This window comes from Watersipora subatra, chromosome 10 (assembly GCF_963576615.1).
Source record: "Watersipora subatra chromosome 10, tzWatSuba1.1, whole genome shotgun sequence".
In the NCBI taxonomy this organism is placed as follows: domain Eukaryota; kingdom Metazoa; phylum Bryozoa; class Gymnolaemata; order Cheilostomatida; family Watersiporidae; genus Watersipora; species Watersipora subatra.
In genome coordinates, this window is record NC_088717.1 from 41,440,096 (window position 1) to 41,512,184 (window position 72,089).

The following is a 72,089-nucleotide window of genomic DNA, read 5'->3' on the forward strand; positions in this document are numbered from 1 at the left end:
AGACTAACTACATCTTTCAGATTAATAAACATCTTACACCTCATGTTAAACAGGTATATAGACTAACTACATCTTTCAGATTAATAAACATCTTACACCTCATGTTGAACAAGTATATAGACTAGCTACATCTTTCAGATTAATAAATATCTTACACCTCTTGTTGAACAGGTATATAGACTAACTACATCTTTCAGATTAATAAACATCTTACACCTCATGTTAAACAGGTATATAGACTAACTACATCTTTCAGATCAATAAACATCTTACACCTCATGTTGAACAGGTATATAGACTAACTACATCTTTCAGATTAATAAACATCTTACAACTCATGTTGAACAAGTATATATACTAGCTACATCTTTCAGATTAATAAACATCTTACACCTCTTGTTGAACAGGTATATAGACTAGCCACATCTTTCAGATTAATAAACATCTTACACCTCATGTTGAACAAGTATATAGACTAGCTACATCTTTCAGATTAATAAACATCTTACACCTCTTGTTGAACAGGTATATAGACTAACTACATCTTTCAGATTAATAAACATCTTACACCTCATGTTAAACAGGTATATAGACTAACTACATCTTTCAGATCAATAAACATCTTACACCTCATGTTGAACAGGTATATAGACTAACTACATCTTTCAGATTAATAAACATCTTACAACTCATGTTGAACAAGTATATATACTAGCTACATCTTTCAGATTAATAAACATCTTACACCTCTTGTTGAACAGGTATATAGACTAGCTACATCTTTCAGATTAATAAACATCTTACACCTCATGTTGAACAGGTATATAGACTAACTACATCTTTCAGATTAATAAACATCTTACAACTCATGTTGAACAAGTATATATACTAGCTACATCTTTCAGATTAATAAACATCTTACACCTCTTGTTGAACAGGTATATAGACTAGCTACATCTTTCAGATTAATAAACATCTTACACCTCGTGTTGAACAGGTATATATACTAGCTACATCTTTCAGATCAATAACCATCTTACACCTCATGTTAAACAAGTATATAGACTAACTACATCTTTCAGATTAATAAACATCTTACACCTCATGTTAAACAGGTATATAGACTAACTACATCTTTCAGATCAATAAACATCTTACACCTCATGTTGAACAGGTATATAGACTAACTACATCTTTTAGATTAATAAACATCTTACAACTCACGTTAAACAGGTATATATACTAGCTACATCTTTCTAATCAATAAACATCTTACACCTCATGTTGAACAGGTATATATACTAGCTACATCTTTCAGATCAATAAACATCTTACAACTCATGTTAAACAGGTGTATAGACTAGCTACATCTTTCAGATTAATAAACATCTTACAACTCATGTTGAACAGGTATATATACTAGCTACATCTTTCAGATTAATAAACATCTTACACCTCATGTTGAACAGGTATATATACTAGCTACATCTTTCAGATCAATAACCATCTTACACCTCATGTTAAACAAGTATATAGACTAGCTACATCTTTCAGATCAATAAACATCTTACAACTCATGTTAAACAGGTATATAGACTAGCTACATCTTTCAGATTAATAACCATCTTACACCTCATGTTAAACAGGTATATAGACTAGCTACAACTTGCAGATTAATTTACATTCCTGGTATTATAGTATACTCTATAATAGACTTTGATCAAGGCTAGGTCAAGCGTCTTCTGGTTTGATGATAGCTTTCTATGATGTTTTTTTGTTAGCAGGTTATATAGAACTTGATAATATTTACAATTAGGCATGAGCCAACCATTGAGTTTTTGTCAGGATTGGTTCTTCTACATGTATATAGTTAAAGTAAGAAGATATACACTATTAGCACAGAATAATTATTTTAATTTACTGAATCATTTTTAGGAACCATAAAAATATTGATAGTTTTACGCTTGCTCAATTATATTCAAACATACAATAGTCTTTAGTCACATCACTTACTAAGTCCTCAGATCAATTTGGTTACTAAAGTCTATAATATTCTATAGTCACATCAATTACTAAGTCCTCAGATCAATTTGGTTATTTAAGTCTACAATAGTCTATTGTAACACTACTTACTGTCTTTATACAAATGTTGTTATCAAATCTTTTTAGACAGAATCAAAATTTTAGACAGAAAATCAATGTTATTTTCTGTCTAAATCTCCCACAATCGTTTTCCCGTGCAGGCCATTGCTGGGTGAATTACTAACAGGCCATTTTTGGAACCAACTTTTTAATACTATAAAAGACATAGAGGAGGTAGCAAGTTTCAAGAAAAAACCTAAATTACATCTTTTAACAAATGAATAAACCCTGATTACCCAAAAAGATTGACCGTGATTAAACGATGACGACAAGCCCAACGCCACAACTACCTATGCCAATATGTATTATGGGCTTCATCACTCTTCCAGCTTTTTTCTATTGTTTAATTAATATTGGTGATAAAAAATAAATCAAAAATCTAAATGAAAGTCTATAATAGTCTATAGTCACATCACTTACTAAGTCCTTATATCAATGTTATTATTAAAGTCTATAATAGTCAATAGTCACACCACTTACTAAGTCCTTACACCAATGTTATTATTAAAGTCTATAATAGTCAATAGTCACACCACTTACTAACTTTTTATACTAATGTTATTATTGAAACTTATAAATGACATTCATTGACTATGAGAGATTTTGGAAAGTTATACTGAGGAATTCCAAAGTCTGCGAAAATTTTTCATATGGTTAAAAAAGCTCATAATGCTCACATGCTCCAATAATTCTCTTAATTCTCAAATGCTCATTAATAATCTAGTATAGTAGCTCCTTTTGTACTGATATTAATGACTTGGTTAGCATGAATTCATCAGCCTTTTCTTATTTATACAACATGGACGACCTGGCAAGACATTGATTAGGTTAGACTGAAGAATGATATCACCTATAAAATATTTCAGGAATACAAATCCTTTAGTATTATGGTTTCTATTGTGTTAATGTTATTCATGGATTGATTTACGGAGAGTTTTCCAGCCTTTCGTTATTTTGCACAAAGGGCTATAGTCAACTTACTTATGCTACCTGAACACATTAGAAAATTTACATATAGAAGGTAGCTAAAGTTCAATAGCTAACATGCTCTCATTTCACCAGTCCTTCTACCTAAAATTACTATTGGTTTACTACCTACTACCTTTAAACGCATCAACAAATGTAATAAGTTAATGGTATGAATTCCTGTTAGTTTAACAACTTATTTCCCTTCATAATTTATGGTTGTCATGGGCTGTACCTAAAGGCCAGCTAGAAAATGCTACATTTACCTATTAGTAATATATCAATTATACACTTAATGGCATCTGGTGTAGACTACATTTTTTATTAATAAAAGGCTTTTGAATGATATGATTTAGCCATTTCCTTCTGCTCCCTAAACTAGTTATCCCAAATATTATCAATACAAGTATAATTAGGCTGTATTTATTGATATTGATCCAGTAAGTACTTTATCAGTTGCTGGGCTGTGTACATCAACTCTCTGAATATATTATTTAGACTGAGTGATAGCACTTTATCTATATAATATAATATAATTATATATTAATCTCAAAGTTTGTCCGTATATCTGCCGTTCGTCTCTCCAGTAATTGTGATAGAGTTTTAGCAACAAAAAGCCACCTTCATAATGGATTTGAACTTGAAACATCCAAATCACGAGTCCGCAAATAAGTGCGTAACCACAAAGCTAGGCTGATGTTATTCTCTTGCTCTTATCAGTTTCATTGCTCTCACTATATACTATATATACTTTTCGTGATTTCACACGCCAAATGTGCACTTTTTATTAAACAGTACACCCTCATATGACAATGACCCTGTTATACGATTATACGTTATAAAACTGTGCACATAACCCTTTTCTTTAGTAAGCATTAGAAGAAACAACAATTATTTGTACCAGTAAAAAGTGTTTGAAAACAGTCTGTATATAATATAAACAGCGAAAGGTGTGTCATGGTAACTAAATAATTTAAACCACAACTGGTGATCAATATTAAAAACCAAGTTTAAAGAAAACAAAGAACGGATTAAATGTATGATATTATTCCTTTGTTGAATACCCCTACTAGTTTTAACCTATCAGCAAGATGTTTTATGGATATTAAGTGGTATATTGCTGTTCTCCTCTAGTCACTCTGTCAATTCAGTTTAGCAGCTTATTAGTAAGACTAAGGTGGGCTTTAAAAATGTTGATATTAATTCAATAAATTAGTTTTTAAAACATAACCTGATAAAATCCAACGAAACCTCTAATCCAAATTTTTAGTTAGATAAACAGTGAACCTTGATATTGCTATTGAGTAAACACTTTGACTCCTCTAAACATTTAAAGGTTTGTTACAACTTGCCAATGATAGAATTTGTTGTAAGTGGTAATTGCAGAAAAGTAAGGAAGACTTCAGATATAAAGTTTCAGCATCACTCGTACTGCTACTACATAGTAGGAAACTAGGCAACCGTTATATGGACAACTTGTGAGGGTTACTGTAGTATACTCTGTAACAGATTTTTACCTAAGCTAGGTCAAGTGTCTTTTGGTTTTATGCTAGCATTCTATTATGTTTCTTGGTTAGCAGGTTATATAGAACTTAATAATACTTAAAATCATGCATTAGCCATCCAATGAGTTGTTGGTAAAACTGGTTCTTCTATAAATTATAGATGGAATAAAAAGATATACCAGCACAGAATAAATATTTTAATTAACCAAATCTTTTTTAAAAGCCATAAAAAACTGATAGTTTTATGCTTGCGCAATCATATTCAAACCAACAATAGTCTATAGACACATCACTACTTAAATCCTTATATCAATGCTATTGTTAAAGTATATGACAGTCTATAGTCACATCACCTACTAAGTCCTTATATCAATATTATTATTAAAGTCTATAATAATCTATAGTAACATCACTTACTAAATACTTACATCAATGTTATTACACAAAGTCTGTAATAGTATATTGTAAAATCACTTACTAAGTCCTTATACCAAGGTTATTAGTAAAGTCTATGATAGTTTATAATCACATCACTTACTAAGTCTTTATATCAATGTTATTAATAAAGTCTATAATAGTCTATAATCACATCACTTACTAAGTCTTTATATCAATGTTATTATTAAAATATATAATAGTCATTAGTCCCACCACCTACTAAGTCCTTATACCAATGTTATTATTAAAGTTTATAGTCACGTCACTTACTAAGTCCTTATACCAAGGTTATTATTAAAGTTTCTAATAATCTATAAATACATCACTTACTAAGTCCTTATACAAATGTTATTATTTAAGTCTATAATAGTCTATAGTCACATCAATTACTAACAGTTTAGACAAATAAAAAATATCAGAAGTAGTAATACTTGCTAAAGTTGTACTTCAGCATATATTTAAACCGTAGATAGGATTATGATAAAATCCAGATAAGATTAGATAAGTGCCATCTATCTATTGTCAACACCTGGATGGTCACGTGAATGTCTTAGTTCTAATAAACATAGTGTTATGCTTTGGGGTAAAAATAAGAACAAATAACACAACAGGCAAATCAAAACTGTGAAAAAAAATTATTCAGGCTTCATTAAATTGAAAGAACTGGTTTGTCATTAATCTTTTTGTCATAATATCGACAGAGGAGTAAATAAACACTGCGATGATAGTTAAAGCTTTAATGTTGCCACTTTGTGAAAATTTTGTGGCCAAACTAAATCTTTAATTTCATTATAAAAGCCCCAATTATCACAAATGTCTAATCATACTTTTGTTATAACCAAAGTTAATTTTGTTGTTATGGCAACCTTAGGGGTAGCTATTAGTCACGTAAACTCAAAAATAATTTTGTTTTATTCTCTTCCCTTTTTTTCCGATAGAATAACTTCCAAGCTGAACCTCTCCTAACTATTTATATAGTATATTATACTATTACTTCTAACTCATTCATAGTAATATTTGATATCATATTTAAACATTCTGAAGTGGGAAAGTAGGCAGCTGTCCCAACTAGTACGGTATCTATTATGCTTTGTAATGTTATAACGTTTTATAAATCTGCAAATTCCAAGGTAGCTAAACAAAATACCTCTGGCTGCCGGCAGTATAGGTAATAAATAATTATTCCAGTTATAGTATTTAATGGCATCTTGTCAATAGTAATATCTATAGAGAATTTGTACCAGTGACCTGTGTTGTATTTGCTATTAGACAAAAAAAGTATTAAAATTGCTCATTTACCTCAACACAAATCTTTGTTTGTCTCTACTTGTTTACCCTACATATACAATGTAAGTGCATAGCAACAGGACTAGTATAGTGAGCATTGTAATTTCTAAGTGGGCGGGGCTGTATAAAAGATAAGACTCTATGTCCAGGCTTTTCCAGCACACACTATATACAGTCCTGCTAGTCACATGTAGCAAACAGTATATAGTACATCAATCTTAAAACTGAGACAATCTTGTAATAAATAGTAAGTATGCAGTAATATTATCACTAAAGGGTTATCGATTAATATCTACAGTATCAGTCTTTGTATTGTTTGCGTCTCCACTTGTTTAGGCTAAGTACATAGCAACAAGAATAGCATAGTCAGCATTGTATGCTAAATGGGAGAAGTAAAACATAATGTAAGACTCTATATCAAGATAATCCCAGTACATATCATATACAGCCGTGCAAGTCAAATGTAGCAAACAATGTAGTACCTCAAACTTGAAATAAGACAGTTACATCATATACAGTAAGTATGCAGTAATATTATCACTAAAGGGTTATCACTTTGATACTTCAGCTTTAATAATTATTATAAAGTCAATCTCTCTTCCTTTGCACATGGCAGTTTTATTAAGTTGTTGCTTTCCTGGGTCTTTATAGCTGGAGGTCTATAAGTGAGTCTGCTACAACTTGGATAAATAGAAAGTAGGACAACTAGGAGTGTTTATTGATCTGAAAGATGTAGCTAGTATATATATATATATATCTGTTCAATATGAATTGGGAGATGTTTGTTGATCTGAAAGATGTAGCTAAGATACATAGCTGTTCAACAAAGGTGTAAGATGGTTACTGATCTGACAGATGTAGCTAGGATATATAACTGTCAAACATGAGTTGTAATATGGTTATTAATCTGAAAGATGTAGCTAGTCTATATACCTGTTTAACATGAGGTGTAAGATGTTTATTGATCTGAGAGTTGTAGCTAGTATATATACCTGTTCAATAAGAGGTGTAAGACGTTTATTGATCTGAAAGATGTAGCTAGGATATTTAACTGTTCAACATGAGGTGTAAGATGGTTATTAATCTGAAGGATGTAGCTAGTCTACATACCTGTTCAATATGAGCTGTAAAATGTTTATTGATCTGAAAGATATAGCTAGTCTATATACCTGTTTAACATGAGCTGTAAGATGTTTATTGATCTGAAAGATGTAGCTAGTCTATATACCTGTTTAACATGAGCTGTAAGATGTTTATTAATCTGAAATATGTAGCTAGTCTATACACCTGTTCAACATGAGCTGTAAGATGTTTATTGGTCTGAAAGATGTAGCTAGTCTATATACCTGTTTAACATGAGCTGTAAGATGTTTATTAATCTGAAATATGTAGCTAGTCTACATACCTGTTCAATATGAGTTGTAAAATGGTTATTAATTTGAAGGATGTAGCTAGTCTATATACCTGTTCAATGTTTAGAAGTTTGTCATCATGAAACAGTCCATCCAGGCCTTAACTTATTTCCTTTATTCTTTTGTTATACTATCATCCTAGCGAACTTAATGAGAATTTGATATTATAGTATATGAGCATATTGGAGACATAGCGCAATCAATGTCACTGTTTTCATTTGTAAGCTGATATGATGAGACCTGTCAGTCATTATATCTGAGACGAAACTTTGTCTCACCATCAACCGGTTTAGTTAAACCATCATGACATGGGCATAGTGGGGGCAGCTGTGGTTTAGTGGTTAGTGTGATGGTATATAATCAGTAGGTATGTTATTAAAGTCTAAACCATCATAGACATGTGCATAGTGGGGGCAGCTGTGGTTTAGTGATTAGTGTGCTGATATATGATCAGTAGGTCTGTTATTAAAGTCTAAACCATCATAGGCATGTACATAGTGGGGGCAGCTGTGGTTCAGTGGTTAGTGTGATGGTATATATTTGGTAGGTCTGTTATTAAAGTCTAAACCATCATAGACATGTGCATGGTGGGAGCAGCTGTGGTTCAGTGGTTAGTGTGATGGTATATAATCGGTAGGTCAGTTATTAAAGTCTAAACCATCATAGACATGTACATGGTGGGAGTAGTTGTGGTTCAGTGGTTAGTGTGATGGTATATAATCGGTAGGTCTGTTATTAAAGTCTAAACCATCATAGACATGTGCATAGTGGGAGCAGCTGTGGTTCAGTGGTTAGTGTGCTGGTATATAATCGGTAGATCAGTTATTAAAGTGTAAACCATCATAGACATGTACATGGTTGGAGTAGCTGTGGCTCAGTGGTTAGTGTGCTGGTATATAATCAGTAGGCCAGTTATTAAAGTCTAAACCATCATAGACATGTGCATAGTGGGAGCAGCTGTGGTTCAGTGGTTAGTGTGCTGGTATATAATCGGTAGGTCAGTTATTAAAGTCTAAACCATCATAGACATGTACATGGTAAGAGCAGCTGTGGTCCAGTGGTTAGTTTGATGGTATATAATCGGTAGGTCAGTTATTAAAGTCTAAACCATCATAGACATGTACATGGTGGGAGCAGCTGTGGCTCAGTGGTTAGTGTGCTGGTATATAATCGGTAGGTCAGTTATTAAAGTATAAACCATCAAAGGCATGTACATGGTGGGAGCAGCTGTGGTTCAGTGGTTAGTGTGCTGGTATATAATCAGTAGGTCAGTTATTAAAGTCTAAACCATCATAGACATTGCAGCCTACCAACATTGCAGAATATTTGTGTGAATAGTTATTATCTGTGCTAATAAAGCACAGAGTATCTGATGATCTCTCACAGTTCACTAGACTGCCAGAGTAATAGGTTTATATTATCACTACTCTGCTTTTATTCTAATTGCTTTTGTGAAAGGTCTTTATGATAACTTAATATTAGTCATGCTAACAATTCCTACCACTTTTATTATTGTGGTTATTGTTGTTAGTAGTTCTTTCTATCAAAATTGATTTCTTCAAGATCTAAAGAACTTAAGTTAATCATTTTCTGCTGTCAATCATTGCAGGTACTTCCATTATCCTACAAACCTTTAATAGTGTCTACCAAACTTTTCAAAATATCTCATAGACAACAATTGTATGTCTTATTTATGAAGGTGCTAAAAATACTAACATGGTATAATTTTTTTTAATGTTTTTCGTATAATCTTACAAATAGTACTTCGCAGACAGCAGTCAAAATCAAAAGTCAGTATGATCAGACAAAGAAAGCAAATCTAAATTTGGGTTTTATATTAATCAAGTCATAAAACCAAAGCAAGTACAATGGCAGTCTACTGAGCTGTTAGAGATCATCAGGTGTGCTGATGAATATCAGAGAATAAGTGACTGCGCAATAATTTAAAAAACAGGAAAAAGCATGATTAGCGAAGGTAGTAGTGTCGGATGGCTAATATTAATATCATGAGTTCTAATCCTGCACATAACAATCTTTCATCCTAAACAACTAAACATGGCTCAGATGTCAGATGAATTGAAGGGCATGGCTCTTGTTATAGTAAATAGGGTGATAATGTCTGGTGTAACATTTTTTGCACTGATTGCTTTATGAAAACATTAATATACATGTAAATGAACTTTTTAAACCTAGAGGAGGCAACTCTAAATTTCATTTGTTTAATTGAGAAGACAACTTTGATAAAAAAAACTTTATTTTGCATATGAGTTTTATCCAAGCATGGATTTTTACTGTTTAGTAGTACTTCTGTAGATACCATAAATGCTGAAAAAATTTAATTACCGTACAAACATCAGTAGCTTAAACATAATCTTGTTCCTTTTGTATGTAACGCTTGTGGTGGTTTTCATAATAAATAAGGCACTGTGAAAAGTATCATCCAGTATTGGGTATGAAGGCTACCATATTCTTTAACACTATGAAACACAGTCTTATATATACAAATAGGATCTTTGATCCTTGACTGTACGTATCAACAACTTTACGTTGATTGTAAAAGCGCTTGGGATTTCACAATTCAATTCTAACTGGATGTCATTATGAAGCTTCAAGTTTGTGTGGTTGTGATTTTCAGGAATTTTATATGTCTGCACAATTTTAGCTTGTCAAATTTACACCTTACTATGTTATACATATGTAAAGTCTCCCTTTTTAAGAAATATATATATATATAAATCAAAAACCAGTATACGCAGCTTCCTTTACGTAACATAATTTTTTATTCTACATGTGTGCTGAAGTTACTGTTAACATTAATTTCAGCATAGAATGGAAAATTTTACGAACTGCACCCTTTTCTAATAACATATCCGGGAGCTGTGAGCTTATTTTTGGAAAAACTTTTTTTTAGCTGTCCCAAACTAAATAGTAATAAAATGTTGCCGACTTTTTAGTTTGACGGTCTAATAAATGATATATATATATTTACTTTTAATTTTAATTTAGTCATTTTAATCATTAAAGAGATCATTTTAATTTTACCTGATGAATGGTAACAACCATGAAACTTTAAGTAGTAAAATGTTTTAAAATTTTTCAGTTCCTGATACATTATATATATATATAATTATATATGTACAATATATATATAATATATCTACAATATATATATATGTACAATATATATATCATATGTGTACAATATATATATATATTTATATATATATATATTTATATATATATATAAATATATACAGTAGATGCAGTATGAACAGTCTCTTGCATGAAAGTGCTCAATATTAAAATAGAGCGATGTAAAATTGGGTAAAAATGAAAGTTAAAGTTAAGTTTAAAACAACTTTATTACTAATAGTTTCATATTGCCATGCAATAATCATCAGATAAAATTGTTAGCACTGAAAACGACTTATATATAGATGGAAATAAAAGCGTAGGTCTTAAAATACCTAAATACACCACTGATACGTAGGATTAAAATTAGCAAGCAACACGATTTAAAGCCTCAACAATGCAGAAGTTTAAAAGTTAAGTCTTAAAATTGCTTAAAAGGAATTTGCCAGCATGTCTACATGTTGAAACTAGTTCACAGCGTTTGTTTAAGGTAGCAATGTTAGGATTGTATATAATATAAAATTTCTCATACAGACATAGGTTGCATCTGCCTGTGGTCTTGTTGTATGATGTAGCTCTTTTGACTATGCTCCACTTGATGTTATATTCTATGCCTTGGTCTTTTAAGGTCCATATGTGCTTACTGAGCTCGGTGCTTGATCTTTTCTCTACATTTCTAAAGGTTGTCATATGATTGTAATAGCATTGTTTGAATGTGGTGTCAGTCAATCCTATGTAATGTTCGTCCGCAGATTGATCATTGGTGGTGACTACCACTAATGATACCACTACATACATACATACTATGTATGTATGTATGTATGTATGTATGTATGTATGTATGTATGTATGTATGTATGTATGTATGTATGTATGTATGTATGTATGTATGTATGTATGTATGTATGTATGTATGTATGTATGTATGTATGTATGTATGTATGTATGTATGTATGTATGTATGTATGTATGTATGTATGTATGTATGTATGTATGTATGTATGTATGTATGTATGTATGTATGTATGTATGTATGTATGTATGTATGTATGTATGTATGTATGTATGTATGTATGTATGTATGTATGTATGTATGTATGTATGTATGTATGTATGTATGTATGTATGTATGTATGTATGTATGTATGTATGTATGTATGTATGTATGTATGTATGTATGTATGTATGTATGTATGTATGTATGTATGTATGTATGTATGTATGTATGTATGTATGTATGTATGTATGTATGTATGTATGTATGTATGTATGTATGTATGTATGTATGTATGTATGTATGTATGTATGTATGTATGTATGTATGTATGTATGTATGTATGTATGTATGTATGTATGTATGTATGTATGTATGTATGTATGTATGTATGTATGTATGTATGTATGTATGTATGTATGTATGTATGTATGTATGTATGTATGTATGTATGTATGTATGTATGTATGTATGTATGTATGTATGTATGTATGTATGTATGTATGTATGTATGTATGTATGTATGTATGTATGTATGTATGTATGTATGTATGTATGTATGTATGTATGTATGTATGTATGTATGTATGTATGTATGTATGTATGTATGTATGTATGTATGTATGTATGTATGTATGTATGTATGTATGTATGTATGTATGTATGTATGTATGTATGTATGTATGTATGTATGTATGTATGTATGTATGTATGTATGTATGTATGTATGTATGTATGTATGTATGTATGTATGTATGTATGTATGTATGTATGTATGTATGTATGTATGTATGTATGTATGTATGTATGTATGTATGTATGTATGTATGTATGTATGTATGTATGTATGTATGTATGTATGTATGTATGTATGTATGTATGTATGTATGTATGTATGTATGTATGTATGTATGTATGTATGTATGTATGTATGTATGTATGTATGTATGTATGTATGTATGTATATATATATACATGTAAGTATGTATGTATGTATATATACATGTAAGTATGTATGTATGTATATATATATACATGTAAGTATATTTATATATATAATTATATATATATATTTATATATATATATACATATATTTATATATACATATATATATATATTTATATATACATCAAAGATCATGTGGAAAAGGTTATATAAACAGCAATGGCACGTTTAATTTGTTTACAATAATGGTTTACTTCACTACTTTGAAGGAGCATCCTCATCCAAAACAATTTAGCGAAACTCGAGTAGAGGAGTTGTGTTCATAGCAAATCTATTCGGTAGTAGAAACGTCGTCCCAGATGGTTCTTTTTTTGTAGAGAATTTGCTAAACGTAACTTGCTTTTCCCTTTGCTAACGAATGTTTCCATGCTGTTCCCGAAGCTGTTTTGAACATTTAATTTCAAGGAGCATGCTCCGGTTTGGTCGATAACCAAACTTATGTTCGAGACCCGAGACGAAATCTCCAATTTTTCGGTCGAAAACTGAGTTAGTCGAGAGCCGAAGCATTTGAAAACTGAGGTTCTACTGTACATACAAAATGACGTTTGATCCTAGACTTTATCAACAACTTTACATTGACTCTAAAAGAGTGTAGAATTTCACCATTCTTTTTGAACTAGATTTCATTATGAAGCTTCAAGCTTGTGTGGTTGTGATTTTTAGGAATTTTATTTGTCTGCACAAATTTGGCTTGTAAATTTTACACATTACTATTCAATGCATAATTCTTAATCTCCCTCTTTAAAAACATATAAATCAAATACCAGTACAGTAGTAGTTTATTTAGCGCGGGATTCTTTATTCCTAAACGTGTTGCATTATGAATACATGTATATAACAGACCTGCTTTTGACAAACAGTGTTATATTAATGGCTTGCTAATGTATAGCTTGACCGCATAAATTCACCACAATATTATTTTGATAGAATATGTCGTTGTCGCATTGGTCTGCACAAGGTCTTTTAGGATGCACAGCTTTTTCTACTGGTGTGCTTACAACAACTAATCCTAAGTGGTGATTGTAAATTTCAAAGCAAGTGTTGTTATTGAAGACTCATTTGATTTTTCTTTAAACCTTCACACAAAACGAAAAAAGGTCTTGTTTGTGCCAGCTATAAAAACCACTGCATTATTCAACTCTGTCTCGACAAGAACAACCAAAGACATTCGCGACAAACCAAGTAGAGTTGTAGATAAGGTATTTGCAGGTGTATTTTATTTATTTATTTGTTGTACTGTTTTACTTTTAATCTAAACTGCAAAATATTACTAATGCAAATACTAATTAATACTAGAATACCATAGTGGACGGAAAATATATACATGTATTAATAGTTATGCAGTATGCGTTAAAACAAAATTTCAGAAGAAAAACATAATTTAAAAAAAGCAATAATAACATTACCATTATCACCGTGATAGATAAAGTACATGCATATATCAGATGTACTAGTATTAGTAATATAATCACTAACAAAAGCAAAATTAAAACATTGTGCAAAATCTTTTTGGAAGGAGTTCCCACGCTATTGCTTCATTTTCGAAGACTTTAGTTGGAAAATTTTTGATCTGAAGTGTTACTGAGTCATTGACCAAAATACGTAGTACACACAGACTGCAGTATTTATATAATCGAACTTGGTAAAATCAGCTAACTTGTAATAGATCTCCACATAGTAATGTTTGCAAGTGCAGTAATTCACTATAGCCTACTAATGAGAAGTACACTTAAAATTTACTACAGTTATATGGCAGAAACTCTTTTTTTTACAATAGAAATATCGAGTGTCAGCAAAAATTGTCAGTATGACTTGATTCCATCCAAGCCAGTGATGAAATCCGAAGTGAAAAAGTTTATGTTTGCTAGACAAACAGTCAGGAACTAAGATAACGCAGGTAGCTAATTTACTAATTGTGATTTACTGTTATTATGATATATTGCTAATTTTAGGTAAAAATAAGTACATAATTAATTTTGCCAATTTGAAGATCATTGGAGTAAAGATAGCACAAGAATAAAAAATTGAGTTGTGATGTTTTGCGATGAATACTGTAGTGAATTGAATTGATTCTTGCACCTCGTATGATGCAAAAGAATCGAGAATAGAATTGTTAATTTGTTGATGAAAATTGAATTCACATCTTTTTTAAAGCCTTATAAACATCTTTGCATACCCCGGTGCTATACTTAAATTTCTCTGGACCTTCATGTAAATTAGTATAATTTATGGTGTAACCTCAAAGCTTATTGTTATATTTCTGCAATTTTGTATTATTTTTGTACTAAACAAATTTTTCCTTATCTTTCATCTTTAGTTAACAAAAATACTATATGAATAATTACCTTTCTATGATATAACTGGCAATGTTATGATAAGTGAAAGCCATCCTAGCTTGACGGCCTCACATAAAGTTTTTCATAAAATTTAACTGTCTCTCCTAGGAAAAAGATTTAGGAATATAGCCCAGTTGGTAAACATTAACTTATTGTTCTCACAATGATATAATGTGTATTTTCAGTACTGCGGAGTGACTAGAGATGGGAGATGTTTTAATTTCAAATGCGAATTATGCCAGTGAACGTCATCGGCTCAAGACATTTGCCAATTCTGGTCGTGATTCTGAAATACCAGCCATACGATATAGCTGTGCAGGATTTGCTCTAGCAGCCATTGAGGGATCATGTATATACCATTGCCATTTTTGCCATCTGGAAGTGAAGAATCTGCACTCTACCCATGATCCTTTAGTTTGGCACCGAGTCTATTCAAAAAACTGTCCATTTTTAAAAAATCACTCGCAGACAAACCGACAAGATGTTGGAATTCCATTTCCTGATAATTCAATTTCTACTGTTGAATTTAGTCCAGTGATTCTTCGAGCTCCTCAAAATGATAACCAAATGGATGAAGATGAAGCGCAGTTATTCTCAAATGAACCTCATAGTGATCAGCACATCACTCTTTTAATGGGTGCTGAGGAGGGTACAGATGCTGAGGAGGTTCCAACCAGTTCAGAAGAATTGAATAAATTGTATCGCACACAATGTCAGCTCAGGTACTTTTTAATTTCTAACTTTGTGTAATTTCATGCTATTTATAGAATCTGCCTGTTAGTCTCTAAGGCCTTTCATGGGTATTTTTGCTGTTAATCAAATTTCACTAATCATAATGTAGACAGCACAAGTGTAATTTATGAAGATCAAGTAAGTGTGCAGAAGCTCATTATAAAAATACTGATCATATTTCTGCTAGAAGCAATAAAAATTATTTCCTATGTTGTATTCACTGAAGACACATTTTGCCACGTGACTTTGTAATTCATTTGTGTGGTTATAAAGTTTGCAATTAGCATTACTTTTAGTCACTACTCAAGGATGCTTGCTACACTCAGTTGTTCACATTGAAACACGGAAAAACGCAAATAGTGAATAAAAACTATGAATAACATGTCTGCTAACCTTTGGTGTTGGCAGTCTAGATGTGTCTAAAAAAACCGGAAGTTGGAAGATGGGGTCAGAAGGCGGGATGTTGTGATGCTGTTTTGTTTTTGTTTTGCTCAGAATAAATTTTCTCAAAAATGCAAATGGAAAGATATATTTACATCGGCAAGGTAAAAAACTGTCACCATACGGGAAAGACAGAACTTTTATTGCTAGAATTGAAGGTTATCTTATCCTGCATATAATAGATGACAACTCTAAATTAAAAAAATGCTTGCTGTTTTCCGACTTTTGTTAGCAAAGGAAACTGAGTAAGGTGTGTCCTAATTCAGCCCATCGGGAAGAAAGCGGGCCAAAGTACGAAAGCCCTTTAACTTCGCATCTAGAAATATCTAGAAGCGTCTACCCAAAGATATTTCGTAACTTGAAAATTTTGTATGTCTTTGTCTTTCATAAATAGAGGCTCCGTTGTATATACATGAGTGAGTTTAGCATCAAGTTAATCATTATTTACCAGGTCAATCCTACCCAAGCAGTCCATAGAAATCATCAGGAAGCCTTCTCCTAATATTGAGCAAATTCTCTCTACATTCACTTATGAAACACACAGAAGAAAGACATTTAGTGCTTGGCCCAAATCAACAATTGTATCACCAAGAGAACTGGCAGCCTCAGGGTTTATATACATTCATGGCAAGTCCTTACATTCACCAAGTCAAAGACTAATGACTGACTCACCAGATGTGCTTAATGTGTCACATCTACTCATACTTAGTAATTGTTATGTGTAGTTATGAGTGTTAAGCGCTCGAGAGTGCAAAGGATAGGTAGTTACTAGTCAAGTAATGTCAATTAAGCTGATATTAATCAAATGACATTAATATTCACACTTACCAGTGTGGCTGATAGTACCTTTTTCATCTTCAGTTGTGGTAAAAAGTCCCTTCAGTTTAGCCAAGATGTGACTAGACTTGCAGATGAATCAGTTAGGATTCTAACCACATTACTACATATGCTTTCTTCATAATGCACTTGATACAAGTGAACATACCAGACCAGATAATAATGTCACTAATCAATCATTGCGATTAGGTATTTCCAAGTCGTATTAAATGTTTCCAAGTCGCATTGGATATTTCCAAGTTGCATTAGAAAATACAGGCTAATTGCTAGCTGCGTCGTGTCATCTAATAATAACTTATTAGAGAACCAGATTTAGTAGACTCCCTAACCACTGTGAATAATTCTGCAGCCAGCATTTCAATTAATTTATATGATGATTCATCAGCGTCTGATAAACTGATCACACTGAGTATGTATGTGATATTGTGTAATCTTTGTTGAGGGTTCATGAATTGTCTCATCTTGTCTAAAAACGGCTCCAGCTACTGCAATTTATACAGAGAGAGAGATCAGTTTATATATATTATCTCGGTAAATGCAATAGGTCTTGATTGAACAAAGTGTAACTTATAATATATATTAAAAACTGTTTGTGAAGAATTACCATACACAATGTTATTCACAACTTGCTGATATATGGCGCTGTTTACACTTGGAAAGTAATTTTTTGATAAAGATATCACACTCCAACATTTTTATTGTTTATCTAAATGATTTTCCCCAGTTCAAACAACTAATGTGATTATGGTGCATATCGCAGTGAGTATGAGGTGCTTCGGAGTACACACTCTAACTATGGTGTCTCTATTGCTTTCTTAGAAACAATAGAGATCTGTAGAAAGCGCTGTGGATGGCAGCGCTTTTCATCAAATGAAAATGCTTGATTTTGAAGTTCGAAATACAGTAAGGCCTCTAATTTCAATCACCTCCATCTTCGAATTGTTTGACATGCAACTCTAGTTCTTGTTTCTCTATACTACGTAAATTCCATCATGACATTTGAAATTTCTCGAAACGTCACAAACTTGTGAGTGAAAAAAAATAAATTAGCAAAATAAAAAAGCAGTCTAGCAGTCAAGTTAATGTGCATAATATGAAGCGTAAGTTGGAGTAAGTTATATCATGTATTAATATCACTCACTCTACCATCTCTGGTTATATGATTACGAGTCTTTTTTACATGCCTGCCACCCATGTTATGTTCTGAGATAATTTTGATCCCTTAGTTGAGCCATCTTCTTTGAAGCAAGTAGGAAGCGTAACTCTATTCCCATTTATTAACAATCGTATTTATGTAATAATTGATTCAAATTCAAAATTTAGTGCCTGTAAGAACACATTAGAGAGTCGTCTCATCTTGTAGGCACTGATGATACAGTGGAGTGTTTCTACTGCAAACTGAAAATCAGTGAATGGACTAACACCATGGTGCCTGATGTGGTTCATCGTAAGAAATCAATGCACTGTCAGTTTATGCAAGGTGGGTTGTCAAAGCTTCATAGTTTTTCTTATGCTGTTTTCATTAGTTTCATGATATGTCTTTCACTATATTTAACCAATACATTGCCATCTGTTCCTCAGATATTCAAATGCATTCGTACAGAGTTTTCTTGTTATCTATTCCTTGGACTGATTTATACTTGAAAAATGGTGAATTTCTGTTTTCACAATAACTTCATTTTTGGAATTACTAATTTTTATTTCAAATCAGATCATAGATTTGTGTTGTATTGATGACGCTTGTACCCACATAACAGCCGAGCGCCTTTGTTCTAGCACTCTGTTCTATTGAGTTCGAGCATGATGTAAATTAAAGGAAGGGTTACCTATATATATTTCAGTGTTAAAATTGTTGGAATTCGTTGTAAGTAAACAAATTTTATATAATTTCACCAGCAAAAATGCTGTTTTATGCTGTGATAGTTTATATTAATCAAAGAGGCGAGAAAGTTGATCTAACCAAACATTCCCATATTTATTGTAGATCTAGTGCACTAGTGTTCACACCAACCTTATGTCAATTTGCTTTTAAATGACATTCAGTGTGCACCAACATTAAGGGACTGTGAATACTTGATATGTTACATCGCATTACAGTTTCTGGAAGAGTGGCAAAACATTTTAGATATCGTTACATTTGCACAGAATATTGTCTCATGCAGGCGTGAAAACTGTGAGAAATATACCTGATGTACTTGCTGATATTTTCAATGATGATGCACTTCCTTTACCATCAACTGAGACAGAATTGGGAATTATCACCGAGTCTACGAAACACCCTGAGTTTGCTGTTGATTCGAGACGTAAAGATACGTTTCTCACGTGGCCTTCTGGTAATAGCAAGCTGGCTTCTGAGATGATTGAGCACCAACTTTTCTACCCAGGTATTTGGTCAAAGGATCCTCAAGGATTTATCATTCACCATACTCACTCTTTCATATGACGTGCTTTTCACTAGGTTGTATGTGTAAATTGTTTAGAATTGCTAGTCTGTTCTTGCAGCAATTTAATTTAGAGAATTAAAACTAAAAATAGAACATAAACAAATGATGGAATATAAAGGATAAAAATAGATCAGCTAAATTAGTTGAAAGTATGTGCCCTTTAGACTAGTCTGAGTTTGAGTAGGTGACACTACGTCTCTATAACTATCTAGACATTGTTCTATCTTTTGCATCATCAAGGCTACACTTGAGTTCACTTGTTTTTTGACAGTAGAAAACTTCTCTAATTATTCTTCCTGTAATGAATATTTTCACGCCCCTTATACACTTGTGTTATTTATTGTTACTTGTATCCCTCTGCAGTATTTATTAATAAGTCAATGTGTACTGCTTTGGGCTGTGGAACTATTCAGATTTAAAGGAATTCTAACTTATTCATAGGATAATTGTATGTACATGTAGACGTTTCACGGTATTTTTTATAATCTATATCATCAAATACTTACACATGCTGATCCTAGGATGGAGAAGTGTTCTACATACACTCAGTTTATGTACATCAACTTGGTGCCACCTCTCATCTACATGTCAGTCTTTTACATGTGGTTAGTACTAACTAATTAGTAACACTAACTTCATGATATGGTTAGATTTGTGGATATCATGGTTTAAGGTGAATGACTCCTGTTTAAAAGTTTGGCTAAGTTGAGGAAGCATTATATAATACACCAACATTTGTCGTCATCTTCAAAGAGTCTAAACATTTCTATATTGATCAGTACCAGGGGTCAAGGTGAATAGTTTTCTACTTTGCTCTGATTAATAACATTGTCAATACTCATTATCAATACTCATTGATAGATTACACCCATTTATTAACTCTTTATAATCGGAATTAAATTTCATAAAAACTTTCAAATGTAGACATGGACTTATACAACATGTTATAACTTGAGAAGTGGTTGGTATTTCTGTAAACTGAAAATTGCAAATATTATCAGCACAAAGTCTCCTTTTAATGATATATACAATAGCTAGCTTTCCTAAATTTTTCCATTCTGTAATAATGGGAAAAAATACTTTTGAGAAATAATCTTTGAATTGTCTCTAAAATGCGGGAGAATAATTTTTATATTAACAAAAAAATAAGGTTACACATGTTTTGTGACTTGCCATGTTAGCTATGTACATGATAGTAAGCAATGAAACTTTGTCATCATAGTAGCTTTATTACTTTGCACTACAGAGAACATGTTCTTATCAAGCACCGCGAGGAGTTTTGAGTAGGATTGTAGAACTTGTGGGATGCTCTTTTGTCTTTTTTAAGCTTGGAGTGGGGAAGTGCTTTGTGAGTTTGTTCAAAAAGAAGGTGTTGACCTTGACTGTTTGTGAGCATTTTCAAATAATTTGTTTCTAGACCTAATACGTAATGAGAAACCTCCGAAACCAAAAGCACCTGTAAAAATTGATAGTAGGAAAGGGTAACTTACAAGTTAGGTCGGTTGATCAAAAACTTTGCAAAATCGCTTTTGATCGATTGCAGCAGATATAGAAACTTAGAGATTTTACATGATAAAATAGGGTTTATATAGTAAAGAATTTTGTGGAGAACACAACGGAAAAAGTTATTTAGCTACTGTGAGTGGTTGCTAAGCAACAAACAAATGAACTGCGTATTGTGAAAAAGCTGATGGGAATGGCTTGCCAACTTTAAATAGTTAAGTAGCCCCTGCCTATGGAACTTGTATGATAGCGTTAATTGTGGAGTTGTCACCTTTGTTTCCAGGCACTTGTAGACTCTAGTTGCTGAACGAAATTTGCTAGTAAATGATTTCAAGTGTGACATACCTCGGAGTTTAATGGTATCCTTACATGGTACGAATAAAACCAAGAGACTCTATTAATGCTATCCTATTCGTTCATCGCTACTTGTCACCATTTTTAATTTATTCAGGTCAAGGGGATGTGGTTTGCTGCTTCTCTTGTGGTGTTGAAATGTGGTGTTAAAAGTTTGGGGTGTGTGTGTGCGTGCGTGCGTACGTGCGTGCGTGCGTGCGTGCGTGCGTGTGTGTGTGTGTGTGTGCGTGTGTGTATTTTCATCAACAGAAACAATACAGAAAAATAAACTGCATATTAGTAAATAAATCAGGTTCAATACAAATTAGTGAAAAAATGAAAAAGCATAGCAAAATTCACTCAACCTGAGCACGAGATAATGATGATGGAGCCATAGGTGCACTGTAGCCCAGCTAATGTCACGCAAGCCCCAAAAATAGCCAACAGCAGCAGTACAAAGGCAGGCCTCAGCCCACCCCAGTCAGAGAGACAGGAGATAGCATTTTACTTGTTTTTAATGTCAAATTTGTTTACAATTCTCTTCAATCTGTCAGGTAGGTTATTCCAATAAAAGGTTGTTTGATATTGAATAGTTTTTGCCCAGCACTAGATGTAAATAAGGGAATATGAAGATTTAGAAGAGAGTGACGAGTGCTATAAAAGAGCGGTGGTCCCCCATTCCCAGATGAATGAAATACAGTATGACCCATTAGCAGCAGCTTTAACGTATACAACTTATCTATTGGTAAAATATTAGTTTGGGTAAACAATTCTTTTGATGGGTAGTCAAAGGTTTTATGACATATAATTCGCACTAGCTTTTTCTGAAAGACTTTAATTTTATTTTAAAATGTGTCAGGTGAGTTGCCCCAAGATTCGAGGCAGTAAATAAGTTTAGAATTCACTTTGGTAACCTGCAGAAAAGTCCAACCCCTGGATGAAGGTCCTTTAGTATGTTAGACACATGAGTAGACCAATTCAGATTATTATCAAGCCAAACATCTAGGAATTTAACATGATCAGTCTGGTACAATATGTTATTTCCTATATGCAGAGAGTGCATTTTTAAATTAAATTTGTTCTGTGGATTTTTCATAAGCATATAATTAGTTTTATCAATATTAATTGTGAGTTGGTTACTGATGCACCAGCATTGGAAGATTTTCAAATCTGCATTTATCTGAGGTAACATGCTGTTAAGGTTACTTGATTCTAGAAAAAGAGTGGTGTCATCTGCATAAAGAATAGGTTGTAAGCATTGTAATGATTTGCAAAGATCATTTATATAAATCAAAAATATGTTGGGCCCAAAATTCAACCTTGTGGAACCCCAAAGGATACGCGCTTTTCAGTATAAAGTAAACCACTAATTTTTGTTCATTGAAATCTGTCGTGTAAATAGCTTTTAACCCAATTAATACTTTAAATACTGATATTTAATTTGGTTAGTTTTTGTAAAAGTATATCATGGTTAATAGTGTCAAATGCTTTGCTAAAATCAATAAAAATTCTTAAAACACTGTTTCCTTTATTAAAAGCCTCAAAAGTTATATTTGTAAAAGCTGACAAAGCGCCAGAAGTCCCACGTTTTGTTCTAAAACCAAATTGATAGTTATTCAATAAGCTATTTAGTTCAAGATAGTTTATTATTTGATCATTTACTAGCCTCTCTAATATTTTGCTAAAAATAGGTAAAATAGATATAGGTCGATAATTTGAACATAGAACACGATCATCTTTTTAAAAGACAGGCTTAATTCTAGCAATTTTCATTTGTTTAGGAACCATACCTTGAGTAATGCTATTGTTAATTAACTTAGTAAGAGGGATCACTAACGACTGGCTAGCTGCTTGTAAAATTATACCAGAGATATTATCTCGTCCTGAAGCCTTGTTGGCTTTAATGGACATTATTACATTTTCCACCATACCACTGTTAACAGTTGATATATTAAAAGTAGATAATGCATTTATTATACACCAACATTTGTGATCATTCTCAAGAAGTCTAAATATTTCTGTATTGATCCGCACTAGATATCAGGCCGAATAGTTTTTCTACATTGGTATGAGTTGTAATCATTGCAATATTCCCTGAAAGATTACAACTATTTTCAACTGGCGCTGTTGATGGCACTTGTTCAATAGCATTGATTGTGAAGTTGTCACCTTTGCATCCAGACACTCATGCACTAGTTGCTGAGTGGAGCATATTTCCTTACACTCATGCAAACTTGGCAGTAAATGAATTTAAGTACTTGTATGTCTTACCTAGGAACGCCATGGCATCCTTATATGGTACGAATGAACCCCAAGAGATCCTATTAATGTTATCTTAGTCATTCCTTGCTACTGTTCACTATATATCAATTTATTCAGGACGAGGGGATGTGGTCTGCTGCTTCTCTTGTGGTGTTGAGATGTCTGACTGGGCACCAACAGAAAATGTTTGGAGGAGACACGCTAGGCAGTCACCAGAATGTCAGCTGGTTATACAAGAGAAAGGAGCGGATTGGATAGCAGCAAGAATACAGGAGCATGGTAGATATGTGGAGCCAGAGAAGGAGCCAGTCATCCATGTGAGTAATTCCCTATGTTATTCAAGCCTCTGAGACTCACATTTGGCATATGATAGTGTATTTGTGAAAAACATGTCTGACATGTTCAGTAGATAAAGCAGTGTGTTTGTGACAGACATGTCTGACATGTTCCGTAGATAAAGCAGGTTTCTATTTAGCTGTTTAGGTTTCTATTTAGCTGAGAAATTTATGTCGATCATGCTAAGCTATAAATTTTCGGCTGCATTCAGTGGTTTTCATGAATGTTCATCAATTTGGAGGCCTTTGGTGAACCAACAATTTGTGGTAGGTTATGAGCTTTTCAACGTAAAGGTTATTTTGATGATGATGCTGTGCCGAATTCCGAATAACTTGTGACAAACTTGAAAGATTTTGTAAAGAAGCGTAATGCATTGACAATGGGCTTAACTCAAAGCCCTGCCAATGATTTAAAAAAAGTTTGGAACTCAGCTACATTTACTAGCTCTGCCTAGCGGCTAGTTTTTTTTTTGAGGTAGTAGTTGTTCTCTCTTGTCTTAAGAATAAAATTAATAATTCGCGGATTTTACTGTACGCGAACTCACGAATTATTAAATTCATCAAATATTTTCATCCTGTAGAGTATATATTTCTCAAAGTTTGTCATCTATCCTTTGGTATGCCCAGATAAAGCTATTAAAGTCTTGGATTTAAAATTCCGCATTCTGAAGTATTTGAATTCACGGAGATTGCAACCGCAAATTTATTATCCACGGGCTCTACCACTGAGCTAGACAAGGGGTATTCATCAAATGCTATCATATACCATATAGCAGGGGCGGGCAAAGTTTTTTCTCAAAGAGCCAAATTTCAAAGTTGCAAGATTTTTGGGAGCCACATAACATGTGTATTACAGCATAACATTTTATACTGATAATACAAGCTTAGTAGTTGTATTGTAATTAAATTTATTTATTAGAATACTTAATATACTTAATAATACTTAATATTACAATAGCATTGAATAATGTTGAAGTGAGCCTAAAGAGCTTTGTATAACTTTAACTTTAGTGAGATTTATAGAATTGTGTATGGCTGCTCATTATCTCTTGGTAATCTGCCTCTCTACTGCAGCATGCTACCTATTTATAGGAGCTGACACAAGTGATCTCGAGTCAAAGTGGATCTCAACTTGTTCTTGATATTATTCATGTATGAAAATGCTGATTCACATATATATGTAGCAGCAAACACGGTGTACCACCATCTTCCTAGTTGAGCAAGCTGTGGATATTCAGCCTATGTTGAAGCTTTCAAGTAGAAGCCCTCCTCAATTTCATTTATATCTGTACCTTTTAGGTTACACAACTCCAGTTGCAGAGATGAGACATTAACACTTTTCAATGGCAACTGAGTAGCCCACTCTCCATTAGGCTTTGCCTTCTGAGATGCTTTTATAAGTTGTATGATGTGTTTCAAAGAGTGAAACTGACTAAATCGATTGTTAAACTTTTGTTGAAGCTTTTTTTATAAAGTGAGTGTAATCAGCTGTACAAGAGGCCAATTTTCCATCCTCATCTAAAAATGCTTTTAGAGTAGGAAAGTGAAGCATATCACTTTACACATCCACTAGAAACAATTCCAACTTATGGGAGAAGGCTTAAACACCTGGTAGTGTATCAATGATAGTCTTTGTCTTCCCTTGAAGTTTGAGGTTCAGATCATTCAAATGGCCAAAAATGTCAACAAGGAAGGCGAGGCCACTCATATTTTTAGAAGAGCTCATCATCTCTTGAAACTGTCTTGCAATCAGGCTTGTGCATGTACTAAAAAATGAAGTTAGCTTCTGACGATTACTCCACAACCTTGACAGAACATTTCCCTTAGCAATCTAATCTCACGACCAAACAAGAGCGGAGCGAACGTTTTAAAGTTTTATGATAAATGCATGTGCACACAATTCTCGAAAATTATTCATCAAAAACGTCGCAAACCCTTGTACCGAAATCTCATCAACAAATTTAACCATTTTTCAATGGATTCATTCAGGTATAATAATGATACAAAACACAAATAAGCCTATTTAAATATGTTACCAAGTCTTTGTAAATTGTCGACAATATCTTAAAAATTACCCATCCGATCGGATTATACACAAATAGACAGATTAATCTGGCCGAAAATCGTTATTAAAACTTGCCAAGCCTTATTTTTATCAAAATTAAGACCAGCAAGCGAAACGCCGAGCGGTAGAGAATAGAACCATTAAGTCGTGTGTATTTCACTAAAAAATAACGTGCACGTTTCACCTGTCTATATCGTTGTCGAATTGCCGAAGGTTTCTGTTATTAACGTAGAAGTACTGAAATACAATCATTTCTTTTTTGCCGATTTCAAAGTAACTGAAATTTTGGACACTTTTGAGTACTTTGGTATTTTAACTGATGTCCAAAGCAGTGAAAGTAAAGGAAATGACTACGATATTTTTCTCTAACGATTCTTATGAGATTATTACAATATTTAATTGTAAGTTTGGATGGCTATTGAAGTATTATAGTCACACTAACAACATCGATGATGGACAATACGCTACTGTTATTATTTTTTCTAAATATTTTTTCAAACAGATTTTCTAAAAATCTATATAAATATCACAACTTCTTGATATTGTTAGCTATGACGGTTTGAAATGTAAACAAAATTGTGCATTGGTTTTTCTACTATTACTGTATTACTATATTAATAATATTGGTTATTCTAATAATATCAGCACAGTTTACTTCTAATATTGCATTTCTCCTTTTGCAGGGGAGAGATATAGACATATAATAATTTTCTTTCATTATTGCTGTTTGTTGTACATAATAACACCCCCACCCAGTACATTACAGCTACCATTGCAGTTATCCTATTGCACTACAGTGCCATTTGACTGCTAATATTGCATTTCTCAACCAGCAGTATCCTTTCCTTTTTCCAATATCACTTTGGTCGTGAGCTGTATGACAGTGGAATTTCTAGTGTTCTTTTATGTTAGCAAATCTTCACTAGTTGCATCAATTTCTTTGAGAAACTTTCTTAAAGCACATAAATTACATTATTTCTTTATCATATATTTTAATTCATTAGAGTCTTGGCTTTCGAATGAGCCATTGTTTGACATAGTGAGACACATTGTTTGGTGTTTATAGGATTTCTCCAGAGCTCTACTGCAAAAATGTTCAATGGTATAGACTCAAAAATTGTGACCTCACAATTTTCATATGCGGTGTTATGTACTCTTACCGCCTATTTTAGTGGATACCACTTATATTTATCAACTACGATAATGGCGGTAGTGTCATGCGAAGGTAGGACAATTCCAGAGAACCAGTGAAGAAGACAAAGAAATCGGTGTCATTAGTTCTCCATGTACAGATTATGTCTATGATAAATAACTCAGGTTCCAAGCATTGTGATGTTAAGGGTCGCGACTGAGACAAATTATTTTCAAGCATTGCGTGATCTCGCGAAAGCAGCGCAATTGACATATAGTCCTAGGCAGGGCTGTATTGTCCAAAGAAAAAGTGGTCAGGAGACTGTCAGTTAGTCGTTGCCGAAGACCGATTCGGCCGTGCGGGGAGGGTCTGGGAGGGAAGCAGAAGCGCCCTCCCAAAGAAGGGGGGTTCGAGGGCCCTCTCCAAAAAAGTTTTGAGAATTCAAAGCCAAATTAGAGCATTTTAAAGTGTATCTTGTATTATTTAAAGGGTGACTTGCGACAAAATTCACATTACAGTTATTTGGCATCAAAAGGGTGGGATCCTCAAAATCAAAAACTACAACGAAATAACAAAATTCCAATATGCTACTCGCCAACATCCATCCCACAACGCCTGAAAAAGAAATGTGATGCTCGCTATCTCAGTTCAGGGTTATTCATTAAAAGTTATTGTAAAAACGAATTCGAAAACAGATTAGCGATAAAATTGTAGCCCATGACAAAGTTGAAGTTTATTTCTGTAAAATACATACTAAAACTTAGCTTTAAGTATTTGTTTAGTAAACTAAATTCATTTATGTCAAATTCAACATTCATGTTATACATCTGTCTTGAAGATAAGATCTCCCTACAGTACGTGCTGCTGCTACTGCACATACTGTACATGTTGTACACTGTAATGTTGCATTTTCTTGCAGACCACCAAAGGCACTAAAGTTATTGTAGGTAACTACAGTAACACATTTACAGTTAAACACTTTTACAGTTGTTTTATTTTTTTCTCTTAATTTATTGAAACTGCACAAAACAAATTTCTCATGATATGAAGTTTGAAAGGGAGAATGGTAACTGTTGTTTATGTTAAATAAAAATTAATTTGCTGTGCAAATTTATGTTTATTTGCAAGACTTTTTAAATATCCTGGAAACGTCGGGCATTCACCTAGTAAGGTTATAAAATGAGAAAATAGTCCAAAAAACAGTTGATATTGTGATATTTATTGAAACTACATGTAGATGTGAGTAAGCTACTGTCTTATTAATTATTTCATTTATAGTAAAATATCATTTGCAATTATGTTTACTGGAATGAAACCATCCTACAAACAAATCTATATTGGAATATTTTATCAGAATAATTATTGGAGTGTTCACTAGTGGTTGATTGATTACTGAATGACACATTGGTATTCTCTCATTGCTATCACACACATTCAATAGTAGATGTACCTAATAGTAGATGTACTAGAGGTAAAATACCTTGAATGGTCCATTTTAAACTCTTCTTTTCAGGTTGTTACTACAAGGATGCTCCTTCCGAGGATGGACAATACAGCCACTCAGAATGTCCTTCAAATGATCTCTCCAGACTACCCACGAGAGGAAGTGAGAAGTGCACTCATTCGGAACGTTAAGGTACAAAATGTCAGATTTGTATGATGAACTTGAATTAAACCATATTTATTAGCCCATTTCCCATTTGACCGGTCTTTTCTAGAGAAGCAATTCTAAACATGTCCTGACTCTCCTAAGATTGAACCTAATGTGATTTTTACTATAAAAGTGATTTTGTAGTTCAGGGTCATATGCAAATAGTAAGTTGTGTGTAACTCTGGTTGCGCATACGATAATCACTACTAATTTGCTTTTGCTCTTTTCAAGCTGTTTGTCCTAGCTGATTGATCAATAACAATTCGTGCTCGACACAGAGTGAAGGCACATTTCTATTTTATTGCTGTTTCTGCATGGTTCCTCCAATTTTGGCTATTTAATAACTAAATTTCCGATGAAAACGATATGCGTAGCTATGAAACCGATTAATGTGTGGCTATTATTTGCTGTGTCATAGTTAGTTTCATTAGAAATGTCAAAAGTAAACATATCCTCCATACAGAACAAGTCGCTGGTGTAACTAAGTGATTCACATGCCAATTTCATGCACTGTCTTTTTGTAGAGATTTGAGAGTAAAGGTTGCACTTAGCAATTGTCTAGGATAAATTTACCTAAACGCATTGGACAAGAGATACATTCAATTTCTAATATTTCCTTAATATGCTATATTATTTTGGGAGTTTCAAGTTCGCAGCCAAGCCCTTACGTGTGAAGTTAGTTTGTTATGAGATACGTTTGATATATTAGAACCATTGTATGTTGAAGCAGTTATTCCTATCAGGTTACATTGTAATTCGTTCAACAGCGCATAACCATATCATAATTATGTACAAAATACTGCAGTTAATCATACGAATTATTAAAATAAATGCGTTATATAATATTACTAAACACAGATTACCTAGAAAAAAAACTGCTAAAGCAAAAATCAATCAAAAAAGGTTTTTCGGTTACTTTACCCTAAAAGATACACGACTAAAAATATATGTTCGGTGTTGTGGAGGTGGTGATCGAGGTATCTGGTGTAACTTACTCTAACTTCAACTAGGTCAAGATCAAACAAACTTATTGTATATTTCTATTAATTTTTCTGTTTTATCTTTCACTTACCAAACTGCAATGCTCTGAGTAGCTCCTACTGTCATATGTTGAAAACTACTTCCAGTGCCAGGCCAAATATTTGCTCCAAATTTTATCATTTGTGAGAAAACCTTAGGCTGAGGCAATCATGATCAGAGATTGGTTTGCATGTGTATAAGTTGCATATTCATTTCTGTACTTGAACAAAGTCCATAATTTTTTCAAATCATTTCGGTATCATTTTGCTACAACTACATGTATATTGACCAGTAAAATGTGATCAGTGCTCACAACAAACATGTATATCGACCAGTAAAATGTGATCAGTGCTCACAACTACATGTATATTGACCAGTAAAATGTGATCAGTGCTCACAACAAACATGTATATCGACCAGTAAAATGTGATCAGTGCTCACAACTACATGTATATCAACCAGTAAAATGTAATCAGTGCTCACAACAAACTTGTATCAGGTCTTTCCCGGAGAAATCTGTGCCTCCTAAACAGATTGGCTTCTGCTTGCTGTCTGCATTAGAGAGTTGCATCGCCTTGGGCAGTATTGAATGATATCTGTTACTGAACTACCATGAAATGACTTGCAAGACAAGGTTAAAATTATTTTAGTCTTAGCTCTGTTTAGTTTAATATTAAGGGCCGCAGTCTGCGTAGTCTTTGATCAAAAGGCTCATATGTTTGCCTCATCATACTTAGTATTCTTAAAGTCTGGCGGACCTGATTTCATGGATCGAGCATCTATCGTACGAGCCATGCTGAAGCGTAGAGAAGATGCAAGGCAACTCGATGCAGCGCAGAGAGCTATAGCCAGTGAGCCTGCACCACCAGAGGTTGTAACTCCACCTCAGGGACCTGGAGATCAAGAGGAGGCTGCCACTCAGTCAACAGTCCAACCCACACCAGCAACCACTGAAGAACCAAGCACATCGCGTGCCATGTCACCACCGCCAGATGATGAGCCAATGGAGTCTGCTGAAGCTGAGGCACCTAGTGGTCCAGGACAGTCCGGTAATGAACCAGAAACCCCTCAGGCTAGGACATTGGGTAAGGATAACGGAGATAATTTTGTGCTATGATTTGTGCAAACTTTAGTTGTCAATTTTATTTTTTATGTCTTTTTAACCTTGCAGATTTGGCAAGGATCGTCAAATCACAACTTACGTGCAAAATATGCATGGATGCTCCAGTTGGTACCATGTTCTTACCATGTGTGCATACGGGTAAGAATTCGCAGCTATATTCAATTCTATTTGATGAAATTATTTGTGGGTTGGCGCATGTTACCCCTTGATCGTCATGAAGCAGTCAAGTTTTACTTCGAGCTGGTAGTTAAAATTGTCTTAGGTTGTTTTCTTATTAGATATACTCACACGTGAATGTTGCTGTCTATTTGCATATTCTAGGCAACAGGATTAATATTTTGTTTTCGATTAAAGGCTGACATACCATGATCACAATAAACTGCTAAAATTTCAACCTTGCTGAGAAGTGTTAAAATTTAAGGGTTGTGTGCACCTGTGACATGACAACTCTTCCTTTAATTTCAATTGATGGAATCATGATAAAAACAAAATCTGCATTAAGCATAATGCAAATATTATGTTTATTCTGATTAGCAAATAATTTGTTTTGTTTCAGTCTGCTGCCCATCCTGAGCTTCAGTCATGTTACAGTGCCCCCTATGCAGGCAAGATGTTTGTGGATTCGCTAGGGTGCACCTGGATAAACTTTGAAAAACAATAAACAATATTATATAACAGTGACAATTTGATAAACAATATTTACTGCTTCATAGCTAGGCCAAGTGTGCGATAGATATATTAATAAATAGTTCGTGTTGTTATAGACTCAGTTTTGGTAATTAAGATCCGCTCACTGGAGGTATTTTCTAGCTATCATATCGTGAAACAAAATCTAAATTAAGCACAATGCAAACATTATGTTTATTTTAATCAGCAGATAATTTGTTTTGTTTCAGTCTGCTGCCCATCATGTGCTCCAGCCGTGTTACAGTGCCCCCTATGCAGGCAGGATGTTCGTGGCACTGTTAGGGTGTACCTGGATAAACTTTAACATTTATAATATGCATACTGCTCCAGAGCGTGATCAGTCGTGCCTTACGATAGATATATTGATAAATAGTGTGTATCCTTGTTGTTATAGATTCAGTTTTTGTAATTAGAATTGCTCACAGGAGGCGTTTTCTAGCTGTCATACCATGTAATAACCAAGCTGGTTTATTATAATATCTATACTCTCTATATCACCAGTACTTTGGCCTATGAATATCCCATTACATTGAAGGAAACTTACAACTTTAAACTATTATTAATGGCTGTAGTTGGTAAAGGCAGCTTTGAATACCATGTCTAGTTTCTAATGAGTTAGACCAGTTAAAATATGTCATTGTCTTGGTTTAATCATTTTGCCTCATTGTTGTTACAAAGCAGTACATAATTGATGTCTATTTGGGCATGATTTTGTACAATAATTTGGCCTTGAGCTAAAACCTTAGCACTGTGGCAGGCTTGGTAGAATTAGTATACAAGTAACACATGTAAACTAAGTCTAAGTTAGACTTAAGTTGAAGCATAGCTAAAATTTCCGTGTGAACTTTTTATTTTGATCAGAGGCTAAATTTATAGGAAATTATATGATTGTGGGAGTATTGCAGTCAGCATTTGAAACCTGATACTGTATTGCAACTTGAATAAACTTTGACAAGAAGTAACTCATGGCTAAGAGGCTGTATAATAGCTATGATTACACCTCCTGTGACAGAACATATTACTTATTCACCTCTTTGTATTTCATATTGATACAGATAGTAGCACAACTGTGTTTCTAACATTGTATTCACATTGTCATTGACAACCCTTCATCTTCTTGCATGATAGGAACAAGCTATTGTTTATGATGCATTTATATTAAACAGCTTTTGTGTGAGTCTATAGTAACATGTTGTGTGCTATTCAACACTATATACATGTATTTTCAATAATAAAACAAAAATAGCCAAGTTTGATTTTATAATGCGGTAGTTTTGTGTGTAGCAAACTATTTTGCTATCAAAACTTGTAAACTTTGAGAGTTTTGTTCTACCCTGTGGCACATTCAGTGTTTACTAAATCATATTATTTGTATCATCAGAGATACCTGTATTGTAGTCTGTTTTATCCAAGTTGTGATTTGTCTAACACAGTTTCATTGTAATTAATCATTGCTAATCAATTTAAAATCAATGCTAATTTGGACTTTTCTGTGAATAAACGCTTAAATAAATATCATAAGTTCCATGCTGATTTATATCTAAAGTGCTGTAGTATGTTTCAGTTAATTCACCTTACAAAATTGCTTCAATCGACAATGGCCACAAGAGATACATACTGTATATATAATTCATGATAGTCAACCATAAAGTACTGTTGCAGTTATACTTTAGGTCTTTCCGTTATAAAATAAAGTGCATCTTATAAGATCTGACCTCTTCATTGAAAACTGGATAAAATTTAGTTGTCATATTTTTAAAGCTGCTATAACTAACAAGTAGTACACCTACATGTGCTGGAAAGCCTAGTGTGTATCCACTTACTTACTTTCGGTAGGAAGTTGGTTGCTCATGACATTCATTGATTTAGTTTCAACGCAAAACTTATAGAGGTATTTTTACTTCCTGTAGCTCTTTCAAAAGCCAAAATTGTCAATAAAAAAACTGGCTTCGCATCGACCTTGTTATATCGGCTCTCCTAGGGACTATCTTGGCGACACTGAAAATTTTAATAAATACAAAACAAGGCTGTCAAAAGATAAGGTTCGATTATAATATCATAATTATTGGTGGTTTAAGAACGTTGCTCTTGGCACAAAAGGCAATGACCGAATTGTCATGCACTAAATTTTGTTACGAACGCCTGAAATCTGACAACAGAAGCCTTCTTTCTGTGATTAAAAGCTTGCGTAAAAACAAAGTCACTTTGAAAACTATTTGTTGCCCATTAGTTGTGTTAATACATAACTAATAGATAATAAACGTTTATTATTTTTAAAGCTTAACTGAACCTGTTGGCCTACTTCAGTAATAATAATTACCTTGGTAAATTTCAGACCATTTGAAGAGCAGCAATCGTATGGTAGATTTATGACACAGCATGTTAATATTTGATGTAATACCTGGTTCATATCTTAGCAGTGTAGTATAGCTCCCAGGTATGATCCACATAAATGTGAAGTTTGGACAAGTAGACAAAAGCTCAACTAGAATCTCAAAATAGATTTTGCGTGTGTCCATGAGCCTAAATGCTTTTATTTAAACTGTTTTGTGGTTGATGATGGGAGGAGTTTGTCTAATAATCCTGAGTCACAGTCACAATAAGAAAGTCAAAGGAGCTTAGAAATAACAGAGGCAAGTTTAGAAAAACTTGTGCAAGACATTGACATGAGTAACCCTTGCGTTAGGGTGTACCTAGATGAACTGTGCCTTTTATCATTGCTGCTTCAGAGTGCAGTCAATAGTGGATTTTGATACATACATTGATAATTTTGTTTATATTTATTGTATAATTTAGAAATTTAGACTGTTCAAAGAAGGTGTTTTTTAGCTAATAATAAGTCATGACAGTGTCATTTATCTGCGATCACATCAATCAGCAAATTGTAATTAGGGTTTATTACAAACATCTGCATATCAAGTCTTTGCTGGGAAATCAAAGAATAAAATCGTCAAAGATTTTTTTTCTAAATTGTTGATTCATCAGGATTTAAATATTTATTTACATGAAATGTGCTTCAGTGCTTTGTTCCAGCTAATTTGTATTATCTACAATGTTGCTCCGTATATGCTGGACTCGTACCATGTACACATTTAGGTAAAGAATTAGCTCCATGTGTTGGAAATCAATACATGGAGAACACGACTTCTATCTATCCATCATCTTCTAGTGTACTTTTATTACCATTAGCTGCCCTGAGAGCTAAGTTAGTCGGCACATGAAGAAAAGATTGAAGAAGAAACTGATAAAATGATAGAAACACGGACCTCTATAATACATTGTACAAAATAAATACACTATATAATACTTGAATACAGACCTTAGAATGATTAGTGACCAGCGAGGTTGAGTCAATACTACATGTAAAACTGATACTACTAAATGTACAACAGATACCACTAGATTTACAACAGATACTACTACATGTACAACAGATACCACAAAATGTACAAAAGATGCTAAATACATGTACAAAAGACACTACTACATGTGCAACCGATACTACTACATGTACAACAGGTACTACTACGGACAATCTACTAGTCAAGTTTGCTCTTTTACAACACATTTCAATCTCAAGAGTTGCCGAAGTGTCTAAAAGTTGTTTTAGTACAACTAGTGTATGTCTTCAGATAAACAAACTACTATCTATGTCATCATATGTCCTCTCGGCCGTTGGAGATAAACTTGTAGCCAACTATCCTTGCGGGTCGAGACTGGCCGACGACCGACAGAGTGTCAACTTGGTGTGACTCAACTCAAACAGGCCTTGAGGAAGCAGCCTGGCCAGAGCACTGCATCACTCGGTCGCTAGTGGCACCCACTGGCTCGTCAGAGGCCGTTTGGTTCGAGAGCCCAAACTCCTCATCCGAGACCAGTAAGTCCACCAGCTTTGCTTCCTCATCGTTCTCCATGGGTTTGTACGGGCAAGACTCAGTAGATAACAAACTAGCGAGCTCACCTGTTCTAACCAAGTCGATATAAGTGTTCGTAGTAGTAGTAGTGCAGAGATCCTGAAGAGGGTCTGTGTAACTGTAGGGCGTAAACACCGGTGATCCCTGCTTTACTCTCCTCACAGCTCCTCTACACACCTGTTTACTGTCTGAAGGAAAGCTCAGATTGGCTGCCAATTGCTGCAGCCGTACCCACTCGCCATACCTGTCTGGTGGCCTGGTAGCTTGGGCTGACTGGGGGTTATGCCAGATGAGCTCTCTAGACTCTTCCTAATGTCGGGCTGGGGAGGGCTCTCAGTCTGGCCTGGCTTGGCTGGCAGATCTGCTAGCTCCTTACTAACTGACTCCTCTGTGGTTGGCTCCCTTTGTTGTGAGTAACCATTGACTAGTATCCCCCATTAGTTTGAAGTAGCTGCTCCGCCTGCTTCCGAACCAACTCCAACTGGCTTTCCTTCTCTCTGTCTACTGTCCTCCGTTGTGAGATTTCCTCCGCTTGCTTCCTGACCAAGTCCAGCTCAAGCTGGAAGTCCTCCACTTGTCTTTTGGCCTGGGCCCCTTTCATGTTGGGACCAGGTCGCATTTCAAGTGTAACTGGTGTTTTGCCTAACTTTTCTTCACAGGCATAATAAGGCTCAATCCGGCACTCATTTTGAACAGAGGACTGGCCTTGTCGCTCTATGAAATAAGTATGGTTTGCCCAGGCCTTTATAATTTTAAACGGGCCCGCGTACTTGGTCTGTAGTTTGGAGTTTTCTCCCCTTTACCAGCGTTTGTTCAGAAGCCACACCCACTCTTCTGGGGCATACAGTGGTGGCTCTTCCTGGTCCTCCTGTTTCACCACCTTTTGGGCCTCCATCAGTATCTCGTGAGCCGCTTCTAACCTCTTCTGTGTTTCTTGTACGTACTGGTGGGAAGGCGACTCCTCCAGTGGAGGCAGACTAATTTTCAACAAGTCAGGAAGGCGCAACTCTCAGCCGAACATCAGCAGGTTGGCTGTTTCTTCCATAGCAGGATGCGGCGTACCCCTGTAGGCCCGCATCAGCTGGGATAGCAGCCAGTCCCACTCCTCGTGTTAGCAGAGGCGCTTGCAACGAGTCTCCAAGTTCCCGGTTGTTTCTTTCAACAATACCGTTAGCCTGAGGGTGGTACAGTGTAAAGTGTGTTTTTTTCACTAACCATAGTAGGCACAATTCTTTCATCAGTTGGCTCTCAAACTGTGCCCTTTGGTTTGTATGTTTTGCTCCGACAAGCCCACGTAGCCAAATACTCGCCCGTCCAGCGCATTGGCAACTACGGGAGTTATGGCATCCAGGAAAGCCAGTGCATCCTGCTACCGAGTGAAATGGTCCGTTAGCACCAGGCTCAACTGGTGCGCTTTCAGTGTCTCCAGCATCAGTCTAACCAGGTCCACTGCCACTTTTTGCCAAAGGTGAACTGTATATAGCCTCTGGTGGCAACTTGCTTTCCTGTTGCCACTGTGCTGAGCCGCCTGGCAGACCTCACAGCTCCTGACCATTCTTTTCACTATGGCAATCATGCCTGGCCAATACAAGGTCAATCGGAGCCGGTTGATCGTTCTTTCCACCCCAGAGTGTGAGACTGCCAAACGGCTGTTTCTCGAACAGATGGCGGAAGACCGGGCACCACCTCGGCTGGCCGTGTGGAGCAGTACGTGCCTCCGGTACTCTGTTCTGCAGCCAGAGGAACGGGAAAATATAGTGTAGCTGTCGCAACTTGAACCTGCCCAATTCCAATTGCTCGGGAGTTACCTCTGTCACCTGCTGCATAGAGATATACATAGAGGCCACCGGTCTATGTCCGACTGCCTGCATGCGTGCCAATTCCCCCCTGGCGGTCTCTCTAGTCTTTACCCAAGCCATCCCACAAAGTCCTAGGGTAGCCTCGGCCAGCTTTGAGCTGGACCTCGATACCCCTAGAGGCAGAGGCGGGCTCAAACGACCGGTCACCTCGCGCGTGGTCGCGATGACTCTCAAGGAAAAACTCCAACTTTTTTTTTGTTGGTTCTTCAGGGCCAACTCCTTGTGGGTCAGTCCTCCGTCTCGCAACTCCATCAGCTTGTACTGTCGACAGTCATCACAGATTTGTTGACTAAGCCCATGTGCGTTGCCGTGTCGGAGGCCGGCTCTGTGTTTCACGGTAAACTGGAACTCGGCAAAGATCTTCAACCATCTGGCCACCTGGCTGAAAGGTTCCTTGCACTGAAACAGCCATTGAAGGGATGCGTGATCCGTGTGGAGGAAGAACTGGTGCCTATAGAGGTAAGGCCGAAAATGTTTTATGGCCCTTACCATGGCGAGCAGTTCCTTCCGAGTCTCACAGTAATTCCGCTTTGCCGGATTCAGTGTCTTGCTGAAGTCTGCAATGACTCGTTCAGCTCTCCTTGTACCTGGGATAACACTGCTCCAACTCCGCAATTACTAGCGCCCGTATCTAATACAAACGACTGAATCGGGTCTGGGTAGCCTAGTACAGGAATCTGAGAACAGCGTCGTCTTCAGCTTGTTGAAGACCTCCTGGTCCCATGACCAGGCCTCCCCCTTACTAGTGAGTCGGTTCAAAAGATGGGCCCTGTCAGGGAAGCCGGGTATGTACTGTAGGTAGTGCCTTACCGTACCCGGAAAGCCTTGTAGATCGCATAGACCCCTAGGAATTGGTCATTGCCGAACGGCCAGGATCTTTTCTGGGTCGGTGGCTACTCCTTCCTTGCTGACTATATGTCTGAAGTACCAAACTTGCGGCTGCAGGAGCTCACACTTAGAAGGTTTGAGCTTCAGTCCAGCTGCTTTGAAGCACTGCAATACCTCCTCCAGCCATTGCAAGTGAGTTTCAAAGTCTGAGGCAATGATGATGATGTTATCCAGGTACAGCAAAAGCCCTTCAGTGCATTCTCCAGTGCAGTCCGCACAGGACCTACTCCATAAGCCGCTGGAATGTGGCTGGTGCTGAGGTCAGACCGAATGGCAGCATCTTCCATTTCCAGAACCCGGATCGAGTTGCGAAAGCGGACTTTTTCTGAGCGTCTGCGTTCAGGGGTACTTGTCAATACCCACTCAACAGGTCGAGCCTGCTAAAATACCAGCTGCCGGACAGGGCATCGAGACTGTTGTCGGTCCGGGAGAAGGGATAGGCGTCCTGTTCGGTCACAGCATTAAATTGCCGGTAGTCGACGCCGACCCGCCATTTCTCGTCCTTCTTCCGGACCAACACTACTGGGGAGCTTCAAGCTCCTTCAGCTGGCTCAATTAACATCTTGTCTTGCAGCTCCCGTACCTGCCGCTTGGTCTCTGCCTCTTTTCCCGGTCCCAGGCGGTGAGGTAGCTGTCGGATGGGGCAAGTACTTTCCTTCAGTGAAATGGAGTCTTCCACCTCGGAGGTACGGCCCACATCCTTGTTGCCTGTGCTAAAGGTGTGCTAATAACGTACCAGTAGCTGTCCGGTCCAGCCCTTGGCAGTTCTTCCCAGCAGACACATAAATATCCTTCAGGTGTGTTTTCACCTTCACACCCAGCATTGCTTCCACTCCTCCTAGGGCGGGCCTGAATTCTGGGAAGGTGGTTCGTCATCCGTCTGATGGTCCTCCACTCCCGTGTAGCTGCTGACAACCGATACTGCTCACAAGTGATAGGGTTGATCCGTGAGGTTGAGACACCTAGTTGTCACGCCTTTCTTCGGCCTAGGCCGGTTCAAGCTGGCAGGCAGGGGCGGCCCCACAGGCAACTCTCTATTAATCCAAGCAGGCAGTGGTTCTTGGAGGTAACTTGGCAAGGCACTGTCATCTCCCTCCTGGCGGGTACCACCACGTCGCGCAATATTTGAAGTTTACTCAGGAGCAACCGGCCATGTCGATCTGCGCAGGTCAGGGGACGACCTCGTACGGACACGATTGGCTGCTTGACGTTCATTGCGTACTGGTGAGCCACCAAAAAAGGCATTCCTAAGAGAGCGTACTTGCTTATCTGACTCACCACAAAGACCTCATCGGTCTTTACGCTCCGGAGTAGTACTGGCAGGTGTATGATCCCGTAGAATGTCAGCCGTGTCCCATAGGTCATGAGACCGTGGCTATCGCTCTCTTCAATCAAGCTCCTCGTAGCCGGAGAGAGCTTATCAAATGCCTGTTTGTTCAGCAGGTTCGTGGTGCACCCTGTGTTGGTCAGAAACTGAACGGGCATCCCCTCCACATTTCCTGGAAGAAAGTAGCTCGTGGAGTGAGGCTGGCTCAGTGCTTGAGCTCTGACCGTCTTGGCACTGTTCCATACACCTGCAGCAGATCTGGATACTCCTGGACTCGAGCTCTGGGATATTCGCAAGGAGGGTTCCAGTGCTTTGCTGGGGTGAGCCCTGCCGCTTTTAAGGCAGGCTTCTCACTGGGGAAAAGCATCCCTTTCTACGTTCTGCCCTACAGGGGTCTGAGGTCCTTTAGGTGAGAACTCATTGTTGTGCCTATCGACCGGGGTTCAGGAATACCAACAGGTTTGGCTGGCTGCTTCCCTTGTTTCCCTGCGCTCTTCAGATTTTACTCATTTGGTGTCAGGGGGCACCGCGGCCTGTCTCCTCCTTTTTGTCAACAGGAGTCGGGTTCACTCCTCCCAGAGACTTGTAGTAGTTTCGAAGGGAACAAGTCCAGGTCGGTGCGACCGCAAGGGCGGCACAGCATGACCTTGCCTGTCCTGTTTTTGTTGATCTGTATTCGGTCCCTCTCCCTGTTGGAGAAGGACCGATTACAGCTCCAAAATACGGCGTTTTCGTGATGCTTGCGATTAACTGATCGTTTTTTAGCTTTTAAAAGCTTGTAATCACATTTCCACATATTTTGAACGTACAACACAGCAGAGTAAGACATAGTGAATGGTTTGATACCAAATAACTGTAATGTGAATTTCGTTACAAGTATATCTTTAAACCACCACTCAAAACATTCAACTCACTCTAACCAACTGCATTGTCAGGACAACCAAGCATTGTAACTTAAGGTTACAAAGGGGTTGTCAACACTAGAGCTGGATCCCTAATCCATCTTTTATCAACGCTTGTGAGCCAATATTACAATTATCATGTGACTACTATTGACAGCTGACCTTGTTATGTGCTTTACTGCTCTACTGCTTTACTTGTAATTAATAAATAGAGAAGACAATCTGCTGAATAAAATACGTTTATAGCGAAATAGCTATCAACATATGTGATAATGCCTAATATTGATACTCACTTTTACCTGCTAAAAAGATTAGGCTAATTTTGCGACTATGTTTCATGTCTAAAAATGTAACTGGAAGTATGATAAATCACTGCAGAAAAACACTAATATAACTATTGTAACTATAACTAACTAATATAACTATACCAATTATTTGACTGGCTCAAACAGTTTAACTAGAAAACCACCTCACAGTCTGACTGTGATGTGGAGAGTAAGCTAAATTATCCCAAATATGTAAGATACACCATTTCTTTCAAAAATACGGACATCAAGAAGCAAGGTACGTCAGTCAGGTATGACAATATTCATAATCCATAATATTTGTCTTACTCAACATATATATATGGTTTTATAAAATATTGAAAATTCAGCCTTTCCTCAAGAAGTAACAAAATGTGCTGAAAGTTTGAAATATTCAAATATAAATTTCCTTTTTATCATCATAATTAATATCAAATTTAGTTCTTAAGCCTTAAAAGGTGTTACATCTTTAACTTTGAAAAGTTCATCAAATTATATAAAAACAATTATTTCTGACAATTTAAACAATTTTCAGAACACTTTAATATTTATTAAATTGTTTAACCGCTACACAGTTAAATAGCTTAATAAATATTAAATTGTTTAACTGTGTAGCAGAACTACCATAACAGCTCAAAATTTCTTAAATCTCCATATATTTGTTATAATTGCTCAGTTTTATTAGTGTGTGAATTTTAAAAGACTTTTTGAACATTCAACTACAATACTTGTACTTGAAGAATTTTTATGCAATATTTCCAAATTAAGCAAAGTTGACCTTTGATCAACTCAACATACAAATATTTTAGATAATCTTTGCCTCGAGAGTCAAACTTTTTTAAGAATTTCTATTTCATTCTTATATTAAGTTAAGCGGTTAGTTTATTCTCTAAGCTTCCATTTTTATGCAGTATAAAGAAAAAGGCAGTTGACAACTGACTCATTTAAAATTTATTACTGTTTTTTACAAGTTTTATTTTTTAATAATTAAAACCCAGTTTTTGACTTTTGGTTGCATTTTCTTTGGTTGTTCATTTTTCTGTTTCTAATTTTCAAAAAATGTTGCCCATCATATTCGATACATATATCTGCTAATGTAAGATTCATAAATATCTAGCCCTCTAAATTCACAAACTGTCTGTGAACACAAAAATATCTATCTATGGGTTGGTAATATGTTGTACATTCCTTGTGTTTGGCAAACATCCAGTTTTGCTCAATCATTAGAAACTAAACTCGTTAGAATATATACTGATAGCTGAAACTTATGATTTGTTAGCTTTATTAAAAAAATAGAAATCAAACTGCTACTAGTGTAACTGCTAACAAACTAAACTCCAAGTCTGTGTAATTTTTTAGTAAAGTGCGGGGCTAACAAGTTCTTTCTTTTTTAAAGTCAACATTTATTTACTATTATTTCACTGAGATTAATTTTGAAGAAATATGGTTATAGTTACATGTATTTAAATTTCTGATTACTTGATTCAATAATCTTTAGTTTTAACACTAGACATTCTCCTGTCATACAGCTCACGACCAAAGTGATAATGGAAAAAGAAACGGTACTGCCGGTTGAGAAATGCCATATTAGCAGTCAAATGGCACTGCAGTTCAATAGGAGAACTGCAATGGTAGCTGCAACTGTAGCTGTAATGTACTGGATGTTATTATGTATAACAAACAGCAACAACGAAAGAAAAAATTATATGTTTATATCTCTCCCTGCAATAGGAGAAATTCTATATTAGAAGTAAAATGGCAAGCTGCTGTGTAATATACACAGACTGGGGGAGGGCTGTATATTATTGGTCATAGCAACCAATATCAAAAAGTTGTGATATTTATCTAGATTTCTGTATTCATATCTAAAAATTACGCTGAATGTAGAAGTAGAAACAGATTTTAGCTGGTTGTCATTGAAATAGATGTATATCTACAAGAAAATGTAGGCCTATTTCTTAATTTTGCTGATATTAAAAACGGCTTGGCAGTACCGCGATATTGAGGTGTGTGTGTTAGGTGAAGATGATATTGGGCACAGCCGCAGTATCATCGACAAAATCTTTAAAAAAATATTCACAGTAACATATTGCATACCATCGGTCACCATATACTTTGACCTTGTAAATTAGAATGATCATTCTTATAACTATATTTTATAATAATCTTATAAAATCGAATAACTATTCTTACAATTAAATATTGTAATAATCTTATAAGAATAGTTAAGAAAATATCATCGTCATTTCCTTCACTTTCACTGTTTTGGACATCAGTTGGAATACCAAAGTACTCATGATAAGTGTCCAAAATGTTAGAGTCCGGTAGAATCGGCAAAAAAAAAACAATTACTTTTCAGTACTTTTATGTTAATTACAGAAACCTTCGGCAATTGGGCAATGTCTTAGACTAGTAAAACGTTTTTCTCGTGAAATGCGCCTGGCTTAATGGTTCTACTCTTTGTCGCACAGCCTTATTGGCGTTTTGTTGGCCGGTCTTAATTTTGATTAGAAAAAGCTTGTCAAGTTTTTATCATGATTTTAGGCCTAATTAATCTGTCCATTTATGTTTAATCCGATCAGATGGGTTAGTTTTAACCTATTGTGTCAACTTTTCAAAGACTTAGTAACATATTTAAATAGGTTTATATGTGTTTTGTATCATTATTATACTTAAATGACTCTACAAAAAAATGGTTAAATTGTTGGATGAGATTTCGATACAAGGGTTTAGTTACTGCCGTTGACGGATAATTTTTTGAGAGTTGTGTGCGCATATGTATTTATCATAAAGCTCCCAAACAATCGCTTTGCTCGTGTTTGGTCGTGAGATTAGATAGTTATGTCAATAACAACTCAAAGCCACAGTTAAGCGTAACACTAAAAAAAGTTCAGTAGGTGTTTGTTTGAATTTAAATACATAAGTACTAAGCTATCAGTATTGTTATTATTACTACTTTAATATAGGTATAAGTAGATCATTGTTTCTACTATTGACATATTGTATATTTCTGAGGATTAAAATAATTCTTAAACTCAGTTTGTAATTGGTTACTTTTATCTATAATGAGATGAAAAAATTTAGCAACCTTCAATCATTATTACCATAAATCTCGAACATTAATGAATCTAGCTCTTCACCTGGCTAATAGTTTGTATAGTTTGCCTATATAGGGTATGGACTTTATCATAATTTTAAATTTTACTGTCTATAATTCTTTTATTTTTTCAGTTCTTAAACATTTGATCAAGCTTGTCATCTCAAACTGACTCAAAATTTGAGCTCTTTGACATAGCTGTTTATTCTGAACAACTTTTCTACTTTAATTACTTCCTGTAATCAAACAATAGTTTAAATCGTTTAAACATTAACAAAGTTTAGTAATATAATATTTTAATAAGCGAAACAAATTGAAATAGAAATAGTCTGTTTTGAAATTGCTTTAAATTAATTCATGCTTTATCGCTTTTAGGAACTTTGAGATTAATCTTTATGAAGTCTTGAGATTAATCTTTATGAAGTCTTAAGATTAATCTTTATGAAGTCTTGAGATTAATCTTTATGAAGTGTGTAGAACTGTGAGGGCTTTATGACTAGCCTGGTACTACACAGAATAAAAAAGTTATGAATATATTAAACTGAACTGTTGTTTGTGTTGCCAACAGTGGTTCTTGAACAGTAATTCTAATTCACAAGAGTCATAAGGAAGTCAAACTGCAAATTAGTTTGTGATTGTGAATAAATTATTTTCAACATGTAGTGCCTCTCAAAATCCAACAACAGGTTCTAAAACTATGTTAGCTCAGCTAAACATGTATGATACAAAGCAAGGAGACAGACCCATAATAATGTAGTCAAACCTCAACTTATGACCAACTCAACACACGAGTTTAGCTAATCTTTGAATCAAAGGGCCAAGTAAATTTTAGCAGAAAACATCCAAAATTTTTCAAAACTGTTTTGCAAATAAGTGTCCATGTTTGTAGTTCGTTTTGACATTGCTTGACTTTACACTATTTGAATAATGCTAAACAGTTTTGCACAACGCACTTACATAGTTGTAAAATAATGGGTCTTAAGATGACTAGTGCCAGTGGTGAGAAAGGGAAGTGGTAACATTTTTCTTAAAGTTGAAGCAAAGTGTTATTGAAAGTACTTTATGAGCAGGCAACTTCAGACCAACTGGTAAATAAAGTTCTTCAATCTTCCTGCACTCACCTAACAGTGATCAAAATAAAAAAGAGCTCCTGAAGACCGTGAAAGTGCTAGCTGTAGTAATAATAAAGTACTGATAAAAAATATCAAATATAGAAACAAAGATATTTAAACCATGTTAATTTAAAGTTTTTATAGTTCAGGATAGACACAGCCCCATATTTCTAGTACTATTTTTACTCACTGTTTGTCTTCTGTATTGCAAAGGCTACATATTTGCTTGCTGGTTGTTAAAATAAAGGTAAAACAACAATAAAAACAAGATTTTTTGTATTTTCACTTTTACATATAATTTAGTTTAAACCTTTAAAATACATCTATCTACATGTATATATAGATTTATTAAGTACATCTGTTACAAGACTATATATCATTATAACTTATTATTATAATTCTGAGCTCTGAAATAACTTTAATAAAATACCCTGTATTCTTATACCAATATTTGGTTAAACATATGACCATTTTGGCATGAGAAAAAATTGTCCGAACGAATGAACTTTGTAAGTTGAGGTTTGACTGCATACTGTTGTCTCTATGTAAGCCTACCTCTATGGTAAACCTCAACTAAAGTGTATACTTGATGGTTTAAAAAGTTTTTATTTTTATCTTCATCTCAGTAGTTTTGCTCAAATTTAGAATTCGATGTTATAAAAACAAACAATTGTATGAATTAATTTTAAGAGTTCTCAGATTGCTGTGAAAAAACACATAATTTATCATAATTACTGTAATGAATTGGAAAGAACTTCCTTAAGAGTCAGTAAGGTGATGAAATTTATTTACAATTTTTAATAAAGATAACTCAACTTTAAACCACTTACTACACACAGCATAAAAATTTAATGAAAAGTCTCTAAAATATGAAATAAATATTCAAGTATTTTTGCAGAGACTCAATGAGTGAAACTAATTTTCAAGGTTTCTAATTTGTGACCTTGAAAAAATTATGTCTGATTTTAAATATTAAAAATCTTAAATTTTTTAGAGTAAAGAAAATGAAAACAAAGACCATTTTAGCAGAATTTAAAAGAAAATCCCAAACTATTTGCTCCAACAAAATGACACTATTAAGACTTATTTCTGTTTGTATTTGGAATATATTTTAGTAAATTCAATAATGAAAATCAAATTTTTTTGTGTTTAATGTCTGCCGACCAACAATTTTGTGCCAGACAAGTAAGTTGAGCGTTTACAGTACAGAACGCTAGTTAATAAGAATACGTATTAAAAAAAAGTATGCAAAAATTATATTTTAAAACTTTTTAAAATTTTACGACGTCGTTAAGGTATTAAAAATGTTGTGAAGTTTAAACAAAATAAAAATGATTTCATTATGAGAATAAATCTAGAATCCAACCACTATTGACTTTTCTTCTGAAATCTGGTACACAGAGTTGTGAAATTATTCCTCTTCTTGCTTATGTTCATCAATTTTTCTCTAGCGACATCGTACGCTTAATGTAAAAAACAACATGATTTTATTAAAATCTAACATTAACGAAACAATTTTGATCTACCGCACTAATTATTTATACATTTCCCACTTGCTAATACAAATGATGGCTTTATTTGGTGTGTTGTGGAACTTTCCTGAAAACAAACATTTCTGTTTAGGTTTTCCGAAGCTAAAATTGAAATTAAAAGTGGAAGCTAGGGGAAGAAATTGAAAGCTAAATCGAGCGGCACAAAAAGAATTAAATAAGATTGCTGTGAAAACTGATAATGAAATCAATCTAAAAAGAAAACATATGTACAAGGAGTTGTCTACTCTAGAATTATTGATGTTGAATTTTTGCATGTTCTGATGTATGCGTGTCTTAAATCCGTATTAAAATATTTTCTTGAAGCGCACAATCACAAGTCTAACGTTTATCTATCGGAGTAAGACACTATTGCTATGATATTTCAGCTAATACAAATGGCTGTATCAGTCAACCTATCTATAGATGTTTATTTGGTCTTGGTTAGATAAAGTGTGTAACTTTTTCTATTATCAACCCGACTTGATGATCTTAACTTTTAAAAATAGAAATTGAAAGCGCATTATTTTCTAGTTGAAATTGATTATAAACAAGAAAAGATACTTTCAGTGCATTTAGATATTGAATAATTTTCTTAGTTTTTTGCTAACTCACAAATACTCACTTATTATATTTTTATAGAACAATTTTAATATAAATTTACCGAGCTTTTCTAACCTCAGCAACAAAACCATCTGTCACAAGACAATAATGTTCTACTTATTCAATTCAGTAGGTTCATGTTATATCAGCTGATCAAGACTTTCGCAAAATCTGCCAATTATCTGGCTGCCTTTATTCACTTATAGCAGACTTATTTTACTATTCAGTTAAGGAAACCTAGATTTTAACTATTCAATCCAGTTTGAGCAAAATCTCTTTTAGGATAGTGTAAGTTTCAGTGTGCATTTTTATCTTTTAACCATCATCAGCCAACTTATTCATTAGCAAGTTGGCGCTTCAAGTGTCTCTTACGTAAATTAACAATGAAAAACTCTTTTTAATGATTGTTATTTAATTAATTTCGTTTTTACGTATAGTCCCAATGTTAACAAATTATTAATTATAAAATGCATTTATTGCATTTTTTGTTCTTACCATTGTTTTTGGTTTCTAGAATGAAACAACCAAAACACAACATATTCTTCTAAGAATGTGTGTTCCAATATTGAAACAGTTTTGACATTTGAAGCATACATTGGCTATCTCCAGCACTCTATACTAATCTCATTAGTGATTCATTAACTGATTAATTAATTAACTAATTAACTAATTATTTAATTAATCGAAATTAATCAACTCAATCCATACTGTTTGCGCGCATTGAAAATTGCAGTAAATTATTAATTGTCATAATTTATTTGTAGCAACAGAAGAAACAGTGATACACGTAAGTAAAACATGCTCTGTGTTTGTGTATTGATGGAATTGCATAAAATTTGATTAACAAATCACCGCTTTAAAGTGGCAAGAAGTCTCTACTAACAAGTGGCTTCATATGATTTTGTTTTTTTGCTTGTCAGCTCTATGCTAATTATGAATACGTACTTGCAAGACTAACACACTCTGTTAAGTATAGTGTTCATCTTCACATACTACTACGATGAAAATACACTGGCTATGTTTAAACCTGCTAATTTGCTAGATGTAATAATTTTTCAGTTAAAGGTCCTGCTGGGACGTTTTTACATAAAAAAAATCTGTTAACACAATGTGATTAGGCCCAGCCTTTTTTGTAGAATCACCAAAAAATCAGTTTCTGGTAATTGGTCGACATGTTCGTAGATATTTGGCAGAGTTAGAAAAACTGCTACGGCTTCGACCAACCATTTGATGACGTTTAAAGAGATTGTGTGTTAGCATAGGACAGCTGACCAATGAGTTAATTGCATTCAGACTACGCAGAACAATTATGCTGAGGCTGATAGCTGAATTTCTCACTTATCCTATTGAATACAGCTAAATCATGATCACAGCTGGTACCGAACTACCTTCCCGTGTATCGTCTTTAATCAATTTTAATAATATCACTCTTTTAAAGAGTGTGAAGATCCCTAAAAATATAAAATTTTAGCGATGTCTGGCTGAAGTTGGCTTTTCAATATCAATTCTTGCAGTAGTTCTACTAGACATTATGGAGCTTGGAGAACAGGGTTAATAATTATGTTTCTATGTGTTAGAACTCGTGTTTCTTTGGCACCAAAAACTTCTCTCTGCGGTAGTTTGACAGGTTTCATTTTCTTTTTGGAAACTGATCAAAAGGGGAGATATGCTGGTAAATGTTAGCTCTCAGCTATTTACCAGCGTTTCGCAATTCTCGAGAAAGTTTGATCACCCAAATATGAAGAAACGCTCAAATTAGACTTAATTCAATGAAGTTCATTTTAACACTTCTCTTCCAAAATTAAAACTTAGTTGTTGACTATAGTAGGTATGTCATCGGTGAGACAGCACAATGCAATATTCACCATATAAAAGAAACTAACCAGCTAATCAATATGTTGGATGTCTTAATAACAAGTCAAGGTCGTTGTATTAGAAGGATTTGTGAATGCAAAACACTATATATTATTGCCAGAAGAAATGTATAAGCGGGTTGTGTAATAAAAGAATTAAACATTTGACCCTGTTTGGGGTAAGCATCTGACCATTTAGACATACTGTTAGTGCGGTGTCACATTTTTCACACTCCTTATCGTTGTCACATAATTACGAGGCTTAAACATGACGCTATTCCAGCCTATAGTACAAAATATTAACAACCAATCGCTTTATCCAAATATCCAGGGGCAATATGCTAAACCTACATCAATCTAAAGACTAGATGTTATTAGAATGTTCTGGCACATTTCACCCATATGACAACAGTTACAACCAAAACCTATTAAAAGAAATCTAATTGGGCCTAACTCAATAAAATCTTATTTTTCCGGAGCACTCTAGCATGCTTGCTAATCATATCTTAGCACCCTTATTAAGTAGATGTTATTCAATAGCATATAGTTAACGGTTTACGAGTAACTATTTGGTGCTAAATATTTTATGTATGCATTTATTTGCACATTTATAAATGCATTATGTAGCCCGTATTTATTTACATAATAGTATATATACCAATATATACTGGTGCGTATATACATGTGTACACATGCATAACAAAAAACATTATAAATGAAATACACGTATATAATATGCACATGTATAAATATATTCAAGTTAAACACATAATATATACATGTATATTATATACACCATATCTATAAATTTCTTAAAGTATGTCCGTATGTATGCATTCCGGCTATAGCTATTAAAAACTTGGAATAAAGAATCAGTGCCGAAGAAGAATTGATCTCAGACCCTACCATTCACCACTCTGACACCCTACCCATAAGGCCACAGAGAATGAATTGATAGCGGGCCGATATAATTTGCTATATGGCAGTACATACCCAATGGCTATGCATGCCACACATGGTGACTGCATAAGTAAGTTATTGCCATTAGTTAGCTTACTAAAATTTTCCATTGGCAATCTGCCAAGCTAACAACAAGTGGCAGGCAACTCTCATTACTTCTCATTGTTTATAAGCTGATTTTAATGCTCGGTCAACGCCGGGTTGCACAGCTAGTACATGTATATATATATATATATATATATATATATATATATATATATATATATATATATATATATATATATATATACTAGCTGTGCCACCCGGCGTTGCCCGTGTAATAGAGGAGTCTTTGGACAGAAAATTGATTTGTATTTAACATATAACAACATTTGCTATTCTAACTTTCAAACTACATATCATGAGAGAAGTGTGTCCGTGTAGTTGAACTAAATTAAGAGAGAAATAAAAACAACTGTAAAGGTTTTAAAACTTTGTCAAACAACTGTACCTTTCCGGCTAGTGGCCTGGCATATTGCCAATGGAAACTCCACTAAGCGAGTTAATAAGGTTAGGCTTCCAATGACAGTAAGACTTCAATGAATTTCCATGAAATTCCATAAATTTGAGTCTTCATTGTTGTCAAGCTCAGCTGTTCTAATAATAGCTATAGCCGGATTTCCAACAGACAGACATACAGACATACAGACTTTGAGAAATATATATATAGATACTAGCTGCATTACCCGTCTACAGGAATAGATTCACGTGCAGCATAAGGTTTATTGAGAGTTGGCTTTCATACTGTAAAACAACTCCAAATATGCAGTTACATCTCCCTCTCTCCATCTCTCCTTCTTTCCCCTCTCTTCGTCTCTTCCCTCTCTCTCCCTCCCTCTACCCCCTCTCCCTCTCTCTCCCCCTCTCTTTCCCTCTCTCTCTCCCCTCCCCCCACTCTCCTCCTCGCTCTCCCTCTCTCTCCCCTTCTCTCCCTCTCTCTCTCTTCCTCTCCCCCCTCTCTCTCTCCCTCTCTCCCCCCTCTCCTCCTCCCTCTCCCTTTCTCTCCCTTTCTCCCCTCTCTCTCCCTCCTTCTTCCCCCTCTCCTTCTCCCTCTCTCTCCCCCTCTTTCTCCCTCTCTCTCTCCCTCTCTCTCTCTCCTCCTCGCTCTCCCTGTCTCTCCCCTTCTCTCCCTCTCTCCCTCTTTCCCCTCTTTCTCCCCTCTCTCTCCTCTCTCTCTCCCTCCCTCTTCCCCCTCTCCCTCTCTCTCTCTCCCCCTCTCTCTATCCCTCTCTCTCTCTTCCTCTCTCTCCCCCTTGCTCTCCCTCTCTCTCTCCCTTAGTTCAACGCAACACATGCGGATAGACAACATTTTTGGTTTTTCTGTCGGGCGTATGAAGAAACAGTTTTCGGCGTGTGCCTACTTTTGAGCAGGCGACGTATAGCTGGTCATGGCTGATGCAGGGTGACAGTAAGTCGATAGCAGCTGCTCTCTTTCTTTTCACAATAGCGTATCGCAACCCTCGGAGTACTCGTGAAAGTTCTGTAATAGTAAGTTACAGTAGGCCTACTCGTAGCTGGAAAAAAATTAGTAACTCGGCTGCTGAAGGAAATGAACATGACCCACTCTCACGAACAGCGGCAAATCCAACGTTATTAAGTAGTGGAGATGTGGCAATTCATAGACAATACAACATCGTATAAGAAACACTTACCTTTTTGATGAGGAAATTTAGTAGGTGAGAAATGCCTTTTTTCCAGTGGCTCCAAGAAACAAACGTTTACGTGACCTTCTCGGTACACAATGGCAGTAAATATTAATTGCATGTAAATAACTACTCGTTAATCAATTTTATTTAATGAATAGTACATTTGTATAGCTGTATAGACACCTTTGTATAGGCCGCAGAACTCAGGAAAGGTGCTTTTTAACACGGCAGAAAATTTGCAGTTTAAAAAGCGTGCTAACCGGGGATTTCGGTTTATGCGCCCGAGCGGTGAAAGAAAAACAACAGAATCGCCACACCTTTATATAAGCCGCTTGGCTCAAATCGTCAGAGAAAAGTAGCGGCTAATAGTCCATATTACGAAATTACGATATTAAGATAATTAGTACTCATATTAATTCGGTTGGCTTCGTTCGACTGAATGGAAAAAGAAAGACCGCTCTATAATTTATTTACCGTTACTACACATATTAATTCAGTTCGCTTCGTACGACCGAAATTCGTACGACGATAAAAGAAAATACCGCTCTATAAGGCGGACAGATACACAGACAACGATTGCCGTTTATATAGTAGATATATATATATACATGTATATTCCTGTTTATATATATATATATATATATATATATATATATATATATATATATATATATATATACAGTGAAACATGGATAACTCGCCCTCGGATATAGCGAACACATGGTTAACTCGACTGGATTTGCTTGGTCCGTTCCCACGCAAGGATAAATGGCTCTATATAACTCGAACTCGACACTGTTAATTTGAACTGTTTTTTGCTCAACGGCTACCAAAACGGTTGCTATCGCTTTAGAAAATCACTTTATTCCAAGCCATAGAGGTAAACCTCAACTTTTCGTAATCCATAAGCGTCGTTACTACCTCCATCGGCAAAATATTTTTGTCAACGACTTTTCTAAAGGTTTGGTGAAATTTGATTTATACTGCTATACGATGAATAGCACGGGCTAACCGGGTCACGGGCGCAAGGATTTTTGCCACGCACATACAAAACAAAAACAGCATGTTGTTTTTGTTTTGTATTTGCGTGGCGAAAATCCTTGAGTGCGTGACCCGGCTAACCCGTGATGAATAGTTTTCTGACATTGATTCCGTGTTGAATCAACGTCGGAATGTTGAATTTTTAAAATGTCTTAAAAATTGTTGTAATTAAACGTATACGTTGTCTTAGCTAAAACAAACTATTCAGCGTTTGACCTAAACACAGAATACGTGTGTACATTCAATAAGTATCCATTCAAAAAACGTTAGTGATATACAATGTACCGTAAAACCTCGTAAAACTTTTAATTGAACTGCCTCAGAGTGTTGCTCTTACCGAATGCCAGGTAAAGTAAGGTAATCTTTGCATAAACTTCAAGAAAAATCGGCAAAATTGATCGTGGGTAAAATGCTCAAAAGAAAAAGATGTCTTTTCTTTTGAGCATTTCAGCAACGATCAAGTTTTGCCAATGTCAATCTAAAAAACGTCCTGGCAATAACATCACCTCAAACAACAAACCAATCTCAAGTGATAGAAAAATATCTATACTTTTTGATAAAAACGTTTTAAACTTTACATTAGAAGCATTTAATTTGAAACAAGCCATTTGTGCTTTTGATTTATATTATAGTTTGTATATGTTCATGTATCTACTAATAAATAAGTAAATACATGGACTTGTGACAGTGCTCTGATAACTTGAACACTCTGATAATTCTAACACTTTTGCTCGGTCCCTTGAAGTTTGAGTTATCCGAGTTTCACTGTATATATATATTTAAATACACGTATGTATATATACATACAAATCTCTAATTGAAAGCCTGGTACTCTATTTTCAACCTTACCTCTATTATAGTAGCAGCTAACTGGAGGTGGCATTCAAATGGAGGCTTGCGTTGTATTTTTCAAATGGCTCGTCAGAATTTTGGGAACATAAATTTAGCCCTTTTACAGGCGAAGCAAATGTCACCTACTTTTACCCTCCTTTTTTGGTGGAATGATATTAAACCTTTTGATTAAACCTTAAACCTTATTAAACCTTAAATCTGCTAACTTACCTCTAACTTGTCAAAGATATCTTAATAAATATGCATCGAGAAATATCTCTACCAGTTGATATCTATTGCTTGCAATTAACTAGCGATGATATTGTAGCCTGTGCCCTGCTATGCAATCTGTAGGAGCTTTCATTTTTTTCTTCATTTAAAGGCGGATTATTATTTTATTATTATATTTGACAATGTTGCATAAAAGCTCATTGCACTCATTAATATGTTCGCTACAGTTTGCAGGCAAAACTAGCTTTTTATGCGCATTAGAAGTGGAGTTATGAGAATCGATCTATTAAAAGACACGACAAGATAGCCGCATTATGCTAGTAAATAACATGATATAAAGCTAGATATTTATAAGTTATATAATGATCATCTATCAAATGATACAAATATATACTCATGAACAAGTGACATAAACAAACCATACTTATATTATGAGGGCGATTCGATAAATAAAGATAATTTCCTTATAAGTTAGAATATTATTGTGATACATGCATAATTTTTTGGAGTTATGCTCTTTTAGGTGTTGTCTTCACGCTGTAATTTTTTTTCAATAACTTTGAGGCTATAATTTTTTTTGAAAACTATTTCAAAATGGCTGCCCCTCTTAAAATTTGCTCACATGTTGAACAGAGAGCTGTAATAAGATTTTTGTCAAGTGAAGAAGTCAGACCAAGTGACATTTATAAGAAAACAAAAGCTCAATATGGTGACAGCTGTTTAAACCAAAACAGAGTTTTCAAATGGGCTAGCAGCTTTAAGGAAGGAAGGACCTCCATTGAGTATTAACCAAGGTTAGACAGGCCAAAAGAGGCAGCCACACCATCCAATTTGGAGGCTGTGGACAAGCTTGTCAGAGCAGACAGGAGGATAAAGGTAGAGGAAATCGCTGCATCATTGAGCATCTCCATTGGAACAGTGCATTCCATTCTTCATGAAGATCTTGGGTACTCAAAGGTGTGCTGCAGGTGGGTACCCAAAGTGCTCAGTGATGCAAACAAAGCTAACCGATTGGAAATGTCTAGGAAGAATCTGGACAGGGTTAAAAAAGAAGGTGATTCCTTTTTAAACAGACTTGTGATGAGACCAGGGTGACACACTATGAGCCAGAGTCAAAGCGGCAGTCATTGAGGTGGAAACTCCCATCATCTCCTGTCACAAAGAAGATCAGAGCACAAAGAAATGTCAAGAAAGTGATGTTGACAGTGTTTTGGGATGTGAGAGGCCCCATTGCAGTAAGCTTTCTTGAGCAGGGCACCACAGTAAACAGTGAAAACTACAACAAGTCAATAAGGACATTAGGAACAAGAGAAGAGGCATGCAATCTCGTGGCGTCGTTCCCCACCAAGACAATGCAAGGCCCCACACTGCCACTCGAACCATTGAGACCATAAACCAACTAGGTTGGGAACTGTTGGACCACCCACCTTACAGCCCTAATCTTGCACCTTCTGACTATCATCTCTTTGGTGCTCTAAAGTCCTATACCAGAGGGATTCATATGGAGACTCACGGCGAGGTCTACGCTACTGTGAGCGAATGGTTACGAAGGCAATATGCAGAATTTTATGCAGATGGGATCAAAAAACTGGTACCAAGATGGCAGAAATGTGTTGACTTGTCTGGCAATTATGTTGAAAAATAATAAAAAAATAAAGTATCTAGCTCAACTACAACTTGACTTATTGTAAAATTATCTTTACTTATCAAATCGCCCTCGTATATGCAGAAACCAAAATAACGTTTTAAAAACAAAAACATTTCCATCACTTGCTCAGATAGCTGCCTTCTGATTGTTGCTTTCAATAGAACAAACATTCCTTGAGTGGTGACTTTTTTATCTCCATCACTCTATACTAATCTCATTAGTAATTCGATAACTAATTAATTAATTGATTAATTAATTAATTAATCGAAATTAATCAACCTAATCCATACTGTTTGCGCGCATTAAAACTTTGCAGTAATCTATTAATTCTCATAATTTATTTGTAGCAACAGAAGAAACAGCCGTACATGTAAGTAAAACATGCTCTGGGTTTGTGTATTGATGGAATTGCATAAAATTTGATTAACAAATCACCACTTTAGAATGGCTGAAAGTTTCTACTAACAAGTGGCTTAATATGATTTTGTCTTTTTGCTTGTCAGCTCTACGCTAATTATGAATACGTGCTTGTAAGACTAGCACACCCTGTTACATATAGTGTTCATCTTCACATACTACTATGATGAAAATACACTGGCTATGTTTAAACCTGCTAATTTGCTAAATGTAACATTTTTTCAGTTAAAGGTCCTGCTGGGACGTTTTTACATAAAAAAAATCTGTTAACACAATTTGATTAGGCCCAGTCTTTTTTGTAGAATCACCAAAAAATCAGTTTCTGGTAATTGGTCGACATGTTCGTGCATATTTGGCAGAGTTGGAAAAACTGCTACGGCTTCGACCAACCATTTGATGACGTTTAAAGAGATTGTGTGTTATCATAGGACAGCTGACCAATGAGTTAATTGCATTCAGACTACGCATAACAATTATGTTGAGGCTGATAGCTGAATTTCTCACTTATCCAATTGAACACAGCTAAGTCATGGTCACAGCTGGTACAGGACTACTTTCTCCGTATATCGTCTTTGAACACTTTTAAATATCACTCTTTTAAAGAGTGTGAAGATCCCTAAAAATATAAAATTTTAGTGATGTCTGGCTGAAGTTGGTCTTTCAATATCAAATCTTGCAGTAGTTCTACTAGACATTATAGAGCTTGGAGAACAGGGTTAATAATTATGTTTTTATGTGTTAGAACTCGTGTTTCTTTGACACCAAAAACTTCTCTCTGCGGTAGTTTGAAAGGTTTCATTTCCTTTTTGGAAACTGATCAAAAGGGGAGAAGATATGCTGGTAAATGTTAGCTCTCAGCTATTTACCAGCGTTTCACAATTCTCGAGAAAGTGTTATTACCCAAATATGAAGAAACGCTCAAATTAGACTTAATTCAATGAAGTTCATTTTAACACTTCTCTTCCAAAATTAAAACTTAGTTGTTGACTATAGTAGGTATGTCATCGGTGAGACAGCACAATGCAATATTCACCATATAAAAGAAACTAACCAGCTAATCAATATGTTGGATGTCTCAATAACAAGTCGAGGTCATTGTATTAGAAGGACTGTGAATGCAAAACACTATATATTATTGCCAGAAAAAATGTATAAGCGGGTTGTGTGATAAAAAATTTAAACATTTGATTACATCTGGTGTAAGCATTTGACCACTTGGACTTACTGTTAGTACGGAGTCACATTGTTCACACTCCTTATCGCTGCCACATAATTACGAGGCTTAAACATGACGCTATTCCAGCCTATGGTACCAAATATCAACAACCGATTGCTTTATCCAGATATCCAAGTGCAATATGCTAAACCTACATCAATCCAAAACTAAATGTCATTGGAATGTTTTGACACCTTTCACCCATATGAAATCAGTTACAACCCGAACTTGTTACAACCCGAAAAGAAAACTAATTAGGCTTAACTCAATAAAATTTGATCTTTTCGGAGCACTTTGGCATGCTTGCTAATCATATCTTAGCACCTTTATAAAATAGATGTTATTCCATAGCATGTAGTTAATGATTTACAAGTAACTATTTGGTGCTAAATATTTTACTATTAGCCGGTACTAGATATCTAGGGTGCATTAACGAGATTCTCCAGTTAGTGCGCCTCTATACATAACCTATTCATCGTTTGCCGTTTTTACACAAAAATGACGTAATAATTACAACTCATGTACTTTCTTTTAGCTTCATGATACGCGATGCTTTTTTTTCCTCGACGTACAGTATTAGGGCTGATTCGTTTTTGGCAAAACGATATCGACAATAGACTCTCTCGATATTAGAATTAGGCAATTAAATTTTTTTAACTCTATGAAACACGATGCCATTTTTGTGAACTTTTATTTCTGGGCTTTCTTAAGGTTCAATTGCTAAATCGCTGTTAAGGTCACTACTTTTCACGCGGATGATTGTATTATCACGAGTAGGAATAACATCTAGATTCTCTCACCTTTGATAAGACAAAGAGACTACAATATTTTATTTTTACATAACATATCGCCGTACCAGTATCGTCGTATTCAGAGTTTTGATGGATAGCTGTTAGTGGAACAGTAACTTTTTTTTATACACACACTTATATGCAAGAATTGTTATTATTAATTCAACATATTCACAAATTTTATTTTGTTTTCTCAGTTCGCATTAATTGTATCATTACCGAATCATCTCATATTGTAATCGTAGCAAAACAGACTCAATTTAGCTGTTACTTGCTAATTATTTCACTGTTACATCTAAACTCTTTATAGTCGTTTTATTTTTAAAATTTATTTGACCTGCACGAAACATTTTTCTCATGATATGAAGTTTAAAAGTTGTTTGACAAAGTAAGTTTGAAAACCTTTCGAGTTGTTTTATGTAGAATGGCAAATGCTGTTATATGTTAAATACAAATCAATTTTCTGTTCAGTTTGTTTTATTACCCGGGTAGCGCTGGGTTGTACAACTAGATGTATTAGCTTACACATCTTTCTTGTTAAACCTAACCAGTTAGTTTTTCGTAATTAATTTCACATTCTTTTTACAATAAACATTTGTAAGATTACTGTAAGATTTATCGTGTAAGATTGCAAGTATCAGTTATTCTCCACTCTCTTATATTTACATACATTTACATACTGTGAGAAATATATATATATACAGTGTACATATATATATTTAAATTCTCTTATTACATTTATAAACTTCTTATGACTTTTGAAGTTTATAATATAAGTTTTTTAAAGTTTGTTTCATCAATGTTATTATTTCAACTTGCATTCTTTTAAACATAAATTGATTATCGTGTTTGAAGTTTAAACATTATTTATTTTCCTATCACTGTTATTATTACTTGATTAGTTTCCAATCTTTATTATTAATATTATTCTTTTATTCAGCCATTTGTGGCAGACATTTTTCTAATAAAATTTCAACTACAAAATACTATGATATTCTGTCATATTTTTTAGTATCGTCGTATTCAAAGAATTGATGGATAGTTTCTGGTGGGACAGTAACCTTTTTATATCCACACATTTTTATGCAAGAATTGCTACTATTAATTCAACATATTTATGAATTTTATTTTGTTTTCTCAGTTTGTATTAATTGTTGTATCATTACCATATCATCTCTTATCATAATTGTTGCAAAACCGACCTAATTTAGCTATTACTTGCTAATTATTTTAAATTTACATCTAATCCCTTTTACAATTGTTTTATTTTTTTTAATTTATTAGACTGGCAGGAAACCTTATTCTCATGATATGGAGTTTGAAAGTTACAGTTGTTTGACAAAGTTTGATAAACTTTACAGTTGTTTTTATTTTCTCTCAAATTATTTATTTATTCTATTATTATTTATCACAAAACATCTTTCTCATGATAGGTTACCTATCATGATTTCTCATGTTACCAATGTAGTTTGAATGTTAGAGTGGCAAATGTTGTCATTTATGTTAAATACAAATAGATTTTCTGTTCAAAGACTTTTTTACTACCCGGGCAACGCCGGGTAGCACAGCTAGGCTTGAGGCCATGGCGTCACTCGGGAGACTTTTTTTGCCCCGAGTACAGCGAGAGTCTCCAGGCATGGCTTTCCAAATAAATGAATTGGCGAGTGCGAGGCGATTGAGTGCTAGGCAATTGATTGCGAGTTTGAGGCGATTGGTTGCGAGTGCAAGGTGATTGATTGCAAGACGAGTGCGAGGTGATTGATTGCAAGGCGATTGATTGCGAGGAGAGTGCAAGGCGATTGATTGCGAGGAGAGTGCAAGGCGATTGATTGCAAGGCGGGTGCAGGCCGATTGATTGCAAGGCGAGTGCAAGAGCGCGATTGTCAACTGCTCGGCGGGTAAAGACTGGTCAGCTGAGGCGGGAGCTCAGCGCCAGAAGTGTGCGAATGTCAACTGCAAGTATAGACCGGTATGAACGGATGCATGAATCTAGAATATTTACTAGATTTTACACACATCTAGCTGTAAGACACACTGCCGATTTCCATTGTTCTCCCCAACATTGACATGTATATGTGCATGCATTCTCTGATCAGGACAACGATTTCAGTAGACTGCATATTTGTATTTGGAGTTGTTTATTAGTATGAAAAACAACTCTCAATAAACCTTATGCTACACGTAAATCTGTTCCTGTAGGCGGGTAATGCAGCTAGTACATATATATATATAAATATATATATATATATATATATATATATATATATATATATATATATATATATATATATATATATATATATATATATATATATGTATATATATGTATATATATATAAATACATCAAAATCTCTAATGGAAAGCCATGACACTCTATTTTCAACCCTTTCTCTATTATAGTGGCAGCCAGTTGGAGGTGGATTTCAAATAGAGGCTGACGTTGTATTTTTCAAATGACTCGGCAGAATTTCGGGAAGAAAAATTTAGTCCTTTTACAGGCGAAGCAAATTTCGCCTATTTTTGCTCTCCTGTTTCGGTGGAATGATATTAAATCTTTTTATTAAACCTTTAATCTTATTAAACCTTAAATCTGCTAACCTACCTCTAATTTGTCAAATATATCTTAATAAATATGCATCGAGCAACCGAAAAATATCTCTACCAGTTCATATCTATTGCTTGCAATTAACCTGCATTGATATTGTAGCCTGTGCCCTGCCGTGCAGTTTGTTGGAGTTTTCAATTTTTTATTTCATTCTAAATTTGAAGGCATAATTTTATTTTATTACTATATTTAACAATTTTGCATAAAAGCTCATTGCACTCATTGATATGTTTGCTACAGTTTGCAGCCAAAACTAAGTTTTTTTGTGCAATAGAAGTGGAGTTATGAGCATCGATCTATTGTAAGACACGATAAGATAGCTGAAACGATGCTATTAAAAAACATGCTATAAAGCTGAACCTTTATAAGTTATATAACGATAATCTATCAAATGATACAAATATATACTCTTGAACAAGTGACATAAACGAATCATACTTATATTATATGCAGAAACGAAATTACCGTTTTAAAAACAAAAGTATTTCCATCATTTGCTCGATTAGCTGCGTTATGATTGTTGCCTTCAATAGAACGAACATCTTTTAGTTATCCTATACCTTCCACAACATCTTTTGGCCTCAACATTTCTTCTGCACTGCTGATCTATTCAATATTAGCGACCAAACAATACGCCATGCATGTAGCACAAATGCAATGGGTAAAGGTTTGTTTGCTAAGCGTAACCTTTCGCCCAAAACTTGCCAACCGTTTTTGAGATGCAGGCTCTTCAAAGTATTGGGATCACGTTAAATAAGAAACTACTATTAGCCTGAGACAAATATTAATTATTTTTACGGTGTTGCTTTCAAAGTTCATCTACCAACGTAAATTTAAACAATTTTTTTGTATTTACACATGTGCTTCAGAGTGAAAAAACCACGTTAAAAAAGAACTGCTTTCAGCCTGAGACCGTAATTGATTATTTTTATGATGTCACATTCAAAGCTTTAACAAAAAAAAGCGAAAAGCTTTAGGTTGGACAAAAAGATAATTGATTGCTATTAATTTAAGCGATTCCTTATTAATACGATTTTGTTGACACTTTTTTACTGATCACTCACTATTATGGGTTCGTAAAAATCGAAGAAAGTCAAAGTGTTGGCCAAATGGAAGAGGCATTCAAATAGAGGATGGCGCTCTTTTTTCAACTCTTCTCTTGTATAGGCGGACAAATAGAAGGTACGATCAAATAGAGGTGGCGTTCAATTAGAGGTTTTGCGGAATGTATTCATATATGTATACATTATATACATTATATGTATGTATACATATATAATATATATACATATTTATATATAGCTGTATGTATATATTGTATTTATACAATATATATACAATTATATATACATATATATTATATATAATGTGTATACATTTACCAGATAGATGCTCGGGGTTGCCCGGGTATTAAGAATAAGGTTATAAACAATGAGAAGTAATGAAAGTTGCCTGCAACTTGCTATTAGCCTGACACATTGTCAATGGATAATTTGAGTAAGCTTACTAAAAAGAGCTACCGCTCTCATAACATTACGCCATCACGTTGACGAAAGCAGCAGCGTATTTTCTCCCATATAGCGACATATATTGCTTAGCGAATCTATCAAGCTCTCGTGGCTTAATTAGGCCACTCATTTTTGATTATTAGGTTCACGGATCCGCCGATGCGAGATAAAAACTACCGCTGAAAAAATAAAAAATCTATATGTACTTTCATTTCTATTTGAACCGCCGAAACTTGCAATTTGTTGATTATTGTTTTTTTTTAAACGTAACGGTAGCTTTCTTGTAACAGCATTATATACACAGTACTATTAAACAGATCTACTGCATTCGGTCGAATTCGGTTAAGAAATTCTCACTGGTATTACGAGTATACATTTGCGTTTGGTCACAATGTGCAGATGATTTGCAAAGAGTCGAGCTCGGTATCGGAAAAAATGACTTTTCCAGTTAACACTGGGGAATAACATGTCGTAAACACTGTTTGTTGTAAATTTCCGACTGGGATACTGGCAATTACCATTGAAAAATTGCTTATCCAATTCACCAACTTATCTGTCAAGGAAAAACGTAAATGCAAATGATTGAGTGTGTACTTATGTTGACTTTCAACCACGGAAATCTTTTACGACATTCCATGTGACTTGCGACCGCTTTACCTCAACATAAACCACGTGCGAATCCACTGTGATGGCAAAATGGCTTTGGACTGTTATGTCAAAACTTCTTGCAGCGGTAAGAAATTATTTCATGGAGTCGGTTTTTCAAATTCACAGAACATCGGCGACTATATATCGCAAAAACTAAATGTGGACAAAGAAAGTATAAAATCTGTGTTCGCTTTCATGAAGGAGGGTCGATCCGGTACTAGAGCAGTGCTCGACATGCCAGCGGTAACCATAGTCAGAGACTTTGACTGCCACTATATCACTGTTGAGCTTAAAGATGGATACAGCCCAGACGCTAACAAATGTGAACCAAACGTCAGACACCCGTCAGCACTCGATGTGCTCATGCAGCATCACGCTCATACAACCACTTTCCTCCACAAAAGTAAGTACTGTTGTGGAGGAAGACAGCTACAGGACAGATAGCGCAGTTGGTAAGGTATCGGGACCGTGATCATTAGGTCCTCGGTTCAAACCCCAAAAACTGCACTTTTCTGGTGGTCCTTGGACAAGACCCTTGCTTGTATAATGTCTACAACCTCTATGATGAGTGCAATAACCAAAGCCATGCTGGCTCGGACGTCGCCCGATCAAACAAGGTCCGCGCTGCCTGTAGCTGAACCAGGACAAGGCAGTGACTTGTCCTGGTTCAGCTACAATGGGCTACTGGTTCAAAATGGATGAAATGAACTCGGACTGATAACACGGACCTCATGAGCTATAGCTACTTTATGAGTGAATATATGGGAAGGAGGTCCCATATATGAGCTATATGGGACCTCCTTCCCATATAGCTACTTTATGAGTGAACCTCAAAAGTGGGGCTATATGGGAAGGATGCGGCAACTGTGGATAAACATGCACCCTGAACTGCCACTAACCACTAAGCAACTTGTAGCTCAGAGAAGTAACATAATCAAGCGGCACCTCATATCGGAACTTGAGGTAGATGAAATTAGGGAACAGTTCACCCAAGTAACCTCAACCAACGAGGAGTGCATATCAACACACACTGTCACGCATACAAGATCATGTGTTGACTCACGGGTTGAAGAAGACATGCACTTGGACCTTGACCCAAGGGTGAGAGCGCTTGCGGAAAATATCATCAACAAGATGTCAGCTGCTAATGATTATGCAAGCAGGGTACCGCTATGAAGAGTTAGCAAGGCCATACCTAAGAAGCTGTTAGAAGACATTAACATAGCACTGGAGTCGATCTCAACTGGATCAATCAGTGAGACTAATGCCTTAATCTGCAGTACAGCAAAGGTCATCTTGGAGGAGATGGATATTAAGCCAATGCCAACAAGGCTTCAAGCCATTCCATCCTGGCAGCTGAGGCTACAAAATAAGATCAAAGACTTGCGCAAGAAAGTTAGTAGGCTCAGTGAGAGATCTAACCACAGTTTGGAACGTCCAAAAAGGGAAGCCACAATAAAAGCTCTAGAATCTGCCAAACAGCAGCTAGTAGCATTCTCGGCACGACTGAAGCGGTACACCAAAGAGCGGGATAACAAGAGAATGAACAAACAGTTCATCAATAATCCATCTAGAGTGTATTCCCAGTTCAAAGGTGAACTGCAGAGGCCAATGTCTGAGCCTCCCCGATCTAGCACTTCAAAGTTCTGGAAGGACATTTGGGAGAAAGAGACTACTCATAACACCACTGCAAATTGGCTGAAGAGGCTTAAAGTGAACCATCAACACACTGTGGCTCAGCAAGGACTCACCATCAGCAAAGAGGACATCAAGTGCAGAGTGCAGCGTATGAAGAACTGGGCAGCACCTGGCCATGACATGATTCAAGCCTTCTGGTTAAAGAAATTGACATCACTTCACACTAGAATGGCTAAGCAGATGGAATGCCTAATAGAACAAGGTGACCATCCAGAATGGTTGACCAAAGGACGAACTGTACTTCTGATAAAAGATCCAAAGCAGGGGCCGATTCCCAAAAACTATCGACCAATAACGCGCTTGCCCACCACTTGGAAACTGCTCTCAGGAATAGTTGCAGACAAACTGGAAGAGCACATGAGTCACTATATGACCAGTGCTCAGAAAGGAATTGGGCGCAACACCCGAGGAGCTAAACATCAGTTACTGGTGGATCGGACAGTCTGTCAAGACATCAGGAGAAGGCAAACCAATCTTGCCATGGCTTGGATTGACTACAAAAAGGCCTATGACTCAATTCCCCATAGTTGGATACTTGAGTGCCTCAGTATGTACAATGTTCACCCTGCTCTTGTGGCATTCATCAAGATGTCAATGACCAAATGGAAGACGGAACTGGAGGCTAATGGCAAAAAGCTGGCGAGTGTACAAATTAAGCGAGGCATCTTTCAAGGTGACTCCTTATCACCGCTGCTCTTCTGCATATGCCTAAACCCTCTAAGCAATATGCTGGAGGAGACTCAATATAGGTATCAGTTTAAGAGTGGCACCAAGATAAACCACCTCTTCTACATAGATGACATCAAGCTGCACGCTAACAAAGAAAGGGACATTGATTGGCTAATACACCTCACTCAGGTATACAGCAAGGACATCGGAATGACCTTCGGTATTGAGAAATGTGGAAGGCTAATTCTTAAGAAAGGCCATTCTATGCTCACAGATGGCCTAAGAATGCCAAATGGTGCCATCAAAGATATAGAAGAAGGGTACAAGTACTTGGGGATTATGCAAAGCAACATCAACCACGAAGCCGAGGTACGTCACAAAGCCATTACCGAATACAAGAAACGGCTTCGGCAGGTCTTACGGAGCCAGCTCAATGCCAAGAACCAAATCATGGCAATAAATACCTACGCACTGCCAGTAATAAGATGGGAGCAAGTGCTCCCAACAAGGCAACTCCAAACGAAAATCTATCACACTAGAGACGATCCTAGATGCAGACTGTGCAAAGATGCACCTGAGACCATCCAACACATCATCAGTGGATGCAGGCAGCTAGCAGGGAACGCATACACTGAGCGGCATAATCATGTAGCAGGTGTTGTGTATAGAAGTCCATGTGATAAGTATGGCCTTAATAAACCACAACACTGGTGGGAAGCTCCTGGTAAGGTGAATGAAAATGACCACGCTAAGATCCTCTGGGACTTGTACATCCAAACTGACAAGCATGTCCTAGCAAACCAACCAGATATAGTGGTGGTAGACAAGGAGAACAAGAGGGCTACTATAATAGATATAGCAGTACCCAATGACTACAATATAGCCAGCAAAGAAAAAGAAAAGGTAGAGAAATATCTCCCTCTTGGAGAAGAAATTGAAAAATGCTGGAATGTAAGAACAACTGTAATCCCAGTAGTCATTGGGGCACTGGGCGCAATAACACCGGCGCATAAAATGTGGCTTGCTCAAATACCAACAACAATCAACTCAGGTGAGTTGCAGAAAAGTGCGCTATTGGGAACAGCTAAGATCTTGAGGCGAGTGCTCAAACTCCCAGGTCTCTGGTAGGAGACCCGAGTTAGAGCAGAATTTACCACCCATATGGGGTATCCGGGGTGAGGAAACAATTTTATATATATACATATATATATATGTGGGTGTGTATCTATATGTATGTATGCATGTATATATATACACACATACAATACACACACATATATATTTATAACTTTGAACATTTTTGTTGTAGGAAAGTGGCTACCCAAAAGGATGTTGTGTTCAACACCTTATTGGATAAGATGAAGAGTATGGGCATCGGATTCCTTGCAACTCAGGTGAAGGGCATTGATCGCAATGTTGTGAGCACACTCACAAGTGTGCTATGGCTCCTAGATACCCATCGTGAAGCTATCAAAGAAAGAGCTATTGTTTTACCCTTTGAAGAATTTACAGGGTACAACGACTACAAAATGCAAAAAAAAAAACCTGTGTTGCATGTGGATGAACTGAAGCAGAACATTGATTGTTTGTGTGAACTCTTAACCATCCATGATTTTCAAACAAAAATTTGCAGGATTTCCAAAGTGATGTGTCCAAGCATGTTCAAGGAATGAAGTCCTATCATGACTATCTTCTTTGTCAAAGAGAAAGAACAGCTTCCAACCACGCATCTCTTGAACCAATCAGAGCCATGAAAGACACCTGGACTCTGCGTCATCTTCCTGCCTCTCTCAGACCATATCCAAACAGTTACATCAAAGTTGTGGATGTAGTCCAGAATCTTCATGCATATTGTCTAGTATCCCTACTGGACCTGGAACCTGAAGACAGATATGAAAGGCGACAGTGGTTAGAAAAGCTATCACTTCCCTTTCCAGTCACCTTGTACTCCTACCACCATGGCAATTCTCTAGGAAACATAAACTTCCAATGGCAGCGATCTGGAGAGAAAGATGATGAAGATACTATCAAAACTGTGACTTCAATAAAAGAAACAATACCAATCTACTCGACACGTACAATGAGGCGAGAGTTCACAAACTGGTACCCCTCTGTTAAACCAGCACTTCTAAGGTCAATGTACAACTTTTTGAGAGAAGACGCATCAGCCCCAGTAAATGCAGCAACATCCAGTGTTGATTATCAATTAGTGGAGTGTCTGCTTGCTGCTGATGATCCAGATCTCGTGTATGATTTGCGCCAAAATAATGGAAGAGTCTGTGACACTAGATATGACCCGTTCTGGGAAGAACTCCAGCAATACCTAGACGCAATACCATCAGTTCATCAGCTGCAGTCTATGAGCGCCGACAAGCAGATCATCTTTACTTACCATTTGCTGTGTCTGTCGATTCATTACGCAAAGAGATCACTAGCAGACTACCAGATGATACACCTATATCATCAGCATCATGGTTACGGTTCAATTTTTGGCCTCGCAATCCCTACACATACTCTGCAATGGCATACACTGGAAGATTCAATGTCAAATTTGCCATACAACAGCGACTTGCTAGAGCACAGCATGCAGATGCCCATTACACAGGCTATCAGTTCAAATTGATGAAGGAGATGGCTGTAGAGTGGAAAGAGCATTCGATAATGGTATGTGTAGATGATAAAGCAGTTGTGCCCATAGGTGAACCAACCACACCTATATCAACTGGAGTGTGGCTCCACAACAGGAGCTTAGTGCCTGCAAACACAGTTTTAGCAGCAACAGATCATGATTTCCATGTTGCAGGTGCAATACCATCAGTTCTCTTTCACGTCAACATACCTTCGGATCCACGGGATAGTTTTCATCAGGGTAAAATACATGTAACTGTAAAGGACAAAATGTTCCAGCCGTCGAATCCTATGAGGCATGTTGCAGAAAATTCACAAATATTGCGAGAAATGAGTACAAGTGGTTTTGAACTCGATTCACCAATACTCTTTCAATATTCAGATGGTGATCCAGATCATTGCACAAACTTCAAAGCTGTCTAACTAGCTCGCATAGCAATGTTCATTTCCCTCAACCTGGACATGTAGATTGCAATGAGGACTGTACCTATGCAAAGCTACACCAACCCTGCAGAAAGATGCATGAGTTGTTTGAATTTTGCCCTGCAGAATGTCTCCCTCCGCAGAGAACTCACAGATATCGAGTTACGTCTGAAGTCACTTACCAGCCTAACAAATTTGCAAAAGGCTGCTGAATGTGACCCCAAGATTAAAGATGCATACCTTGAATCTGTTCGCCCTGTTACAACAATCCTAAATGAAAGATTCGGAAAGTTGGTGTGGCAGGAAGAAGAAGTGGCGGTGCACCAGCCAGCAGATGAGGAGTCCATACAGTCAATGAAGAAAATGCTCAAACTGATTGATGGAAATATCCAAGCAGATGCATTACCAAACGATTTGAGCAAGTTTCCTCAACTGAAGGATTTCATGGATCACCATTGCAGATGTCGACACCATTCATTTCACATCAAGAAATATACCAGACAGGAATGTGCTTATTGCCCTCTAAATTCGCCAAGACTGTCAGATGAAATCTTTGAGAAGCTGCACTAACTACCTGATCCAGTCCTTGGAAAGGATGGCGACACCTACCTGCCTTTCAATGAGGTGTATGGCAAAGAGACAAATGATGGTGGTCGACCCAGTTTACTGTCTAAAGCCCAGCCAACTGCAAGGGACAAAGAAAGGAAAAGCGTCCTTGTGGCAGATAAAGTCTGTCAAGTAATTGTCTGCGCAGAATGCCAAAAACCAAGGGTGATTTACTCTAGAAAGAAACTATCTGCAAGGGACGAAAAGAATATCAGTAGAATGAAGGAAGAGAGGGTCTTCGTTTGTGGTAATCAATTATTTGAATCTGGTCCCCTCAGTGACCAGTTTGTGGTGAGAGAGGGCATTACGTGTGCTTCTCCAGTGGAAACAACTTACTATGCAGGGAAAACGGCTTCTTTTTCCTGATGGGTGTTTCCACTGTGCTGACCCTGAAATTGCCTTAACAGCAGCAGTGCAACAAAAAAGGAAGAATACGGCATAGTGAGGCCTACATGTATATGCATAAACTGCCTTGTGTCCGGAAAGGAAATAGTCTGCAGGAATGCTGTCAGAGTAGTCAAAAAGAAGAGGACATGAACTGACACATGCACACACACACACACACGCACGCACGCACGCACGCACACACACATATATATATATATACTAGCTGTGCCACCCGGCGTTGCCCGTGTAATAGAAGTCTTTGGAAAAAAATTGATTTGTATTTAACATATAACAACATTTGCCATTATAACTTTCAAATTAAATGTCATGAGAGAAGTGTGTCGTGTAGTTGAAATAAATTAAAAGAAAAATAAAAACAACTGTAAAGATTTTAAAACTTTGTGAAACAACTACCTTTCAAGCTGGTAGTCAATGGAAAACTACACTAAGCTAATTAATAAGGTTAAGCTTCGAATGACGGTAAGCCATGATTTTGAGTCTGTATTGTTGTCCAGCTCAGCTTTTCTAATAATAGCTATAGCTGGATTTCCAACAGACGGAATTCCAACACACGGACTTTGAGAAATATATATATAGATATAAGATATATATATATATTGTGGATGTTGTATAAATATTGAACTGTAGGTGTAGGATGTACATGTAGGTCTAGTTGCTATATAAGCCAACCCCCTGTAGCATAATACTCTAGCCAATTTTTATATTAAAAATACTTGTAATAAATAAGCATGGATAGTAAGACTTTAAATGGCACATAAATTAAAGCAACCACTGAGTCAATAAGCAAACTAGCTACATTAAACCAAACAACTCCGTATACCATCGTATCAGTCAACCCCGAGCCAACCAAATAAAACTCGTATATAGTCACAATTTGTAATTATGAGACTAAAAGTTTTTATGCCAAAATATATAGCTGATAATGCTACGCCTGGCAAGAGATTTGTATACAACGGCTTGCAACAAAAACCTGATACCAGCAAACACGCTTATCACACTGTATTGTGGGCTCAAGATGAATAAGTTACAGTAAATGATAAAGATTCCATCAATGCCTAAATTTATATCAATGTACTCAAATGAACGAAAAATCTTGATGATGCTGATGTAATTTGTTGCTCCTAAATATTATATTTTTTATGAATGGTAAGACTACGAAAGCCAAATTATGAACCTAATGAAAGTCTGTTTATCTTAAAAAAATGAGCCAACAAAAAATTAACATAATGAATGTCTGTTTATATTAGAAAATGAACTTACAGGTTTTTGTAAATGGAGCACACCTAGACCCGCAATACTTCCTTTAAGATATAAAAAAGAATGTCATTTACCACCTGAGCTTAGAGATCAGTGTGTACTAGTGTTGCGAGAGATTGCTAAAAGCCGCGGTATAAAATTATAAAAAGATGAAATGACCCGAGTTGTTTTAGACAAGGATGTAAAAGCTCATCGATCAGTTGAAAAAGAATATAAATTAAGGCAAAACTGAATTGGAAACAATCTTTTAAAAACACATGCTATCTATCACTTAATCAAATGAGACTTTATATATAGACAATTAATAGACGATTATGGGATGAAAATAGTATTAAAGTTGTTTATTTATAAAATTGTGTAAATTTAAAAAATAGTTACAATAAATGGAGAAACCACAAAAATTTTATTGCAGCCCCACTGCCTAGCAAAAGGGTGTTTTTGCCTCTAGTAAGCTACGCAAAAAATTCCTGAATTGACAAAACAACAAATACAGCATTGATTAGATAGACAGCTGATATATCAAATTCATAAACCTAAACCAAAGACTGCTAAATATTCTCATCATGATCAAGTCAAACCAAATCATAATAATTAGTTGGATATTTTATATTTGAACTTGAATATAATAGATATTAAACTTGAACTATAATAGATATCGTTTCTCGCTATAAAGAAGCCAAACCTATAAAAACAAAAACTGCCAACGAAACTTCAAAAGCTATACAAAAAATATACTGTAGATCTCCACTAAAATATACAAGAACTATCATGTGTGATAATAATCGAGATTTTATGGGTGAGTTTATTAAGTTGACGAAAGAACTCGACACTAAAATTCAAAGGTCTTTAGACAAGAAAAAAAGTAGCATTTGCAGAGAGATTTAATAAGACTTTATCAGAAAAATTGTTTGCTCACCAATATAATGGAGAAATCAAAACTAAACAAACTAACCGCGAGTTGGTTGATAGACTACCCGATGTTGTGGATGCTATTAGCAATGAAGAAAATAGAATGATACGTACAAAACCAGTTGATGCAATAAAACTGGAGTGTGCCACAACCCAAATATAAAGATGAAGATTTTGAACACGATGAGCTACCTATGGATTCGATTGTTTGATATTTATACAAACCCGGGTGAGAAGCTGGAGATAACAGATATAGAGCAACTAATCCAATTTAGTCAATAGATAAAAATTTGGTTGATAAAATAAGACCTTTTAAAGATCAACCCTTGTTATATACCAGACAAGGTATTGAAGACAGAACATTTACGAGAGAACAACTTCATGTCATACCTCACGATACAGAAGATCTCGATATTGAACTAGAGTTATTTTATATTATAAAATTATTTCCATATAACACTCGGTAGTCCATTGTTTCGCAACTTTTCTATTTCTATGGTATTCGCCGTCATTTCTGAACCCAACATCACGATGCTTTTCAGTTTAAAATCAATGGGCCTATTTTTAAAACCCATTTTGGTCAGGGCGTATCGAGATCCTACTGCTCCCACCACCATTATACCTCTATTATATAAAACATTAACGCCATCTTTTAACGTATCATTTGCTGTCATTTATTATAGTATATAATCTCACATTATTCTCTGTTTTGTTGTCGAGATTAGAGGATGTAAAAC

General features: G+C 35.6%; 3 protein-coding genes and 1 pseudogene across 3 annotated transcripts; 3 read left to right on the forward strand and 1 right to left on the reverse strand.

Moving 5' to 3' along the window:
* The first annotated feature begins 15,410 nt into the window (after window positions 1-15,410).
* Window positions 15,411-17,116, forward strand: LOC137407082 (uncharacterized). Its single transcript, XM_068093688.1, has 2 exons — window positions 15,411-15,940; window positions 16,843-17,116. The coding sequence occupies exons 1-2, from the start codon at window positions 15,423-15,425 to the stop codon at window positions 17,114-17,116; spliced, it is 792 nt and encodes a 263-aa protein (XP_067949789.1). The 5' UTR covers window positions 15,411-15,422.
* A 2-nt stretch (window positions 17,117-17,118) lies between these two features.
* LOC137407083 (E3 ubiquitin-protein ligase XIAP-like) lies at window positions 17,119-35,535 on the forward strand. The gene is made up of 8 exons (XM_068093689.1): window positions 17,119-17,152; window positions 18,592-18,708; window positions 19,391-19,612; window positions 23,888-24,087; window positions 28,816-28,938; window positions 30,722-31,058; window positions 31,145-31,200; window positions 35,416-35,535. Exons 1-8 carry the CDS (start codon window positions 17,119-17,121, stop codon window positions 35,533-35,535), a joined length of 1,209 nt encoding a protein of 402 aa, XP_067949790.1.
* A 961-nt stretch (window positions 35,536-36,496) lies between these two features.
* Window positions 36,497-38,048, reverse strand: LOC137407084 (uncharacterized). The gene is made up of 3 exons (XM_068093690.1): window positions 37,240-38,048; window positions 36,760-37,026; window positions 36,497-36,674 (listed from the first exon to the last, which is right to left on the reverse strand). Exons 1-3 carry the CDS (start codon window positions 38,046-38,048, stop codon window positions 36,497-36,499), a joined length of 1,254 nt encoding a protein of 417 aa, XP_067949791.1.
* Window positions 38,049-65,806: 27,758 nt separating this feature from the next.
* Window positions 65,807-69,144, forward strand: LOC137407085 (uncharacterized; annotated as a pseudogene).
* Window positions 69,145-72,089: the final 2,945 nt, after the last annotated feature.

Coding starts and splice junctions, on each gene's coding strand:
- LOC137407083 (XM_068093689.1), top strand. CDS start 17,119: ATGAGTGTTAAGCGCTCGAGAGTGCAAAGGATAG. Junction 17,153..18,591: donor CTCGAGAGTGCAAAGGATAG/GTAGTTACTAGT, acceptor CTCATCTTGTAG/GCACTGATGATACAGTGGAG. Junction 31,059..31,144: donor CCCTCAGGCTAGGACATTGG/GTAAGGATAACG, acceptor TTAACCTTGCAG/ATTTGGCAAGGATCGTCAAA.
- LOC137407084 (XM_068093690.1), bottom strand. CDS start 38,048: ATGGTAAGGGCCATAAAACATTTTCGGCCTTACCTCTATAGGCACCAG. Junction 37,027..37,239: donor GAAAAGAATGGTCAGGAGCT/GTGAGGTCTGCC, acceptor TAACTCCCGTAG/TTGCCAATGCGCTGGACGGG. Junction 36,675..36,759: donor GCTGATGCGGGCCTACAGGG/GTACGCCGCATC, acceptor GTTGAAAATTAG/TCTGCCTCCACTGGAGGAGT.
- LOC137407082 (XM_068093688.1), top strand. CDS start 15,423: ATGGGAGATGTTTTAATTTCAAATGCGAATTATGCCAGTGAACGTCAT. Junction 15,941..16,842: donor CGCACACAATGTCAGCTCAG/GTACTTTTTAAT, acceptor ATTATTTACCAG/GTCAATCCTACCCAAGCAGT.